The sequence below is a fragment of the Panthera onca genome, chromosome A1 (genome assembly GCF_046562875.1).
Source record: "Panthera onca isolate mPanOnc1 chromosome A1, mPanOnc1 haplotype 2, whole genome shotgun sequence".
In the NCBI taxonomy this organism is placed as follows: Eukaryota; Metazoa; Chordata; class Mammalia; order Carnivora; family Felidae; genus Panthera; species Panthera onca.
Genome location: NC_138339.1, coordinates 192,860,431 through 192,932,519, shown reverse-complemented (window position 1 = coordinate 192,932,519; position 72,089 = coordinate 192,860,431). Strand labels below are relative to the sequence as shown.

The 72,089-nt window shown below is 39.5% G+C and overlaps 1 long non-coding RNA gene across 2 annotated transcripts; it reads left to right on the top strand.

Moving 5' to 3' along the window:
* The first annotated feature begins 26,389 nt into the window (after window positions 1-26,389).
* Window positions 26,390-51,966, top strand: LOC132681984 (uncharacterized). 2 transcript variants are annotated; one of them, XR_013550038.2, is made up of 7 exons: window positions 26,390-26,984; window positions 32,522-32,696; window positions 43,414-43,455; window positions 43,627-43,729; window positions 44,029-44,079; window positions 44,492-44,622; window positions 49,987-51,966. It is a non-coding gene; the product is annotated as an uncharacterized LOC132681984 (long non-coding RNA). The 2 variants fall into 2 exon arrangements; XR_013550036.2 differs by having other exon boundaries at window positions 49,224-51,966.
* Window positions 51,967-72,089: the final 20,123 nt, after the last annotated feature.

Sequence of the window (72,089 nt, the reverse complement as noted above, 5' to 3'; positions counted from 1 at the left end):
GATAATCTTTGGTGTTCCTTAGCTTATATGCCTCACTCCAATCTCTGTGTCCATTGGCACACAGCTATCTCTCCCTGTGTGTCTCTCTTCCTCTAGGGTCACCAGTTATCCTAGATTCAGGACCCTCCTAATGACCTCAACTTAGTTACATCTGCAAGGACCCTACTTCCAAATGAGGCTACATTCATCGATCCTGAGGGTTAGGACTTCAAAATATCTTTTGGGGACACAAAATTCATGCCATAATAATAAATTAGGGTGAGAGCCAAATGGACCAACTACTGACACTCAGAATATGGCCGACTTACCTTTATAGTCATGGTGCTCTACTTTGGGGTGGGACTCTCCATATCAAGTAAAACTTATGGCATGGAGAGCAGAGAGGAGCTCTTATTCCCTGCAGTAAGTTAACTCTCAAGAAGGAAAAGCTTGGAGCAGAGCTAAGCATGCTCAGGTTTGTTTTTTTTTTTTCCTACTGATTTTGTTTTATTTTATTTATTTATTTACTTATTTATTTTTTTATTATATGAAATTTATTGTGAAATTAGTTTCCATACAACACCCAGTGCTCATCCCAAAAGATGCCCTCTTCAATGCCCATCACCTACCCTCCCATCCCTCCCACCCCCCATCAACCCTCAGTTTGTTCTCAGTTTTTAACAGTCTCTTATGCTTTGGCTGTCTCTTCCACTCTAACCTCTTTTTTTTCTTTTGTTTTCCTTCCCCTCCCCCATGGGTTTCTGTTAAGTTTCTCAGGATCCACATAAGAGTAAAAACATATGGTATCTGTCTTTCTCTGTACGGCTTATTTCACTTAGCATCACACTCTCCAGTTCCATCCATGTTGCTACAAAGGGCCATGTTTCATTCTTTCTCATTGCCATGTAGTACTCCATTGTGTATATAAACCACAATTTCTTTATCCATTCATCAGTTGATGGACATTTAGGCTTTTTCCACAATTTGGCTATTGTTGAGAGTGCTGCTATAAACATTGGGGTACAAGTGCCCTATGCATCGGTACTCCTGTATCCCTTGGGTAAATTCCTAGCAGTGCTACTGCTGGGTATAGGGTAGGTCTATTTTTAATTTTTTGAGGAACCTCCACACTGTTTCCAGAGTGAGCATGCTCAGTTTTTTGCAACAGATTAGCTTAAGCCACTTCTTCTCCAGGGAGATGTGAGTAAAGAGTGCAAAGTGACAGGAGAGTTTCCATGTAAGGAAACATCAGGAGTGAGGGAAAAGCTTTCTTCAACACAAATATCAAAAACCAATTTGGAAAAAAAGTCCATAAAATGTAAAAAAAAAAAAATTCATGACAATGTAACTTTGAAACTCCAAATTATATTAGAAAGACTAGGAAGTCAGGGATAAATTTCTCATCTTATATAGGTAAACTCAAAGTTAACATAATTCTTGGTTAAAATTAACAACACAAGAATCAACAGGTGTTGGCAAGGATGCAGAGAAAGGGGAACTCTCTTACACTGTTGGTGGAAATGCAAATTGGTGCGGCCACTCTGGAAAATAGTCTGGAATTTCCTCAAAAAGTTAAAAATAGAACTACCCTATGACCCAACAATTGCCCTACTATGTATTTATCCAAAGGATATAAAAATCTGATTCAAAGGGAAACATGAGTCCCGATGTTTACAGCAGCACTATCGATAACAGCCAAATTATGGAAAGAGCCCAAATGTCCATTAATTGATGAATGGATAAAGAAGATGTGGTGTATATATATATACATAATGGAATATTCCTCAGCCATAAAAAAGAATGAAATGTTGCCATTTGCAATGACGTGGATGGAGCTAGAGTGTATTGGGCTAAACAAAATAAGTCAGAGAAAGACAAATACATTATCTTTTCACTTGCATTTGGAATTTAAGAAACAAAACAGATGCACATGGGGAAGGGAAAAAGAAAAATAGAGGGAGACAAACCATAACAAATTTAACTATAGAGAATAAACTGAGGGTTGCTGGAGGGGAGGTGGGCAGGGGGTGGGCTAAATGGGTGATAGGTACTTAGGAAAGCATTTGTTGGGATGAGCACTGGATGTTATATGTAAGTGATGAACAACTAAATTCTGCTCCTGAAACCAATGTTGCACTGTATGTTAACTAGAATTTAAATAACTACTCAAAAAAAGTTAACATCATTCTTGACTTTGAAGATCAGGAAACATATATTGTAAAATATATGTTTTTTAAAAAACTGAAATGTCATCATTATAAGCATTAGAACATTGGCTATATACTTTCTAAAAAAACTCTAGAGAGCATAAAAATAAAGTGCAGTTCATAGATTATAGAATAAAAAGAAAACATCCAAGATGAAACAAGGAAGCATAGAAAGTATTCGCATATAAGACTTTAAAAGATTAAACATACCTGTTCTAACAGTAATATAAACAATATAAAGACTCCATTAGGTGTCCCAGATACTCAGTTAATTAACTCACAAAATAATAATGGTCAAAAGCTGATCAATAAGTATAACAAAAAAAGGAAACAAGGATAACAATATTGTATACAAAAAAATCACTAATAAAATGAAATTTATAGTGCTGAACAACAACAGAGAAAGATATATGAAAGGAAACTTTGCAGGGGTGCCTGGCTGGCTCAGTTGGAGGAGCGTGCAACTCTTGATCTCAGGGTCATGAGTTTGAACCTCATGTTAAGTATAGAGTTACTTAAATAAATACAAACTTAAAAAAAAAAAAAAAGGAAACTTTACAAATAAGAGGAGAAATTGACAGAAACAATGACCATTTCTCAATCTCTCCAGAACTTCCTTCCTGCCCCTTGTCTTAGATAAGGGCATACAGAATCTGAACAATGAATTAATGAAAATGAATTGATAAGTATATAGTACATAAACAAAATTATAATTCCTTTCAAGTGTTTATGGAATATTTCCAAAATTTGATCAGATATTTGTTCATACTCATACACTAAGTCATACACTAAGAAATGAACCACGTTCTCTGACTGCAAGATAAAAAAACAAAAATAAACAGTAAAATTTAAGACAAAATTCAAATTTTTTCAAATGTTAAAATTATTTCTCAAATCACCACTCATTCAAATTATTATAGTCTGAGTTTAAAAAATGCATATAAATCTTTCGGGGAAGATTGGATGGTACGAAATTCCTATTCTGAAGCAAATCCATAGTCCTACATTATATGACAAGAATAAAAGGAAATATATTAAGTATTCAACTAAAGGTGGGAGATAAAAAACTCTGAAACAACACTAAAGAAACAAAGTCAAAATACTCTGGAGAAGATTGTTATTTTGACACTGAACTCGTCTAGTTCTAAAAATAAATATGTCTAAAACTCAGTGGGATTGACAAACAATTTTATTTATGATTCCTTTTAATTCTGCTCCTATAAGATGCTGTTGTGTGAACTGTAGAAGTATGTTCACCTAATTACAAGATGGGTTCCAGAACAACTGAAAGAAGATGGCTAATTGGAGAAAAGGCAAATGAGGAAATATATAAAGTAGTAAATGTGGGAAGGCCAATGCAAATTCTGGATCAGAGAATTGTTTTGTTTAGGTTTTACTGATGTTTTTAAAAAAAGTATTTGCAAATGACAAACCCTAGACATTAACAAAAACAAGGTAACTACCTTTCAGGAGTAGATGGAGCCTTTTGTTGGGTAGATACCATTTCTGGTAGTTAATCTATTCATTACCCACGGTAGGGTATCTGATATAGGAATCTATTGCATTGCTGAAAGGTGTGCTTCCCACCTGTCCCCAGCTTTATTAAGGTATAATTGACAAGTAAAATTGTATACATTTAAAGTTTACACCATGATGATTTGCTATATATATATACACTGAGAAATATACACCATTATCAAATTAACACATCCATCATCTCATATTGTTACTTATCTTTTTTTGTTGTTGTTGTGAGAATGCTTAGGATTTACTCTCTTAGCAATTCCAAATATACAATACAGTATTATTCACTAGGTTGCAATGCTGTACATTAGATCCTTAGAACTTACTCATCTTATAACTGAAACTTTGATTTAATCAACATCTCCCCATCCTCCCGCCCTTAGTCCCTGGCAACCACCGAACCACCGTTTTATTCTGTTTCTAGTAGTTCAATTTTTTTTTTTTTTTTTTTTTTTTAGATTCCACATATAAGCGATACCACGCAGAATCTGTCTTTCTGTGTGTTTGGCTTATTTCACTCAGAATAATGCCCTCCAGGTTCATGTATGTTGTCACAAATGGCAGTATTTCCTTTTTTTTTAAGTGACTGAAAAATACTCTAACATATGTGCATACTGTAGTTTCCGTATTAATTCATCTGATGATGGACACTTAGGTTGTTTCCATATCTTGGCTATTATAAATTCTGCAATGAACTTGGGAGTGCAGATTACCTCTTTGAGATACTGATCTTGTTTCCTTCCATTCTATGCCCAGAAGTGGAATGAGTGGATCACATGGTAGTTCTATTTTTAATTTTTTGAGGAACTTCCATAAGGAACCACTGTTCCATGGTGGCTGCACCAATTTACATTCCCGCCTACAGTGCACAAGAGTTTCCTTTTCTCCACATCCTCCTCGCCAGCATTTGTTGTCTCTTGTCTTTTTGATAGTAGCCACTCTAACAGATGTGAGGCGGTATCTTATTGTGGTTTTGATTTGCATTTCCTTGATGATTGGTGATGATGAGCACCTTGAAAAAGTATGCTTTAAATATTGAAAATACTTTGGAACATTTGGAATAAGTATTGGAATTCTAAAATGAAGACTGAGAAAACTTGTAGGCAAGAACAGTTATCATTTTTATATTTATATTGCTAGTGATTAGCAATTTGAATTTGTGCTATAATTAGTTATTGAGTGAAGCCTCCTCAGTATGTGTATATTTATTATTCCTCAAAGAAAGGAATAATTGAAAAGTATGGAGAATAGCCAAGCTACGTGATAGAACTGGGAAGAAGTTCTTTGGGAGGGAGCACAAGTGATCTCTCTGAGGCGAGAAAACCTTCCATATCTTGATCTGGCTGGTTGTTACAGAATGTATACAGAGGTAAAAATTGCTTGATCTGCCCACTAAGGGTTGGTACATTTTACTGTGTATGAATTATGCCTCAAAAACTGAAACGTTTAAAACTGAACAGATGAAAAAAGTTGAGTGCAAAAAAGCTTATTCTTTAGAATGTTCGACCAACTTTTGCTACTTGTTTCTTTTCTCCTAGTAAGCAAAAACATTTAAATTTGACTCAGTATTGGTGTGCAATGCATACAGCACCTTTGTGAAATTTGTTAGTACAGTTTTCTATCTCCAAATAGTATATAACTCTTATACTGGCACTTGTGACAGTAAGGGCAGGGTAAATATTCAAGATCATGTTCACTTTTCCAACTTACAAATCATCCCCTATACAAGGAGCAATCAAAATATGTGTTGAAAATGGAGGATTTATCTAATCAATTTCCTAGACACTTTAAAAAAAATACTTTTATAATTCCCTTAATACTGGCTATCTTCTTGAGTCACAGCTGTGAGCAAAATATAAAGAGCACGAATTAAGACTGTTCAAGTGATTTGAACAAGGTGGTAATTTGTTCTCTAGAGATGGCTACTTTAGTCCCTTTCTCAACTTAAATCCGTTTTCTCTGTGGCTCCTGGCTGGCTCAGTCAGTAGAACATGTGATTTTCAATCTTGGGTTGAGTTCAAGCCCCACACTGGACATGAAGCTTACTTTAAAGAAAAAGAAAAAAAATCCATTTTCTGAAAAGATGTAACAAATTCACAATTACAGATGGCTCATATTTTTCACTTACAGCTAGCATGTGAGGTCCAGTTATCACTTGTTGGAGTTAGTATAATCTCAGAAACATTTTTCCCATGGTCAAGTTGGGTTTCAAAGATTGCATTTATCAAGTCTTGGAAATTGACAAGCCTTTTGGGTGGGGGATATGTGTTACTGTCTGTGCCCTTGACTCGGCCCTTGGGTGTGGTGTCTTCATTTGGACACATGGGTCAGATTGAATTGTACCAGCACAAATGTCTACTGAGCTTGTTTTTAAACTATGGATCTAATCTTAAGGAAGGTAAGTTTTCTAATTATTTTTAATGTTTATTTATTTTTGAGAGAGAGAGAGATAGAGTGCGAGTGGGGGAAGGGCAGAGAGAAAGACAGACACAGAATCCAAAGCAGGCCTCAGGCTCTGAGCTGTCAGCACAGAGCCCCACGTGGGGCTCAAACTCAGAAGCTGTGAGATTGTGACCTGAGCTGAAGTCTGATGCTTAACCAACTGAGCCACCCAGATTCTCCTAAGTTTTCTAATTTTTGAATGGGTATGTTGGTTAGAGCAGGAGGACAGGAATACTACAAAATTATTTCTTAAAAATTAAGTAACAAAGACAATCTTTGAATATTTAACCAAATCCTTCCATATTTAGGACTCATTTATCTAGTAAGTATAAAAAGAGAATCTACAAGTTTATTACCTCAAATTGTGAACAAAGTATTTGCCAGGACTGTTAAACACATATGAGTTTAATTGTGGCATTAATGTACAACTTTGTGAGTGTAAAGGATTTTTCTTGCAAGAAATTTAATACACTTCATGCCTTAGGTGATCACCCTTAACCCTTTACTAACTCATTTATTCTACCTTTCTTAAAACTCAGCTATACTTTACTTCTTGTCATATGAATCCATTTGAATAATCTCACTTGATAGTTTTTAAAATTCTCCAAAGAGATTAATTTTAACTAATTCATCTCACTCGATAGTTTTTAAAATTCTCCAAAGAGATTAATTTTAACTAATTCATCATTTTTGTTTTACAGAGCCATTACTGGGCTCAGATTACCTCTCAAAGCAGAAAGTAATCAAACTGTATCTATCGGTATGTTAAAGAAGATATTTCTACATTGGGAAAGCTGTTGGACTAGACCTCCAAGACCCTTCAGACTCTAAGATACTAGGCCTGGATACTATTTAGGGTTAAAGTAACCAACCAGGGCTCTTGCCTGAGTATCTTCCAGGCATTTCACTTCTTTTATCTCTAATCCTCAAAACAATGTGGTAGGGTTGGTCTTCTTTTCCCTGTGCTACAAATGAGGTCATGGACACTCAGAGAGGTGCATTTAACTGGTGAGTTGTTTATCTGAAATGCAGAACTAGGTCAGTCTGATTCCGGAGTTTATATTCTTTTCATTGAACTTGCACTGGGTGCCGGGAGGATTCTGGGAAAGCACAGTGGTGTGGAAGGACATATCTTTCCATTATTTTGTTATTCTCTTTAATGACATAGTTTGTCACATGGGGAAAACAAAAAGCAAGACCAGCCTGTGTCTGAGGACTTTCTCTCTTCTCACCCAGAGGCTGCTCCCCTGTGTCCTCTCATGGCCTATGATGTAATGAGGCTACCCTATGTTACGATGGGCATATCTTAGTTTCTAGTGTCATTGGCTTTCTGAGCAGCAGCAAGAGGCAGGACATAGCCAAAGCAGAATGAAATGTCTGCCTGTAAGTGGGTTCCTGAGGAGTACAAAGGGACCATGTGCCTTCAGAGAGGAATCGAGGCAACACCATCCCGCACCTTCTCTAATGGGCTCAACCCATGCATGCCCTCTTTGTCAATATATGTCCAAACATATATTGGGCCTCCTGAGCCTTGCATGTGTATTAGTTGGGACTGCTCTGTTTTCTGTCTCTGGGAGTGATTCCGCCTCAATAGATAACTGATTATCATAACCTACCTTAAAAAAAAAAAAAGTTTATTTCTTTTGAGAGAGAGAGGATCCCAAGCAGGCTCCGCACTCTCAGCGCAGAGCCCACTGCGGGGCTTGATCTTATGACCCGAGCTGAAAATCAAGAGTCGGAAGCTGACTGAGTCACCCAGACACCCCATATGACAACCTAACTTTCAGCTGGAAATGATACTCAGCTTGAGGGTGCCACAGTTCCATGGCTCTGATTCTCTCTCCTTTGTGTTGGCAAACAGATAATGCAGAATGCAAGCAAATAAACCCAAACAATCAACAAACAAGCACACAAACAAAAGAACTCATGGGCCATGGAAACAACCTCCGATTATCTTCACCAAAAAAAAAAAAAAAAGTATTCATTTTTGAACCATATGCAAAGAATACACAGACTTTTGAGTCAGGTCAGTCTATATTTGAATCCATCTTTTCCATTTATTGTTCTATAATTTTGGGCAAGTCATTTAACCTCTTTGAATCTTTGTGCTTTATCCTGTTAAGTGGGGATAATAATTTTGACCTTATAAGGTTGCTGTGAGGAAAAACGAAATCCGTGCATAAAGCCCCTGACACAAGTGATGGCAGTGCATCCTGGGTATACATGCTGGCTTCTCTTTCTCTCCCTCCCTCCTGAGTCTACTGGCTTCTCTAAGAGAAGGTTGCTTTAGAAGGTGAAAGGACCCTTTCTTCCCATTCATTTAGAGGCATCAAATAAGCTTTGTCTTTTAAGAATCTTGAACTGTTTATTTTGTATGAGTTTTTACAAATAGCTTAGTTAGCAATTCAGGAAACACAATTACAAAAGGATAATCTAGACTCAACAATGACTGTAGTGGAAAAAAGAATGAAATGAAAAACAAAAGAGAAAGAAACAAGGAGAATGCTGTATACATTATTTACAAACAGGAACACTTTCTACGCACAAACTCCAGGCACCTCATTACTTTGTAAACTATATATTCTTCTCAAGTATGGGGCACTTTAAGTTAATGATGTGATCCATTCATCCTGCCATCTTTTATTTATGTTTTCTTCAACAGTGAAATGAATAGTCAGAAACAATGCCCTGCTTATTCTGTGAACAAGAAGAGGAAAAGGAAGTGTAAGTGTGTGTGTGTGTGTGTGTGTGTGTGTGTGTGTGCGCATGCGTGCGTGCATGCTTTTCCCTATGATTTAGGACTCAGGATGATTTTAACCAATACTCGCACAGGTTTGTTTTTCAAACCTCTTAATAATGTTTAGAAACAGAGCCTAATACTAAGGACAAAATACTAAGGCAAAAACTCTGTGGACCTCTCTGTTGAAGACCAACCCTGTTCCTCTCCTGCTTCAGTCTGATTACCTCTGGGGAATGTGCTGTTCCTTGGAACGAATCAGCCTGTACAAAATAAGAGAGGTTGAAAAGTTTAGGACGTGGAAAATATGTGGAATTTGCTCTTGAATAATGATTTGTAGTTTTCTTTTGCAATAAATATGACCAATGACCCAGATAGGAGGATGGCAATTACTTAATGAATCAAGCTTCAGAAATGTAAAAACACTTCATAATAAAAATGAAAGCAATAATAGTAGGAAGCCAAGTTAAGTAAACAAGTATAATGCTCCTTGTATCTGTAGATGTACATTTACAAATTCCAAAGCTATGACTGTGGAAGGGATTATTCTAATGATACCAGCAGTGTCCATTTCCAATGCGAGTTGAATTGGTTCTTTTGAATTTGTGGACAGATAATGTTCCATGCTGAATTTCCACACATATCTGGGAGTGAGTTAGCTGGGATGATGTGTCACTCACGTAGGACTGTGATGTAGCAGCCCCACGGCTCTGACAATCATTTACTGGTGTGCAAGTCGCAAAACCCTAACAGGTTCAGGTCTTTCAAAGTAAATCATTTCCAAGTCTGTTACAGCCTGTGTAGAAACTGCTTTTTCGCTCTGTGGTATATTTAAAATCTGCTGTCCGTGTGAAGCTGTCCTTGACTACTGACCATTCCCTTAATTTGTGAAGTGGGATATGTTTCCAAACTTTAGAGGAGAGGAAACTGCCATTATAAAAAGGTGGGGGAGGGAGAGGAGGCAAAGCTGTGAATGAGCAACTTCTGACCAGTGTAGAGCTGTATCTACATGGAGCCATTTTTGCCTTTTAAAAGAAAAGTCGGCAGCTATTTACCTTAAGGTATATGGTACAACTAGGTTGGTGACTTTGGGGAAATCCCAGTCTTTCTTATAAAACAAAGGATTGAATTAGCTGATATTTAAGAGCATTTCCAGCCCCAAGACCCTGGGAGAGCAAAATAACATTTTCAAGGTCAAGAAAATCTTTTAGCAAAATGCAGAAAGCTATTTGGACATTAAACAAACAAACAAACCACACTGTAGCAGCATTACCTTCCTCCCTGTTCTCCAAGTGAATTGTAGTAGGTAGAGTAATCCGAGTTATTTGATGCTGTGTCTCCAGTTGTTGATTTCTCCGTGCCAACGTTTCTCAAGTATTAGCATGTATAAGGATCACCTGAGAAGCTGTTGAAAAGAGATTAGTTCAGTAGCTTGAGGGAGGAGTCCAGGAATCTGCATTTTATTTTATTTTTTAAATTTTTAATGTTTATTTTTGAGGGAGAGAGAGAGAGAACGCAAGTGGGAGAGGGGCAGAGAGAGAGGGAGGAAGAGAATCCCAAGCAGGCTCTGTGCTGTCAGCACAGAGCCTGACGTGGGGCTTGATTTCACGAACCGTGGGATCATGACCTGAGCCAAAATCAAGAGTCGGATGCTTAACAGACTGAGCCACCCAGGTGCCCCAGAAATCTGCATTTTAAGGACATTCCAAGAAATTCTGCAGGAATCACTAAAAGTTACAGTATTCTCAAGGGAGAGGACAAGTTTTCCTGGGAGTTCCTGGGAGTTATCTAGCTAGTGGGAGCAAAGGGAATACTTCAGGAGGCTACCTCTGCTTAAAGAAACTCAGGTTCCGATGTTGGAGGTAGGGAAGTGTGCAGTGTTCATTATGAGGCTGAATCACTGCCAGAAGCTACTGGTCCCATTCAACCAAAAGCAACAAATAACAACCCTACTGAAAAAATACTGTTTGAGAAGAAAACAGTTCTAGTATGCAAGCAATTAGTAGAAAGTAAGGGAATTAATTGAAGAAGCATGAAGATAGGAGAGGATTCTTACCAAATTTCTAAAACATGCCAGGTACTCTCTTTTAATCCCTGCCACAATTTATGAGCAAAGAATTAGTCCTGTTTTGCAAATAAAGAACCCCAGACTGAGAGACCCAGTAATTCTCAATGTGACTGCACATTAGAATCACCTGGGGGGAGAGGGGGAACTTTGAAAAATTATCCATGCCTGGCCCATGCCCCCAAAGATTCCGATATCATTGCCCAGACATTGATATCTTTATAGCCCTGAAAATGTTGATACGCAACTGGGGGTCAGCACCACTGACGTTAGCCTATGTTAATAGGATGAAAATGATTGCCAAATGAGCACTCGCAATGGACCTCCTTTGACCTATTCTGGGAACAATTCTTCACTGGAGCCCCAACCCCCAAGGTAAGGAAGGTTGTTGAGTAAAAATCACATTTTATACAAAATGGGAAATTTTGAATAATGTAACTTATGTTATCCGGTTATTACTGTGATCCTGAAAGGTCGATATTATTGTTATGATCCTCCTTATAGGTGAGGAAACTGGGGTCTGTGTTGTTTTTAATTCTCTTACCTGCTCAGGATAAAAAATTGGAATTAAACTCAGGATATTAAATTCTTTGGAGTATACCACTCTTCTTACCTCAGAAGTTATCTTGTCTAGTCGTCATTTTCTAAGTAACTAAAGTTTTACTATCCCAGGTAGTTGGGAATTATATTTTAAAAGACTTTCTGAAAACAGTGAAATCTTCAATGTATTTATCAAGCCTATCGCAAGGTCATTTAACCTCCTGGAGGTGTTAGCTTTCATGATTGTTAAATAAAAGCAATGACATTAAACATATTTAGAGATGCCATGGTAATAAATAAATATATTGTAAATGCTTTTGGGAAAAAGATTTTATTTTACAAAATGAGGAAAGTTTTTCCCTCCGTATAGAACACTAATAATATGATAGTAATTCCTTAATATTAATGTTAAAAGAAGTAACAACTTACGGATTTTTCAATAGTTTAAAATTAGGACTATGAAATAACATCAGCACTCATTTAGTAGCATTATACTTTTTTTTCCGTGATTTTCTAGTGCCTTCTTAATGCGTGTAATGCTATTGTAATCGCATCGATTTAAGGAAAGGGTGAGTAAAGTTTTCAGGATGGGGACTAGTGAGATGAGGGCATTCTTTTTTTTTTTTTTTTTAATTTTTAATTTTAGAGAGAGACAGAGAGACAGAGAGAGAGAGACTGATCTGGGGACAGGGGCCGAGGGAGAGAGAGAGGATCTTAAGCAGGTTCCATGCTCAGCATAGAGCCTGACATAGGGCTCAATCCCATGACCCTCGGATCAAGAGCTGAGGTGAAATCAAGAGTCAGAGGCTCAACTGACTGAGCTGTGGTGGGTGCCCGAGGGCATTCCAAATGGAGGGGCCGATATATGCAAGGAATGGAACAAGTACAGTGTGACTCAGAGATAGAACAAGAAACTAGAAAGGTCAAGAAACTAGAAAGGTAAGCGGGGGAGGATCATAAAGTGTACATATGCCGAAGAAACAATTTTGAACTTTTTCTTCTAAATCTGCACTGTCCCATATGGTATCGCCAGTGGCCACATGTGGCTACTGAGCATTGGAAATGCGGTTAGTCCAAATCAAAATAGGCTCTAAGCATAAAATACACTTTCATTTTCAAAGACTTAGTCTGAAAAAAAAAGTAAAATACCCAATGAATAAGTTTTATATTGATTATATATTGAAAATCTTATTGTTGCTATTTTGGATTAAAACATCATTCAAATTAATTACACTTGTTCCTTTTATTCTTTTATTATTATTTTAAATGTTTATTTATTTTTGAGAGAGAGAGGGAGAAAGAGCACAAGTGGAAGGGCAGAGAGAGAAGGAGACACAGAATCCAAAGTGGGCTCCGGGCTCAGGGCTCCAGGCTCAAGAACCACGAGATCATGACCTGAGCCAAAGCTGGACGCTCAACCGACTGAGCCACCCAGGCACCCCACCCTTGTTCCTTTTAAATGTGGCTACTTGAAAATTTAAAGTTACTTAAGTGGCTTGCATTGTATTTCTACCGGCCAGGACTGCTGTAGATCAGCCTTAGCAAACTATGACCTGTAGGCCAGTGCCCAGTTTTGTAGGGCCGATGAACTAAGAAATTTAAAAGAAATTGCTTTGGAGGTGCCTGGGTGGCTCAGTTGATTAAGCGCCCAACTGCGGCTCACAGTTGGTGGGGTTAGAGCCCCGCGTCAAGTTGTGTGCTGACAGCTCAGAGCCTGGAGCCGGCTTCACAGTCCCTGTCTCCCTCTCTCTCTGCCCCTCCTCCGCTTGCTCTCTCTCTCTCTCTTTCAAAAATAAATAAACGTTAAAAAGGTTTTTTTAACGTTTATTTATTTCTGAGGAAATGAAAAAAAGTTTTTTCAAGAAATTCCTTTAGAAGAAGGAAGAGGAAAAGGAGGAAGAGAGACAAAAACTGCATGTGGCTTAAAAGCCTCCAATATGTGCTGCTTGGCTCTCTACAAAAAAGGTTTTGCTGGCCTCTGCTCTAGATTCTTACCACTCTGCGTCCTGTGGAACAGGAGCACTGACATCGCCCAGGAGCCTGTCAGAAATGCGGAACCTCAAGCTCTAACCTGGACTTACTGAGTCAGAATCTCCATGTCAACAAGACCTGCAGGTGATTCATGTGCTTGTTAAAGTGTAAGAGGTACAAGGGTAGATGATAGTCATTGGAGGATATTTAAAAAAGAGAGTGGCGGGTTTATTTTCCCACATAAAACCCCCTTCTTTTACACCTAGAATAAGTCAGTTTGTCCAAGTACTTTGTAATATTTCTGTGGAGAGTATGGATAAACATTTCATTTTCCTGAACTGACATTGTGTCTGAGATGAATTCAACTCTATATTAAAGAAATCAAGGTCATGGGGTTTGGTCTGATTCAATGACTTCCAAAAATTTCTTTGACTATGAATGACAAGGAAAATATTTTTTATTGGGGCACCTGCGTGGCTCAGTCGGGCAAGTGTCTGACTTCAGCTCAGGTCAGGATCTCACAGTTGGTGAGTTCAAGCCCCACGTCGGGCTCTGTGCTGACAGTTCGAAGCCTGGAACCTGCTTCGGATTCTGTGTCTCCCTCTCCCTCTGCCCTCCCCTGCTCATGCTCTGTCTCTCTCAAAAATAAATAAACATGTAAAAAAAAAACCTTAAAAAATATTTTTTATTTTTACTGGATGTCAAAGTATATATATCTATAAATATATAGAGAGATATATAAACATAGATATATTTAACTGAAATCAAAGTTACACAAAATAGTATTTGCTTTTACTGGAGACACGCTGCCGTATTTTCTATTGTATTCTATTCTTTTCATTCCAATCCATTCCATTCTATAATATTCCATTCCATTCCATTCAAACCAGTGTATTTTTAGTCATGACAGAGTACCTGGCACTGAACTAGCCTTCCCACTAGAAACAACTGTGAAATTGGGTGAAACATATCCAATGCCTGATTTGAGTCAGTCAACTGTTAGGGAAGAAAACTTAAGAGGTATAGCTCATAATCACCCATTCTGTTAGGGATAATTTCCTTATTGTGTTGCAGAGAGTTGGGGTCTGAGCTGAGCATGGTCATTCCATTGAGTTTTGGAGGAGACAGAGATCAGAGTTTCAAAAAGCTGACATGGCTGGAATCCATGAGTCAGGGCAACAGAAATGAGAGAGCAAAGGGATCCCAGGAGTCCTTCCCGGGGTCACCCAGGAGTCCATGGCTGAGGGCTGAGCTGTTCCTCTTGTGCAGAGAGCAGCTGAGAGCAGGTGCTGTAGAATTGGGAGCAGAATGGGCTAGGATGAAGCCGGCTGGGGGAAGGGTGTGCAGAAAGATCTTGGAGTTCCGGCCCTGCCAGAAAGGGGAGATCACAGCACCACCCCTGGAGCCCAAAAAAGACAGCACCCAGAGGAAGACCAACTCTGACCTGCCCTAACAAAGCCAATAGCCCCAAAGCTCCAGAGGAGACAAATTTTGTAGGGCCAGGTCTAGTTAGCTTTGGCCACACATTGCAGCCCAGTCCCGTCTGGTCAATCTGACGAGCACGCCCTTGGTGGAAGAGTACAGTTGGAACTGACCAAATCAGCTGTTATACCTGAGGTGGAAAGAGAACATCAGAGTGTATATTCTACTGCTACTGTATGTAGCATTTTCATAAATGAAGCCTGTTATTTTAGTTGCCCCCCCAAATATTCATTCATTCATTTATTACTTTGTTATTAAATAATTTCTGAAGAGCGATTATGTGTCTGAGATGGAGCTGGCAGTAGGGATACAGAGATGTAAAAAGACAATTCCAGCTCTCATGATGCACACAGTTAGATAATGTGTGAAAGATAGTGTGAATCTCTATGGAGCTATTCCAGTTGAGAAGTGCAGTGGTGTCCCTTTATATGTGGGGATGTGTTCCAATACCCCTGCGGAACGATGTCTGAAGTTGTGGATGGTACCAACCCCTCTCTATATATTTTCCTGTGTGTACGTATCTATGATACAGTGCAATTTATAAATTAGGCACAGTAAGAGGTTAGCAATAATAACTAATCGTAAAATAAACAATTGTGACAATACAGTGTAATAAAGTTATGTGGTCTCTTCCTCAAAATATCTTATACTGTATTCATCCTTATGACGATGGTAATGCGAGATAATAAAATGCCTACGTGATGAGATGAAGTGAGGTAAATCACGTAGGCATGTGACGTAGCATTGCAGCTGCTATGGACCTTTTGACTGTATGTCAGAAGAAGGATCATGTGCTTCCAGAATGCAGTTGATCACAGGTAACTGAAAGCATGGATAAGGAGACTACTGTACTTTTTGACATTTTGTAATTTCCTTGTATTTGCAATTTTTTTTTTTTTTGTGGTCAACTGATTTTTTTTTTAATTTTTTTTTTTAACGTTTTATTTATTTTTGAGACAGGGAGAGACAGAGCATGAACAGGGGAGGGTCAGAGAGAGGGAGACGCAGAATCTGAAACAGGCTCCAGGCTCTGAGCTGTCAGCACAGAGCCCGACGCGGGGCTCGAACTCACGGACTGTGAGATCATGACCTGAGCCGAGGTCAGCCACCCAACCAACTGAGCCACCCAGGCGCCCCTGTATTTGCAATTTTTTAATGTTTATTTATTATTTTGAGAGAGAGAGAGAGAGAGAGAGAGAGTTGGGGAGGGGCAGAGAGAGAGGGAGACAGAATCCGAAGCAGGCTCCAGGCCCTGAGCTGTCAGCACAGAGCCTCATGCGGGTCTCAAACTCACAAGCAGTGAGGTCCTAATCTCAGCTGAAGTCTGACGCTTACCTGACTGAGGCACCCAGGCACCCCAGACCTTATTCTTTTTCTTTTTTCTTTTTTTAAATGTTTATTTAGTTTTGAGAGAGAGGCAGAACATGAGTGGGGGAGAGAGACAGAGGGAGACACAGAATCCAAAGCAGTCTCCAGACTCCGAGCTGTTCAGCACAGAGCTCAACCCAGGGCTTGAACTCAGGAACCATGAGGTTATGACCTAAGCTGAAGTCAGATGCTCAACCGATTGAGCCACCCAGATGCCCCTGTAATTTCCTTATATTTCTAAAAAAATTTTCCAGAGTCATATTCTTTTCCTGGTGTTAGAGTAATGTTATTCTCCCATCCCCCCATAATTTTAGCAGTTTTACTGAATCAATAATTTATGAAATATCTGTTCCGCTGCTCAAACATTTATTGCTTTATTATTTTGGTAATATCTGAGATAATTATGCAAGTTAGCTTCCAAAATATCCTTGTTAAATGTTTAATCCTTCATTACTATATATTAATTTAGAGAGTTTAGGTTCAACTGGAGTGTAATTCTAATATTTCATTAGAACACAAAAGTTAAGGCAGTTTATGTTATTGTTGTTTTTGATGTTGGAGATTTTTTATCAAGGTTTGTTTGTTTTTCTTTTAATCGTGATTCAGTTAAGAAGGATTCATCTTGAAAGTAACTCAAAATAAGGGAGCCTTATTGATGTGGTGGTGATTCTGTGACATATGCCTGCAGACTGCACGGTGGGAAAGCCTGAGTTGATTGTTAATTGTTAAGGCTTCACTGTACACAGAGTGTATTGGGAGTTGTGGTCCACGTAAAAATAACAGGCACAAGCTCGACTCTCTCTGATCTCTTGTTATAAGGTGTATACAAAATAGATAAACATTTATGCTGTAAGAAGTATTGGGAAAGAACTCTTTGGCAATAGTATCACTTATGCATGGTAAATCTTTCAGACAGACTCAGTTTAATCTTAACAATAATTTGTCTTAATGTGCCTGAACTGTGTGAACGTCTGCAAGTCAATTCTTGTAAAGAGGCCACATACAAAACTAAAAAAAAAAAAAAAAGTCTTGCTGAAAAATAATCTCAAATGAAGGCCTCTTCTGTGGCCTCTTTGAATTCTTTCACATTATTAATTTTTTTTTCCTCTCCCCCACGTTCTTATTTTGGCTGGAAGGATAACTTCGAATAAAATGCTGAGAAGGAAGATGGTCACAATTTTAAAAATTCACTGGGGTCGGTTTTTGCCTACTCCTGCCTCAGTATAGAGTGGGATTGTTTGCCACACACAGTCATGGTTATAGAAATAACATGGTGTCCTCAGGTCCTACCACTGTCGGGTGAAAATCTCAAAGGGAATATAAATCACCTAAATGAGGAATCCTAATCCTTTTCACAGCTTTCATACTTATGAAAAGGCGGTCGATTTGTAGCATGTAAGAGAGAAGATGATTTTACTTTGTTGGAATAATTCAAACATCTGCTCCTTACTTTGAATAGATTCTGATTTATGTGCCTGTACAAACTTGATATCTATAAAACCGACTCGCAATGTAATATTTTGAAATTTTATTCTCTCTTTGCTTTAGGGAGCTCCAGAACCTAGGAAGTGACTAATGATATTGCATGAGATAGATTAACTTAATTCTTTCATCATCAATTTTTGTTTGTGACTACATGGTAACAACCATAAAAATAGAGACTAAGCGTTCATTGCTTGGAGCGTTCTACTTTCCTGTTGTGCAGCAGGACGATGCAGCTATGTTCCATAATTTAAAGAATGCCTATATACTCCATGAGCATCATGATGATTCAGCAATTCAACTTTATGCAACGAAAGCAAAAAGAAGAAAAGTAGAATATTCAGATTCTGACTTAGTATGGTGCAGCCCAACACTCCCCAACCAAACACACTCAAGCTTTCAACTCAATAGAGCACCTTATAAGGAACTACATAATATTGGAAGTATGTGTTTCAGCACAATCAGGTACTGTGTTATCTCGACAGTTTAAGACTTAAAAGAGAAACTCTTTCTTCTTTCTTCTTGCCTGATTTCCCTTAAACTCTTTCCCCTAGGAAAAGGATATTGTTTATCTTCCCCCATGTTGATGACTCCAATAACCTGTGTTGAAAGTTTGCAGAATTGCATTGCCACTGTAGATCTATTTCTCACGTTACTCTTCAAATCGAGTGTTCTGTAATATCTAAGAGAAACAGTGTTTCCAAGTCGTTGTGGTTGTCGTTAAAAACAAAAAAAAATGTTTTTAAAAAAAAGTTTTTTAAAAAAACTTTTAATCACTTTAATCACTTTGATCACTTTAATCAAAGTGTTCACTGTTTCTTCCATTCTTTCTCCCATTTATCACTACTTCCTCGTCCTTTGCTTTCTCATTCCAAGGAGCTTTTTATGAATTGTCTTCAGTTAGGGTATAATTTAAGTCTGATTTCATAAGCCGATTACTGTGGAACCAGATGACAGAAGAACCTCCCAGAAGAGCACACTTAATACAGGAAGTGAGGTTAATGATTCAGTGGGTGAAACTCTTATTTCTGACTCATCATGCCACCTAATAAAATGCTATATTCACAAAGGAGATTCAGTAAACGTTTGTTGACTGATTACTACACCGCTGCTAAATCCTGACTATAAGAAAAATGCCATGTAGAAATCATCAATTTCAGTTCTGAAGATTAGGAAACAGAAGCACGGACAAATCAACTGACATGTCTGGTAGAATACGTGGAGGAGTTTGTCTAGAAACATTTCTATTATTGGCTCCATTTTAGGTCCCTGTATGGTTTCCCTTTGCTCTCTTTCTCATCTCTTGAACAGGTACATTATATCACTATACATACTTACCTTCGAAGGCCTTTGTAGATATTTTTTGGAACAAGGCGGTAAAAAAGCATCACGTCCTAAACAGGTACCAAGACATTAGATTCAGAAATGGACCTTTGCCATCTGACCAAATTGAGTGTGACACAAATTGGTGTCCAAGTTTCACGTAGTTGATCAGAAACTATGTGGTAATCTGTGACAACCGGTTCAGTCTGTCAAAGATGCAGAATTGAGTCTGCGATTGGGCAGTAGTTTCCAATTACCCTGGCAGCCTTGGAGAAGTAGTCCACTCTTGAAAACATTCTTTCGGAATTACCTTGCCTGGTTTAGTTGGCGGACCTTAAATTTTCAAAAGCTCTAGGCCGTCATGAGAATGCATGTATATACGTACTCACAATAATTTACACGGACTTTCAGCAAACTTAGAAGACCCTGAATCTATCTGAGGACTTTCCATGGTATCATGACCTATAGAATACACATTTTTGGCTTAGAGAGCCAGTGCATGTATCTACTTTTGTTCGTTCATTTGCCAATTTTGGGGGTAGGGGGCTGGGGAATGGGGACCAAATTGTCAATCTTTAAATCTATGTTTATAAAATCAGTGGAAAAATTATTTCCTTTCAAAGCAGAGAGTAAATTTGTAAAAATTTGTTACCGCCATTGTACAGATTTGATTTTTTTGCTAGAATTAGAGATTTTATCTCATATTGAATGTGATTCCTAAAGTTAAACTTCTACTATCAAAAAGTCATTCTGGTATTAGAGTTCTTTCCAGTTCCAGAAATGAGAATCAAAGCATTCCATGAGGGAGAAAGGATTTATACCAGGAGTCAGCAAACTAAGGCAGGAGGACCAAATGGGTCCTACCATCTTGTTTTTATAAATAAAATTTTATTAGCATAGGGCTGCACCCATTTGTGTTTGCCTGTAGCTGCTTTTGTGATATAGGAGCAGTTGAATAGTTGTAACAGAGATTGTGAAGGCAGCAAAGCCTAAAATATGTGTTATCTGGACCTTTTTAGAAAAGTTTACTCACTGCTGTCCTATACCAGTCTAATTAAAAGCATCATAACCTCAGTGCTATTGATGTTTGAGGCTGGATACTCTTTCTTGTGGGGAGCGAGGCAGGGGCTATCTTGTGCATTATAGGATGTTTAGTTGCATCCATGGCCTCTTCTATCCACTGGATGCTGGAAGACCCTGAACCCCCTTGCCCCGGTAGTGATAATCACAAAGGCCACCAGACATTTCCAAATGTCCCGATTGAGACCCAGTCTTTAGCTAGCTAAAGTCTCTCTTCTTGGCTACAGGAGAGAGGAGTCCATACCTTCTCCATGACTTAAGGATCTCTTCCACTGTGAAGTTTTTCATTAGAGCATTCTTTCTTTCAAAGAAGAGATCTATTCTGCTATTACATCAGTTTATCTCTCTTTTAGTTTTTCAAAGAGGTAGAATACTAGTAATTTCTGCCTCTTAATTAAAAATACCTTAAAAAACCTTGAACTTGCTAAGAAGTCACCCCTTTCCTCATTATTATATTAGTTCTTCTTTCATCTTTTATTTGAAGCATAGTTAACACACAATGTTATGTTAGTTTCAGGCACACAACATAGTAATTTGACAACTCTGTATGTTATACCCTCATTAATATTATTACTATTAAGTGCTATCATCACTTCAAGCCCAAATAAATTAAATAATTTTGATTTTCCTACTATAGGAAAAGAAGTAGTTATGTAAATCCAAGATATTATTACTACTCCTAGTTTTATTATTGGTTTCTTCTCTGATGCAGCTTGACCCCATTGTGTAGAACTGTCTCCATTGAGAAATTTCGTGAATGAGAAAGATTTATAACGAGTATCCCAGTCAGAGCATCACTCTCTGAGAATGTGAACCTGCTTCCTTTTCTAAACACTTCAGTTAACTGATTTCTACCCTTCTATTTTTAAAAAAAAAATATTTATTTATTTATTTTTGAGACAGAGGGAGAGAAAGAGAGTGGGGAAAGAGTTTAGAGAGGGGGAGAGAGAGAATCCCAAGCAGGCTCTGCGCTGTCAGCACAGGGCCTGACATGGGGTTCGATCCCACCAACCGTGAGATCTTGACCTGAGCCTAAATCAAGAGTCGGACACTTAACCGACTGAGCCACCCAGACACCCTTGATTCTACTCTTCTTTAAGTATTGCCTTAAGAATTATAATTATATTAGACGTATTTTTTTTTTAAGATTTTAAGCAATCTCTACACCAAACTTACAACCCTGAGATCAAGAGTTGCAGATTGTACTCACTGAGCCAGCCAGGTGCCCCTATAAGTATTTTTCTTTTCCCATCTTCATTTAATGACAAAGCCTTACACATATATATGAAATCCTGAATGTTTCTTCCATCTTTTCGTTAAAAGAGTTGCTTAAAAGAGAAACGTTCTTTAAGAATTTTCTCTTAGGCTGTCATCTAAAAATAAATCTTTCTCTTCATTTTTAGATAGATAAACAGGGTTATAACTTCAGCCATTTAAATCATATTGTTGAACCTGATGGTCTGTGTACTTTCTGATCTAAGTAGATTTTATCTTTTAATATTTATCTTGAGTGGATATGGGTGAATTGGTTTTGTGAAAAACTCTTGTAGAAATCAGGCAAGAAATATTTATTTCCTCCAGAGTCTAATCTAAGGTCGATGACATTTACACACAGAGAAAATGAAGCTATTTCATCACTTCAGAATGAACTGAAGTGATCTATCACTGCAAATATAGTTTTTAAAAAACCGCCACACACAGATTACTGAGAAAACGTAATTTAGTGGTCAGAACAAAATTAAATATTTAGAGGAGTGGGAAGTGAGTTAAAAATAAATTCATTTACTCCCATGCTAGAATGACCTGCCGTCATCCCTTCTGACTTTTACCTGATGAGGTAAATATGACCTAAGGTTCAGGAGGTTTGTTCCATACGTGTGACGACTGTGACATTGCCATGGTTCCGAGCAAAATATTGTTTCTTTGGCACTGCTCACATTGTCATTACCATTATGCAACCTTAATTTTCATGTAGCTTAAATTATAGAACCATCAGAGTTTAGTCAAGTTACCATAAAACAATCCAACAGATTGTTTGCCTCTGTGTTAATAATTCTTTTCAGGGGAGATACGTTCCTTTCTTATTTGGATATAAGAAATAACTTTTAAAGTATCAGGAAAACAACAGACATTAACAATGTTTTCTCTAACACGAGTGCCAAAGTGATCAAAATTCCTAACGACATGCAAGTTGGAAACATGTAATGTTTTCTTTATTTTGTCTTCAGTGATACAAGGTGGTCTCTTTTTTTTCTTTTGTTCAACAATCGAATTTCCAGAGCCGGAAAACTGTTACCCTTTCATACTTGGGTTGATAGTCACTCTGACCTTCTTACACAAAGAGTGAAAAAAAAAATCTCTCCAAACCCACAAACCAATGTTTTTATTTTGAAGAAAAACCAACTTTTTTTTTTTTCCATGAAAGGGACAAAAAAAGAAAGAAAGAAAGAAAGAAACCATAGCAAACAAATGTTTTGTGATTCACAATTGCACGCTATTCACAGTTGTGGTGGTTATTATCCAATTATATGTGGTTTGTCCTGTATCATCTTGTCTGTGTATTTTACGGGTGTCATTTTGTTTATTTTTGCTCTGATTATTTTAGAATTAGTACAACATATAGTATGTCTGAGTGCATCAGTTCACTTCAGGCCCAATCTTGTAAATCTCCACACCCATTTTGCATAAAAGCTCCCACAGATCAGATAAATCATGTGTTGACGACCTGCATGTGGATATGGTTACTTGAGGAAAGTCCTAACGCTCCTCTTTCCCCATTTTCTTCCAGTTGCTTCATTTATGTACATTATGTTTCATTTACTCATTCATGTACTCAAAAATCATTTAGATCCTCATGACATGCCGGAGGTGGTACTTTCACATTTTCTCATTCATTCTTAGGTTGATTCTGTGGTCTCAGCGTATTTATTTTCATTTTACAGATCAGGAAATCAAGGTTTCGGGGAGGTGGATTTATCCAAGATTACATAGGTAGTATGCATGGCTCTAGGATTTGTTACTTTTCTGCAAACTGTATTTGCGTGGTTGGATTTGTATGTTTATGTGATGAGAAAAAAGAGTTTAATAAATGGACTGTAGTGTTCCTAACTGAATCACTGTGAGGGGAAAAGATAAGGTGAAATAATTTATGTCTCAGAGCAACAGCATAAATTTCTTAATTATTAGGTTGTATATTCAAGAGAATGCAACAATTGTCTGGAAAGTGAAATGTTTGGTCAATCAAAAAATGTTTTTCCTGTGTGACATTGCTGTGGTTTTGACTGATCTGAGATGTTTCGGCCCTTTGGAGTTCATGGCATAGGTTTGCCTATCTCGACCAGTGGGGTTCTCCAGCCTACCTTCTTTGTGTCCTTTTTCTGTGCAACAGAGGAAGAGATTAGCAGGTATGTGACATTTTGCTTAGTTTTAAATAAGTTGTATTGCATTTCTTAAAATCGTAAAAGCCATTTAATTTTTTGATTGTATAAAACATATGTAACATAAAATTTACCACCTCAGCTATTTTTTTAAATGTTTATTTATTTTTGAGGCGGTGGGGAAGGGCAGAGAGAGGTGGGGACATAGGACCTGCGGAGGGCTCTGTGCTGACCGCAGAGAGCCTGCTGCAGGGCTTGAACTCACAAACCGGGAGATCATGACCTGAGCCAAAGTTGGAGGCTTAACCGACCGAGCCACCCAGGCACTCCCCACTTCAACCATTTTTAAGTGTGCAACTCAGTGGCACTGTTGTGCAATCCTCAACCACTATTCAGTTCCAGAACCTTTTTTCATCTCAGAAACTCTGTATTCATTACAGAGTAACTTCCCGTTCCTCTCTCTCCCCAATATCTGACAACCTGTAATCTATTTTCTATCTCTATGAATTTGATTATTGTAGGTACCTCATATCAGCAGAGTCATGCAATATTTGTCTTTTTTGAGGCTGGCTTATTTCACTTAGCATGTTTTCGTGATTCATCCATGTGGTGCGTGTACCAGATTTCTATTACTTTTTAAGGCTGAATAATATTTCATTGTGTATAGATGCCATATTTTGTTTATTCATCCCCTTATTGAGGAACATTTGGGTTATTTCCACCTTTTGGTCATAGTTCATGAGTAATGCTGCCATGAACATTAGTGTGCATCTGAGTTCCTGCTTTCAATTCTTTTCAGTATATACCCAGAAGTGGAATGGCTGGGTCCTGTGGTAGTTCTATATTTAACTTTTTGAGGAGTCTCCAAACTGTTTTCCATAGCAGCTGCACCATTTTACATTCCTGCCAACAATGGGCAAGTGTTCTAATTTCTCCACATCCTCACCAATGCTTCTTTTCTTTCTTTCTTTCTTTCTTTCTTTCTTTCTTTTCTTCTTTCTTTCTTTTTTAATAATAGCTCTCTGAATGAGTGTATCTTTAAATTTTTAATAAAACATTTTCCATGATTATAATTAAAATATGCCCGTAGATTTTTAGACTTATTTGTTTTAAATAATGGACTCTCCCAATTTGCATCTTTTATTTCTGAGTATATGCTAAGGGCTTATTGTTGGGAGAATTTTCTGTGGTGGGGGTGGGGGGAGGATGTCCATGTTTTGAAGCACTAAGCCTGTCCAATAGGATTCCTAATCAAGTAGAACTCTGAACCCCCTGAAATTAATTTATACAGTTTATACAATCTAATCTTTGTCTGAATATTAGGCATAAACTCTGCACACTATTAGAACGCGTTCTGAGGGGGCGCCTGGGTGGCTCAGTCGGTTGAGCGTCCGACTTCAGCTCAGGTCATGATCTCACACTCCGTGAGTTCGAGCCCCACATCGGACTCTGTGCTGACAGCTCAGAGCCTGGAGCCTGCTTCAGATTCTGTGTCTCCCCCTCTCTCTGCCCCTCCCCTGTGCATGCTCTGCCTCTCTCTGTCTCAAAACCAAACCAAAACAAAACAAAAACATTAAAGAACACATTCTGGGAATCAAGAGAGCAGTAGCTTTTGCAGTGTAAAATTCTGGGGTAAACGAAAGACACGTACACTGTTGATTCTTCTAGGTGAACCAGATCTTCCTGATAAAAACAAAGCAAATACGGAAGATCCTGAAAACAATTAGCAACAGCCTTTATAATTATGCAAAAACGTAATGAGAAGAATGTCATCCATCACCAAGGGGCAAGCATGAGACCAGATAAATGCTTAAGGAATTGCTATGCTGTCCCTCAAAACCCCCCACCCCACCACCCATGTAAACTGTGAATGAGGAAAAGAAAACAAGGCTTTTGGTAAAATGTCCAAAGAAAACCTAATGAATAACACTTCTTTCTCATTACACCTAGGTTTCTGGAAATTGTGGTAAGAAAAATGTTCTGAGGCCTAACTACAATGACATTGTTTCCATCATGCCATATGTTTTGAGAAAATGGAGTTTTTCGCAAAGATGTTTATGACCTTTTATCTTATTCATCTAAACAGAGTTGAACATACTTCTTTAAAAGCATCAAAAAGTTGGAATGAAAATAAGTTCTTGTTTGACTTACTTGTAAGAAGATACTAAAGCCAAGACTTGGAGTTCGCTTGAATTCTTAAGTAGATGGCCACATGTTAATGGATGTTGGGCCAAGGTGGCTTTATTTTGGGAAATTTCTAATCTTTTATGACTTGTTATGGTTCTGAAGCTTCTGAAATACTGTTTTTGTCACCTTAGCAAGAAATCAACAATTGAGATAGAACTTTATTTATTAAAAACAATTTTTTTAAATGTTTATTTATTTTTGAGAGAGAGAGAGAGTGAGCAGGGGAGGGTCAGAGAAAGAGGGATACAGAATCTGAAGTAGGCTCCAGGCTCTGAGCTGTCACCACAGAGCCTGATGGAGGGCTTGAACCCACGAACCATGAGATCATGACCTGAGCCGAAGTCAGGTGCTCAACCGACTGAGCCACACAGGTGCCCCTAAAGATAGAACTTTAAATTGTAAGATACACATTTGCTTCCTCCAGTAATTGAAATTTACGTATTGATTTATCAGGACATTGTGCATATACATCATGTAAGTCTTTACTAGGATTTTTTATCATAATCCCAGCTAATGCAGAGCCTGGCACATGGTGATAGTGGATGTGGGAGGGAGAAACTTTTTTTTTTAAATTTTAATGTTTATTCATTTTTGAGAGACAGAGAGTGAGGAGGAGAGGGGCAGAGAGAGAGAGGAAGACACAGAATCCAAAGCAGGCTCCAGGCTCTGAGCTGTCAGCACAGAGCCTGATGCGGGGCTCGAACTCACAAGCCGTGAGACCATGACCTGAACTGAAGTCAGACACTTAACTAACTGAGCCACCCAGGTGCCTCAAGAAGCTTCTTAATCTAGACCTGGAAGTTTAGGAAGTGAAAACAGTATTTTACAGGCTGTAATGATAGGTGGAAGGCCGTATTTGAGGAGCTTCTGGAAATGGGAAGTGATTCCTCAGAGACTAGGCAGGAGGGAGGGCATTAAAAGGAGCAATTTGTGGGTCAGGATTGGAGTTGATAGCTTCCGCGTGACTCTTAGCTCATGAGTTTTCTTCTGACCCATCCCACTACCCAAGTTTCCTCTAGTCTGATGTATGTGCTCCTCCCCTTTGCTTATCTGTCATACCTGTATGTTCTCTGTGACAACACTCAGCCTACTGTCCTCTGGATGAAAGTCCTGGCAGAGCAAAAATAACCTCTTGGAGTAGTGATGTCTCTCTTCCAGAGCACTCCATGACACCACTTCTCAGCTACCACTGCTCAGTGGCTAAAGTGATTGATTTTGAGGTGGGTAGATATGTTAAATACATCTAAGAATAGATTAGTCATTAGGCACCTGAGATGTTGAAGACTGTGGCTAGCCATAGGCATTTCATCAGCCACCCTGAACCCATTTCCTTTGGTTGGTGTGGAATATTTTTAAAAAGCAGAGCACATTTCTTTTTTTTTTTTTTTTTTTTTTTATTTATTTTTGGGACAGAGAGAGACAGACAGAGCATGAACAGGGGACGGGCAGAGAGAGAGGGAGACACAGAATCTGAAACAGGCTCCAGGCTCCGAGCCATTAGCCCAGAGCCTGATGCGGGGCTCGAACTCACAGACCGTGAGATCGTGACCTGGCTGAAGTCGGACGCTTAACCGACTGCGCCACCCAGGCGCCCCAGCAGAGCACATTTCTAAAGAGACGGAAAATGGGCAGATAAAAGCTTAGGGAGCCACACGTGAGAATGCATGTTTTTCAAATTGCAATTTAGTATTTACTTCAGTGACAGGGTTTATTGGTAGGTGGAAGGTTTGATTCTTAAAAAATCTTTGAAAACGTCAGGCATTTTGAGTTCCCTCTCTATTCGTGTATATATTTTACTTGTATATATATTTGTATACTTGTATGTATATTTGTATACTTGTATGTATGTGTGTATATGTGTACACACACACATATATATTTATAATCAGTCTCCATTCCCCGCCCTCCTGACTTCTTGCTCCCAGCAGGGTCAGGAGCGGGCCGAATTGCTGTATTTAATCTTTAAGAGGGGTTCTCTGCCACAGTGCTGCAGCTCCCTCTGTCCCCCCACCTCTCACACAAAGTCTTGGGCTGGTCCTTCTGGAGAAGTGTGTGTGTTGGTGATGAGGGTGGGAAAGAAGTGCTCTGGCATTGAGATACTTTCTCTAGGGGGGGAAGGAAGGAATTTTTCTTGGATCACTATTGCCTCTATAGTTTGTTAGCTTGATCATCTGCATTTCTTCATATATAGTTCACTCGTGCTGAAATTTTAATTTGGAATACTTTGCTGTTTTGTACTGTATCTATCAAGGGTTCCAGACAAGATGCATTTTATTTCCCATGTTCTTGTGCTTGTGTGAATTTCCCAGCTGACCCTCACAGTGGTGAGCCAGGGGCAGTCTCAGCAGAAGGATGCTGAATTGGGGACAGCGGGTGTCAAATAACAGTCTTCCCCTCATACTATCACCTTCTAGACCAGGTTACACTAAGGAATTTTACCCCATCATAATGAAGAGTTTTTAGAGAAAGAATATTGTGAAAAACATCATGCTATTTGAACACATAGGGCTTCAAGTATATCTGTGTGGCCATTTTAATCAAACATAGTCAGGGATACTAGGCATGTGTCACATAGAATATGAGAGACACAGCTAATCAGATCTGACCCATTTCTGTGGTACTTATCATGTGACCATCTGCCAGGTCCAGACCGCTTTACAAGATGATTCTGATGAAATTGTTAATAAAAATGGCAGACATGTATTGTGTTCACCATATTACACATGATGCTAAAGGATCTACGTGTCTGTGTCAGGTGGTTGTCCAATACTTTATGCAAGAGGAACTATTATTATCCTCATTTTACAGATAGGGAAACTGAGGTATAGTACAGTTAAGGAGTGTGTCCGTGGTGAAGCATCTAGTAAGCAGCCAAGCTAGTCATTGAACCTTAACTCCCAGACATGCCCCATGTGATACTGTGTCTCCAGGCACAGCTAGGCGGTGGCCTCCTTTATCCCACCTGCCTTCATGCTGTGTTCACCTTAACCTATGAACTGAGCTAAATGTGGTCTTGTTTATATCAAACAACCTAGAAACTCTCTTGCCCATGAAGCCCCCATGCTTACAAGTGGCAGCATTTCCTCTGGAAGGAAGGTGAAACGTTTGCCAAAGTGAATGTGTATAAACTTGTAAAATAAGTTCATTAAGTGAAAGGCTCTGTCTTTTTTTCTTCTTCAATTTTCAATATTTAAAGCTTATTAGAGTTTTTACAAAAGACTTAATCATGTATTTTTTTTTTAAATGAATAATATGTTTTTAACCTAATAAAAAGTTAACGAAGCAGCCTCGCAATACTTTGTTTGGAAGGAAATAGAGTTTAAATAGTGACCTATTTTTCCAGCCAAGAGTTGATGTAAACCAAGCTGTCATGTTAACTATTTCCATTAGAATAGAATCATGTTAATTACAAATTCATTTTGGCTTAAAAGTATAGTTGTCAGGGGCGCCTGGGTGGCTCAGTCAGTTAAAGCATCCAGCTCTTGATTTCAGCGCAGGTCCTGACCTCACATTTGAGACTGAGTGACATGTAGGGGGATGGAGCCTCATGTCAGGCTCTGCGCTAAGGAAGGAAAGTGCTCGTGAGTCAGGTGTACTGGATATAGTGAAGAGACAGCCTTTTCCTCACGGCTCTTTGTCATAGATGAATTGACCATACAAACAAGGGTTTATTTCTGGGCTCTCTGTTCTGTTCTGTTGATCCATGTGTCTTATTTTTGTGCCAACACCATAATCTTTCGATTACTGCAGTTTTGTAGTGTATCTTGAAATTGGGGATTGTGATACCTCCAGCTGAGTTCTTTCTCAAGATTGCCTTAGCGATTCAGGGTCTTTTGTGGTTCCATACCAATTTTAATATTATTTTGTTCTAGTTCTATGAAAAATGTGGTTGATATTTTATAGATTTTGCATGCCTTATTTTAAAAATTGTTTTCAAATTCTTAAATGTATTTTTTGTTTCCTTTCGGTTTACTAATTCTTTGAAACTCAGTGTGACATTTGCTTTACGGTCGAATTACACGGTCAGTTTTTAGAAATACTCCATATGTATTTGAAGATCATGTTTTGCCAAGTTGGTGGACACAAAGATCTTTACAAGTCCATTAAAATCAAACTTAAGTACACAACTGAGTACTAACCAGGAAATGACTCTTGGCTGGGGAAAGAACCACCTGAGAGGATTAGAGGTGACAGTGTGTGGGGCTTCCATGCGACTGTGAGTAGTGCCTATTCCCACTAGCCAGACTGGAAAAACCTCATGATTCATGCAGGATTAGGCAGAGGACACGGAAAGACCTTCCATCATACCGGGGAACAATTAGCCCTAGCTTGAGCACTGCTTCAAGCACACATAACAAATCTTAAAAGAAAATCTGATAGGAGCAAACTGTGTCCCGGAAAAAAAGATTGAGAATAATTTTGGGAAAACAAAAATATCAAAGGAGGTATAACTCACAATATCTACCAGCAATAACAGAAAGCTCTCCAGAAAACACTCAGATATTTGGAAACTAAATAACATGCTTGTAAATATGGGTCAAAGAAGAAATCAAAAAGGAAATTAGAAGTTGCTTGAGCTGAGTGAAAATGCAAACACAGCATGTCAGAATTCATGGGGTGACATTAAAGCAGTATTTAGGGGGAAATTATAGCACTAAATGTCTCTTTGAGATGAGAAGATAGCTCTTAAATCAGTGACCTCAGCTTCCACCTTAAGAACCTAGAAAAACAAGAGCAAATTACATATTAAGTAAGAAGAAGAAAAGAAATACTAAAGATCAGAGTGGAAATAAATGATCTAGAAAACAGAAAAACAAGAGAGAAAATCAATTACACCCAAACCTGTTTTTTTGAGATTAAAAAAAAAAATTGATAAATCTCTAGCTATGCTGATCAGAGATGGCATAAATTACCAATATCAAGAATGAGAAAGGTAACATCAATAGAGAGTTTACAGATATTAGTAGAAATATAATAACTTTATGCCAATAAATTTGCTATTTAGATGAAATATTCTCATTCTTTGAAAGGCACAAACTAACAAAACTCAAGAAGAAATAGTTACCCTGAATAACTTTATGTCAACTTAAATAATTGAATTTGTAGTTAAAAATCTCCCTATAAAGAAAATTACAGGTCCAGACAGCTTCATTGGTGTTTTCCACTAAATATTTAAGAAAGAATACCAATTCAAAACAAATTTTTCAGAAAATTGCAGAGGAGTGAATATTTTCCAATTCATTTTATGAGTCCAGGTTATTCTATTTCTAAAAACCACACGTTATATAAAAAGAAAACTATAGACCACAATCTCTCATGAAAATAGATGCAAAAATCCTAAACAAAATTTTAGTAATTTTAAATCTAACAATGTATAAAAAATATAATACATCATAACCAAATGAGGTTTATCCCAGGAATGCAAGGTTGGCTTCAACATTAAAAAAATCAGTCAGTGTAATTCACCATATTAATAAACCAAAAAGAAAGAGCATATGATTGTCAAAATATATGAAGAAAAAGCATTTGGCAAAATCCAACACCCATTCATGACAAACTCTTAACAAATTAAAAATAGGAGGTGTCTGAATGGCTCAATCAGTTGAGCATCCAACCCTTGATTTCCACTCAAATCATGATCCTAGGGTCATGGGACTGAGCCCCGTGTCAGGCTTCGCCCTGAGCACTGACATGGAGCCTGCTTAGGATTCTCTCTCTCTTTCCCTCTGCCCTTCTCTGCTACTCTCACTCTCAATGTCTCTAAAATAAAAAATTAAAAATAAAAAAAGAGGATTTTCTCAATCTACAAAAACCCTATAGCAAACATCATATTTAATAGTATAAGACTGAATACTTTCCTCCTATGATTGGGAGCAAGACATAAAGATGTCTGCCCTTATGATTTCTAATAAAATTGTATTGGAGATTCAATTGACGATTCAATAAAGTTAAGAAAAAAGTAATAAAAGGCATTCTGATTAGAAAGGAAGAAGTAATGCTGTTTTTATTCACAGAAAATATGATTGTCTATGTAGAATATCCAGTGGATCCACAAATAAGCTACCAGAACTGAATGAGTTTAGCAAAGTTAAAAGATACCAGATCGACACATAAATATGTGTTTTATTTCTGTATAATAGCAACAAGCAATCAGAAATTGAAATGAAAAGGATACTATTTAAAACAGTGCAATGGGGCGCCTGGGTGGCTCAGTCAGTTGAGCATCCGACTGTTGATTTTGGCTCAGATCATGATCTTGTGGTTCCTGAGATGGAGCCCCACATCAAATTCTGTGCTGTCAGTGCAAAGCCTGCTTGAGATTTTCTCTTTCTGTCTCTCTCTCTCTGCCCCTCCCCACTCAAAATAAATAAATAAACATTTAAAACTGAAAAAAAATTAAAACCGTGCAATGGACTTAATGTTTGTGTTCCCCCCAAAATTCACATGTTGAAATCCTAATCCCAATGTGATGATATTTGTAGGTGGGGGTCTTGGGAGATAATTAGGTCACGAGGGTGGAGGAATGAGATCAGCGCCCTTATAAGAAGAGGACAGAGTACTAGATAGCTTTTTTTCCCACCATGTGAGGACACATCAAGAAGATGAAGATAAGCCAGAAAAAGGCCAGTCACCAAGAGCTAAATTCTGACGTAAGCCTGGAGAGCTGATACACCTTAGAGACAGGGCAGTACAAGTATATTGTTGGCCTTGGAGCTGAAGCTGGGGGTAAACTGCTGTTGGTGGTCTTTATTAATAGGAATTGGGAAAAAAGAGCGTATCTGCATACCAGTGACCAGAAAATGTGTTAACTTACTGAAGCAGTGAAACCATACCTGGTACAGTAGCTACAACTGGAGTCGCTGCCTGGTTAAGCTTATGATAATCCGCCATCATTCTCCAATAGCCTTCTGTCTTCTGCACAGGCCACGTAGGTGAGTTGAATGGGTGTGGGATAGAAACCACCACTTCTGCATCCTTCACGTCCTTGAGGGTATTACTGACCTCTACAATCTCTCCAGAAAGGCAGTATTGTGTTTGGCGTACTATTTTCCTAGGCAGAGAGAGCTGTATTGGCCTCCATTTGGTCTTTTCCACCCTAATAACCCTCACTCCACAGAACAGGGAACGAGTGCGGGGATTCTGCCAGTTAATAAGTGTATCTATTACAATTATGCATTCTGGAACTGGTGAAAGAACCGCAGGATGGGTTTAGAGACTCACCAGGTCCGCTATGAGATAAGCCTCCTTTGATTTTTCTCCATAAGCCCCTTCTATGATGGTAGGCCATAGTGATGTTTTGAGTCTCAGCATTAGTGTCGATTCAGAGCCAGTGTCCAGTACTCCCCATCAAACAGTTACCTTGGTAAAAGGCCCGAGATCCCTTCAGGGAAGGCTAGGAGAAAAATGAACAGTATAAGTTTTTGGCAGTGCAGATCAAGGATCAATTCCAACAGATCAATTCCTTATACAGATCAAGGAAGAATTTAGTACACTTCTTGTCTATTTCACTTCTAGAAATACTGCGATCAAATAGCCAGTGCCATAGTGATGTACAGGTCAGACTATCCTGATTGCTGCTTTTACTCTGCTGTCTCTTACAGTTGCCACGCCCACCTTGCGCCTGGAGGCTGAATGCTGCCACTTGGCCCTGCCAGCCCAGGGTTCCAATTACTTCCATTGCATCTAGATTTCCCAAGTCAGTGACTTAGTCCCTACTAAGGTCTGGCCTACAGAAAAGAGTGAGTGATCACAGAGCTTTTCAAGGATGCTGGGGCTCTCCTCACAAATTTCGTTTCCACAGTTGTGATAAAAAGTATGCTTTCTAGGCTCTCTGATGTGGGAGAGTAGGCCTTAAATGACAAATTCACTCTAACGTTCCACTCTCCCCACATCTCTGAATCCCTTCCTTTACATTAAGCCAAGGCAGATCTGTCATTTCTAAATCACTCACTGTGGGTCACCTCTCGGTCTATGTTTTAGTCAACCAATGAAACTGTTAGAACTCTTCTTAACTCGCTGAGCTGCAACATTAATTGCAGAATCTAAGTTTAGTGAGTCTGTATCAATGAATTTGGCTCAATTTCCACTGTTACCCCACACCCTCAACATCTGTTCCTACATAGGTCCCTCATTTAGAAATCTGTATAAAGTCAAAAACTCAAATACTTCTGGAGTAGAGCGGACCTCCTCATGGGTCACACTTTTTACCTCACCTCTAGGGACCTGCTGTGACTTCAGTTCAGTTAGAGGTCTAGAAACAAAAAGGAGTGGTAGGGGTGGGTTCTGAGGAGAATCAGGATTGTCTTTTATAGCACCTCCATCAGAGGAGACCATATCAGTTTCCTCGGGCAATGCAGGGTTAATTCCCTCAGACTGGGTTAATTTCCTCAAAGAAGACTTTTCGGAATTTAGGGACTCAACGTTTCCAGCTTTATCAGGGTTCGACTCACACATCGCCATTCCAACTTACAGGATCCCATCCAATACCGTCACTAAACAGTAGGCACTTTATGAGGCTGGGAGTTGGGCTTGCATTGTAATTCAGCTAGTCACAGGATAGGATCCTACACTAGATTTTCAGCAATCTTGACCCTGTGGCTACAGAAGATACAGTTCTCTCTAGGGCACACATAGAAGATCTCGGGTAATGTATGCAGCACTTGAGCTAGGAATTCTAATCCCTGAGCTCATCCTTTTATTTCACGACTTTGTCCAGTGACATTAGGAGCAACAAGGTAATCTCATTAAACTTGTTAGTTTTCCAAAACTGTTGAAAAGTTTCATATACATGGTGACCCAGCTCCTTGCTTCTTATACTAGTTGATTAGAAGTGTCCAGTGGAGATATTTAGTGTCTTGCTATTACCAGATCAATCCATGGACTATCAGTGCCCTCTCTACTACTAGAAATAGAGTAATTAGCATCTTTAAATCTAATCAGATTAGAGGGTCCATTCCAGAAACCCCAGAAACAATTCAGAAAACTCATTCTTAAAATTCTATTCCTGGAGAACCAATCTTAGTATCAAAGTCTGTACTAGTTGGGTTCTCCGGAGAAACAGAATCTAAAAGGGTTTCTGTGTGTGTGTGTGTGTGTGTGTGTGTGTGTGTGTGTACGTGCGCGTGCAGGGGTGGGAGGGAAGAGGGAGAGAGAGAGATTTATTATAAATAATTGGATTGTGGAGACTGAGATGCCTCAAGTTCTACAGTTGGCAAATTGGAGACCTGGGGAAGCTGATGGTGATGTTCCAGTTCCAGTCTGAAGGCCTGCGAACCAGGATAGCTAAGAGTGTAAGTTCCAGTCTGAGTCTGAGTCTGAAGGCAGGAGAAGACTGATGTCCCTGAGTGAAGACTGTCAGGTAGAGAGCAATTTGTTCTCATTTGGGTCAGCCTTTTTGTTCTATTCAGGCCTTTAGTGATTGGGTGAGAGCCACTCACAAAAGGGACAGCTCTCTGGTTTATCAGTCTACTGATGTAAATGTTAACCTTTTTCAACACCCCCCCCCCCCACACATACTCAAAACAATGTTTGACCAAATATCTGGGTACCTTATGGCACAGTCAAGTTGGTACATAAAAATTAACCATCGCAGATGGTAAGGGTTAAAGTTGCCATCGAACAAGAGATGGAAGCTGGCTGATAAAGTTGGCAAAGCCGGTAGATGAAAAATCCTGTGTTCTCAGGACTCTGGAGTACCCATGCTTACCTGCCCTGGAAGCTTCCATGGAGGCTCCTACATGAGGAAACTAAATAAATTTACAGCTTGTTTAAACCACTCTTATTTTGGTTTTTGTTATAGCCTTTAAAACCAATATCAAAATTATATTTTGCCTTTTGGGTTCTTGAATATATTTGGCTCTGGAGGAATTCAGAGTGAAGGAAAAATATTAAGTTCTTTTGGAAATGTTGTGGATTTTCTCCCCTATATGTGTGTCAATATCAGGATTGAAGATGTAGATAAAAAAAAAATAAAGGGGCACTTGGGTGGCTCAGTCGGTTAAGTGTCTGACTTCTGCTCAGGTCATGATCTCGCAGATCGTGGGTTTGAGATCCTCGTCGGGCTCTGTGCTGACAACTCAGAGCCTGGAGCCTGCTTCAGATTCTGTGTCTCCCGCTATCTCTGCCCCTCCTCCGCTCTGTGTCTCTCTGTCCCCAAAATAAATATAAACATTAAAAAAATTTTTTTAAATAAAATATATTTGTAACAAAAAGGGTCTTTTTTTTTTTTTTTTTAATGGCCTTAAGATAGTCTACAAAGGTATTTTGCCAAATATATAACAGGATGTGATGTGGGGGTGAAATTCTATCTGTAATTCCTAGTTCTTTCTTTCTTAAACTGGTGAAAAGGCAGCTAGGGGGACACCATGTTGCGGTCCTTGAGCAAATTCTAGCTTTGACTTGGAGATGAAATATTTGTCTGGCTAATCTTACCTAGCAGTGTTGAGGTTTACATGAGGGCTTGCTTTTTATTAGGCATGTACTGATCTGACTTGTTTGAGTTTTATTGGCACTTACAACCATGAGAAGATCACTGATTCATAACAGCAGAATTTTAGGTGATTCATTCAATTCATTAATCAAAATGATTATTTCAGCAATGATTTACATTTGAGAATCAGTAACTAACTTATCTTTTCTGATTTAAAGGTACTTGAATTATTTGGTATCAAAAGACTGAAATATTTGTATTTGTTGAAGTATAATTTATATAAAATAGAATGCACATATCGTGGGTGTTTCAATGCCCTGTAACCTCTGTCTACGTCATGGAGATATTTCAGAAGTAATCACATCAGGCTTTTATGAATGGGTATTGATGGTGAAGGAGAAAATAACTCAAAGATTTCTTCCAGATTTCTTGTTTAATCAACTGGCCATATGTAAATACTATTTCCTGAGATTGTGAGTACTCAGAAGATTATATGTTAATATGAATGTGAGTGTGAGTGTACCCATGCGTGTGTTTGGTGGAGAGAAGCATAGATGGAAATGTTGGTGTCAATTTTTGACATACAGATTTTTTCAGTGCTTCCAGAACAAGTGGTGATGCTTATTAGACACTTGTCTGGAGTTCAAGAGACAAAGAACTCAACTAGAGATATAAATTTGCTCATAATCAGCAAATAAATGGTTATTGAATGATGGGTAAAGTTGCCTACAAAGAAGTATATAGCTCTTGGAGGTAACTAATAGATTGTTTCCTAATATGGCTTCCATGGTGGACTAGTTCTGTTAGATACTTTCATAAAATTACTTTGTGATCAAATAAGTTTAGAAAATGCAACCAAGAGTACCCCTCTCTTGAAAATGTACAAGATACGTTATTGGATTAAAGACCAGGGAGTCCACTGTATCAAAATATGTTTCACATTTCATAATGCTGTGTTTCCCAAACGCCCCCCACTGTCATACTAAGGAAGAAGGAAACCAAATCCTACCAGTCTTCTGCCTTGTGGTTTTACCTTGTGGATGACCCACACCCAAGCAACTTGGCCCTGGGCAAGTGGAATTCGGATTCACTTTCCAATAACAGTAGGATAGACAGGTCTTTGCGCTTAGAGTTGCAATGCAATCAAGTATTTTTATTTGTTTCTGTTTGCCAAATGTTTAACATCATATTTAAAGCAAATTATAGGTTCTATGTCCTATGTATATACTCATTTTATTTTTTTAACTCAATTTAAAATTTGATATTGGTGTTAATGTTTAAATACTAAGATAACCATAACTTTGCTTTATTGTAGTACTATAGCAGAAGATGTTAAATCACTTAAAGATGTTTTTGAATATAATTAATATCCTTCTTTCTTTGTTTCTTACCTAATATGTTTATGGCTTTGAATAGGCTGTAGCAGTGGGGTGGTTGCTTAATCTTTCCAATGGGGCAAGGAACCCAGGCTGTAAGGATATGTAGTGCCTATTCAATTAAACAGGATTATTTTATAGTTTAACAAGGAAAAAGGCATCTGGGTATGATATTCTAAAGTAAAATTGACTGGAATACTCTTATGCACTTCGTAGGTTCATCCAGTGCCTCTTTGCTGCTGACCTTCAGAGGTCATCAAGCTGTCTCAGCCATATTCCACTCTACCTGGATGTCCATAGGCACCTCAAGCCTGAGGTACCCCAGACAGAGCTTGTTATCTTATTCTCACCGAAAGGAGATGTGGGAAAGCTTTGATTGTTTCTGTTATAGTTACTTTTCCTCTTGGTTTTCTATTTTGCCTCAAGACATTCATTGGTTGATTTTGCACAGCTCAGAAATTCAGTCAAGTATCCTCCCCTCTCTTTTTCGAATCCAGTCAGTCACCAATTCAGTTGGTCTGAAAGGCTTTTGCACCTCTGGACTCCACCCTGCCCTTGGATGATAGATTGTCTTGAGTCCGATCATCATCTTTCATCTGGGTTGTTGCAATAGCCCTTATCTGGTTTCTCTGCCTCTACTCTCTCAGGATTTCAATCCCTCTCCTGTCTCCACCCTTCTGCTAGAGTTATCTGTCTAAAACACAGATCTGATCAAGTACTTCTGCTTTTACAATCTTTAATGACCATCTACAGGGAGACAATCTTTGAGTGGATTAGAAATCCTAATCTGATTTCAGGTACTTTCTTAATCTCATCTCCCACTTCTTTCTCCACTTCTACTTACACAACTTCTCCCAGACACAATATGGGTTTGTTATTCTCTGTCCCTATGGTGTGCTTCCATTCTCTGTGTCCTTGCCTTTTCATCACTCTCCGTTGCCTTCTTTCTCCTTAAATTCTGACTTCTACAGGTAGAAGGAATTTCCCACTCTTCTTATACCTCTGTCACAGCACTAAATGTGTTATGAAAACTAAGTGTATATGTGTAACCCTATCCCACGATAGATGGTGAGCTTCTCAAGCAAGGGTTGGCAAATTTTTTCTGTAGAAGACTGCAGGCCACAGTTGTCTCTGTGTTAACTACTCAATTCAGCCATCTTAGTGTGAAAGCATTCACAGATAAATTATAGAGGAAATGAGTGTGGCTGAATTTCTATAATTTTACTTACAAACAGAAATTTGAATTTCATGTAATTTTTACATGTCACAAATATTTTTCTTCTTTTGCCACCCCACCCGCCACCAACCATTAAAAAAATCTGACAACTATTCTTAGTTCTTGGCCCACACAAACACAAGATTGGACTGCGGACTGTAGTTTGCTAAGCGTGTTCTAAATGGTAGGGCTATTTCATATTTATTTTCAGTAGGTAACAAAATACCTGGCACTGAACGAATGTTTGCTAAAATGAATCATATAGAGACAAATGGTTTTCATTTTATGTTCTATTCCATTACAAACTGTGGTGGTGTGACAGAGTAAAAATTTTTTAATTAACTGAAGATGAAGTAGAAAACCATTTTTAAATTTCAACCTTTGTTTGAAAATCTTTCTGAGGTATGTTTTTCCAATTTTCTGCCCTAGTAAGTACAGTTTAGTTAATGCATTTAATGATTATCTTGCAGTGCCCCCAGGTCATGATTACAGATAAGAATCTCTTTGTGCAGCCAACTAAATGTAGATTATAGAAGGTATAGCTGATTGAACCCCAAATGCATATAGCCTGGGATTTACTTCAGATACTGCTTTCTTGATGCAGAGGTTCAAGCTGTGCTATGCACTTCTTTTCTAGTGATCTCTTTTCCTCTGTAAAGTGGGGCATAGGAACCCAGACTCAACCAAACGAAACTAATTACCGAAAGGTTCTCATTTTTTGGGTTCCAGTTCTATTGCTCCCTATATAGGGAAGTAACGCTGAGCATTGGTGTCATTGATTGCTTCTGTCTTTCTTCTTAGCCCCTCACCCAAGGGAGTTAAAAGTGCAGTGTTGTTAAAGAGAAAACATTGAAAACAAGCAAGTTTGTAACACTGACCTAAGGAAAAAAAGTCACAGGTATCTACAGCATGGACCCTCATTTTAATGATCCAGTTGAAGTTTTCTTTTAAATTAGAGTGCCAAAATGGAAATTCAGAATAATATAATACTGGAACCACCTAGGAGTCCCTTCAGGTGGTGCAAGCACAAAGGCTCGTGATTTTTTCCACCCAGAGTTTACCTGAGCACTTTTCTCTCTTCTACTCGTTGTAGATTGTCTACCTTGTTTTTCAGCATGGAACAGTGGTAAAGGTACTCATCTGGATCACAAGGACTTGAGTCCCTATTTACTCATTTGAGTAAATGCAGTCAATGTGGGATCCTGGAATAGATCCTGGAATAGAAAAAGGACATTGGGAGAAAACTGCAGAAAGTTGAATTACATTTATAATTTAGTTAATGGTTCTGTATCAGTATTATGTAATGTTAATTTCCTGGTATAAACATCACATAGCTGTTATATAAATTGTAAACATTCGGGGAAGCTGAGTGAAGGATATTTGGGAACGATATTTTTGGGGCAACATTTCTGTAAATCTTAAATTATTTCAAAACAAAAAGAGAAAGAAGAACAAGACCAAAAGGAAATAAAGAATTCTTGTTGGACCTTCCTTCAAAATATATGTAGAATCTGGTCACTTCCTATAACCTCTGTTAAAACCACTTTGACTCAATTCATCACTATCTCTCACTTGGATTATTATAATAACTTCCTAATTGGTCTTTTTGCTTCTATTCTTGGTCCCTCAGAGTCAATTTTCAGTGCAGTAGCCAGAATAATTATAAGCAAAAAATTAAAACTCTACAGTATACTGCCATTAGTCTTAGGGTGAAGCCCCAAGTTCTTACATTGGTGAAGAACAGCCACCATCTGGCCCACAGCCCCCCGTGGTCCCCCCTTGCACACTTTCCCACTTCTCACTTCCTCCAGCCATGTTGACCTCCTTGCTGTTCCCTGAGCATATCAGGAACATTCCCATTGTAGAACCTGTGCACTGGCTATTTCTTCTGCTAGGAACAGTCTTTCTCCAGATACCATTATGTTCTCGTGTTTGAATATCATTTCAGTGAGGCTGACTTACACTCTTTAACAATTTTACCCCCCACTGCCTGATGCTCATCTGAACTGGAACTTGCATTCCTCTTAGCGCTGTTCTACCTAAAAGAAATTTCCATTGCACTTCTCATCTTCTAAGACACTGTTTAAGTTTATGTATTTATCATCATGGTCATTGTCATCATCATTATCATTATTAATGGGCTAGTCTCCCCAGACTCAAATGTAAACTCCAGGAGAGCAGGAATCTTTTCCTATTTTGTTTCCTGGTATATCTCAAGAGCCTAGAAAAATTACTGGCATAGGGGCACCTGGGTGGCTCAGTCAGTTGAGTTTGACTCTTGATTTTGGCTTGGGTCATGATCTCATGGTCGTGGGATCCAGCCCCATGTTGGGCTCCATGCTGAGCATGGAGCCTGCTTGGGATTCTCTCTCTCTCTCTCTCTCTCTCTCTCATAAAAAAAGAAATAAAAAGAAAAAAAAAATTCCTGGCACAGAGTAGGCACTCCATAAATACTTGTTAATGAATTGAATTAATGAATTGAATAAAAGGATAGACAGAAATTGAAAACTACTTTGTTGGTAAAGGAAAAAATAGTGTGTAGTACAACTTTATGGCTATTGATTTGGGTCATGGGAAGGAAAAATGCCCCACTAATCAATACAGAAAAAAATATATATATAATTTTCAACTTGTTTTATTTTGTATTTTTAAAAAAATTTACATCCAAATTAGCATATAGTGCAACAATGATTTCAGGAGTAGATTCCTTAGTGCCCCTTACCCATTTAGCTCATCCCTCCCTCCCATAACTCCTCCAGTAACCCTCAGTTTGTTCTCCATATCTATGAGTCTCTTCTGTTTTGTCCCCCTCCCTGTTTTTATATTATGTTTGTTTCCCTTCCCTTATGTTCATCTGTTTTGTCTCTTAAAGTCCTTATATGAGTGAAGTCATATGATTTTTGTCTTTCTCTGACTAATTTCACTTAGCATAACACCCTCCAGTTCATCCATGTAGTTGCAAATGGCGAGATTTCATTCTTTTTGATTGCCGAGTAATACTCCATTGCATATATATACCACATCTTCTTTATCCATCATCCATCGATGGACATTTGGGCTCTTTCCATACTTTGGCTATTGTTGATAGTGCTGCTATAAACATGGGACTGCACGTGTCCCTTCGAAACAGCACACCTGTATCCCATGGATAAATGCCTAGTAGTGCAATTGCTGGGTCGTAGGGTAGTTCTATTTTTAGTTTTTTGAGGAACCTCCATACTATTTCCCAGAGTGGCTGCACCAGCTTGCATTCCCACAGAAAACTATATTTCTAAAGGAAGGTATTTGTTGGATATACCAGTGAAAATGTCCAATAAACTGTTGAACATGTAGCTCTGCAACTCAGGGTAAAGGTCTGGGGTGAAGAGAGAAATTAGGAAGCTTCTACTTATAATTGTAGGCATGAGAAGAATGAGAAAAATAAGGTCTCTTGCAGTTTCGAATATATTTGTTTATCATATCTGCATCCTAAGATGAGGAAGCCTGAGTGGCATGGAGCTCTGGAGGGCTGGGGGTGGCTGGGGATGGAGAAGAGCTCACGAATGAATGTGATAGGGTGCCAGAAGCACGTTTTACCTACTTCACAATCTGGCATAGAGCTAAAGCATTTATGGTTGAGGAAGGTGAAGGATTAGAGGATGCAACCAGGCAGCTCCTTGTCATTTAAAGTGAGACAACCAAAGGATGATGGGGCAGAGCTTCTAATGTCCTACCTAAAAATGAATCAAATCAAATCAGTTTTAACATACATGCAGGGTTGTTTTCTTTTGTTTTGTTTTGTTTACTACAACTGGGCTGGAATTGGGGCAGGGTAGGGGTCAGAAATGGGGCGTGGAGGGAGGATCATGGCCTAGCTCTTACTTTTCTAAACTCTAATAGTCGAATACTCAGTGGTATTTCTTCAGTCTTTTAGACCATCACCTTGTCCCTTCTTTGGAGAATAATTTTGTCATTGAAGCTTTCACTTTGGCAAGAATCCGATTCATCAAGGAAGACAGAACTCCGTGTTTGCCTGCTTCAAGGCAGAGTTAAAGTCTACTTTGGCAAGCTTTACAAGGAAAAGAGAGAAAAGAAAATAAGAGCCATAAATCATCGGAGGCCAGAATACAGGATTAAAGATACTCAATCCATTTCAGAGAGGACTTTTGCTAGCATGTTCACCTAATGACCCTGTTTTCTCCCATCAGCCTTCAGATCCTCCCACTCCGTGTGAGCTACAGGAGTGACATCTTTGTTAGAGGCAGCTACGGGGAACGATGAGATTCTGCAAGACTGGCATAAGGCTTACTTCTTAGTGACACTTCTAAGGGTCGTTGTTCTTAGGCAGGGTCCATTTTGAGAATTTCATGTTCGTGTTTATGTAACAGTACATCTTCAGAAATAATAAGCAGTTGTAACTCAACCCCTGTTGGTCTGTGGTAAACAGAGGAGAATGGCAGGGTTCCCATCTTGTAACTAATCCGCTCCCCTTCACATGACTAATTTAAGTTGTGCATTCACAAACTCTTGGTGAGAATCAGATTTTAAGGGAACATATACTTCGTGAAATTGGGCAATTTTTAAAAGCCCAGGCCTCCAGATTTGTGTTCTGTACACTTGAACTTTAATGAACTTTTCTTCCTTTTCAGATAGGCTAAGAACACCTCTACACCTCATCATGAGTCACCTAGGTAATTATTACCTGTTGATTTTATAATAAAATGCTACTTATCAAATCTATCATGTCACTCTTTACATTATTAAGAAAAAACAATTTATATGGGCCAAATTACACCTGGAGACTGAGGAGAAAAAAAAATTGTTATGATTTGTTTTTCAATTTAACGACATTCTGTGTCAAGAAATCCTGCAAGGAACCTTCAGATAGTACAAGGAGCTTTACTTCTCACGTACAGGAGGCCGTCCTGCCGTAACTCTGGTTATCAGTATCCACTTGGAAATGAGGTAATTTGAACAAGGAATCAACACTTTGGAGCCTCCCCTAAGCCTTCATGTTATAGCTTGAATTCAGTTAAAGGCAGTCCTCAAAGGATCGCCTGTCAGTTCATTGTTTTCAATCAGAATGTATTTACCCTGAGAGAAGAAAGAAGGAAACTGGCATTTATTTAGCCAGGCTTTCCTGCTGTAGTGTGTTTCCAGTGTAATGATGCATGTACCCAAGAACCTAGTATACTGTGAATAAATATTTGTTGAATGAATAAATAAGTAATTAGCCAATGACAAAGTGTTCTCTTTGATTCCAGGGACAAGGGGAGCCTTTCAAGCGCAGTCATCTATTGTTTCCTGGAGCTGAGGTAATATTAATAGAGGAAGTACTCATGGACCTTCCATTGGTGGCTTCTGTGCCTCAGAATTAGCACTAGAAAAGTGCCCTCAATTTTCCTGCATGCTGAAGTGAACTAATCCTCGTTGAGCCGGGAATAGAAGGTCAAGGGTCATAACTGTCATCTTTCTGGGACACTCAACTTCCTGTGGGGGTCCCTGGGCCACACCCAGAGATACTCAACAACTTCACAGGGGACTCTCGGGTTCCTCCTCTCCCTCCCCTAAACGTTCACTAATCATTTGGAAGTTTGATTTGGGAGTTGTGCTTTAAAGCATCTGGCTTAGTTTTGAAATACAGCAATCACTGTTTCATATTACCCCACCCCCACCCCTCCGCCCCCCACCCCCACCCGGTCTTTTTTTTTTTTTTTTTTTTTGCAGCATATGTGATGAGAACAGCCTTGGTCAGAACCATGCAGCCGCCGAATAGTCTTTGTGTCACAGGAGTGGAACGCTTGGATTTTAGTCACCTTCTTTACTTGGATAAGCCACAGAAACAAAAGCTAAACCTGGTGCGTAGCCATGGTTCAGTTCACCCATGATAGGCCCTGAGAAGTTAGCCTTGGTTTCAGATATGTGTAAGTAAGCCATGGTGATTTGAAATTGGGGAGAATGAGATGTGGTTGATGACATTTCCTGAGGACCTGTTGAGTAAGCGGGAGACTCATGTTTCTAAGGAGCATTCGGTTACTTCAGGTCAAAGAGATTTGCATGAGAAATTTGTGCACCTGGAAATATAAATTGCACGCTTAATAATTGCATGTGCAGTAAGGGAAGTTTTATTAAGGCCTTGAGGAAGATTGGACTCACTGGCCATATGTGCTAACAGCAGTGAGGGGAAAACACGGGTCTAGTTGAAAGGGATTACAATCTGGGTTTAGAGCAGGTGGGCGCTAGGATTCGGAACATTCTGACGATGAGACCAGGAGGTAGAGCTGGGAAGGGCGTCTGGGCTAAATGAGCAGCAGCAGAAATCCAGTGCTTTTCCTTTTTATGTGAAACACTCAAGTTTTGTGGGGAAGATTAAGCCTGAGAAATCTAAGAACAGTTTGACTAGTTACACTCTGGAAATCTGGCAAGAGGAAAGGTGAGTGATTAAGGTGGTTTCGGTCTAGCCCATAGTGCTCAGCACTCTTTGGCACTGCTTGGTTTGGCAAAATTGTTAACACCCTTCTGGAGGGAAGCTTGGGGCTGAGAGATTAAGGGCATTACAGGTCAAAGGTTGACTGTGTTAATGTATTTATTTGGGAAACCATACAAAAGCCCTTATTAACCTTGGCTTTTGGAGACCGGGGTTGTCAATCCTTCACTTTCGTGATCCCATTTTCACCTAAAAATGTTTTTGAGCAGCCCAGTATCAAAACAGAATCTATGTACCTCAGGTAGAAACATGTTGAATTGCGTGGTACCTGGAATAAATACTACGGACACTGGCAGCTTCGTTGGTTAGCTACCTATCACGTGAGCTATTCTTTCGTTCCTATAAATTTTGTTACTATTTCAGGAGAGAAGGTAAGTTATTTTTCAAAAATAGGGTGGAAGGAATGTTCTCTATTATTAAAAAAAAAAATTCCTCTTTCAAAATGAAGCTTTCAGATTCCTAATCATTTAGGGGAGCACTGTCTACCTGAAAAAAAAAATACGAGGTGTCTTTTAGTCTCAGGGGGGTTTAGCAACAAACCATTATTGTTTGCAGGCTGATTGTTCTGAGAAGGCGAGCTGCCTTAATGACAGCTTAGGCAGTAACAATCCATGATATAGTACTTACTTGGATGTAGCAACAACTGTGCTCTAAGCCAAGAAGAAGGAGGAAAAAAGTCAGTATCTTGTGCGTGAGAAGCTTGTAGATACCCTGAGGTGACTTCATATAATTCTAAAATAGCAGGTAGCTTCTTGCATAGCTAATCAAGGCATCAGCGCCTGGAGCAAGTGGAGGTGGCTGACAGTGTACTTTGGTTTCAGATGCATTCAGCTCTTTTTGAGTGATATGAGCTTAATTCATATTCTGGTTTCTATACTAAAAGTTTATGTGTTCTGATTTGGCAAATATCCTCCCCCACAACCTGACAGAGCGTGCTTTGATAAAGCTGCCGATCTTAACGTCTTACTTGCATTTGTTCATTTGTTCATTATATGCGGTGAGAAAGTTCGTACAGCTGAATAAAGGGAAGAGGTTTTTTTTTGTTTTTTTGGGTGTTTTTTTTTAAGCATTGAGTTATACCCCACCCTCCACTTCCATTCATTGCTCAGCAAAGGACAAAGGCGGCTCACCTGAAAAACTTGAAATACACCCTGTAGGTAAGTGGAAAGAGCTCACAGAGAAAGGAGTCATCCTGACTTTGTAAAGTAGGTAGGTCATTTCTGGAGAGAGCAGCACCTTCATGAAAGTGAAGGTCACAGAGTGACATGCTTAGATAGTTTTAATTGCCAGCGTCTTGAGGTCTTCCAAAGAAAGTGTAACATCAGTGGATGGCTTTGGTTTGTCATTATGTCCATCCAAGCTCTGGGCTGTGGTTTTGGTTCTATAAATCCCTCTGGTTTAAGATGTAAAGGAAACGACTTCTCGTAGGGACCATTGGCCACTTGCTAGGCAATCACTGTCGCGAGGCAGATCTGCCTTATAAAACAGAGGGCTCAGGCTCAGTGCTCAGGAAGCTACAAGTGGAAACTCCACATTCAAAGAGCCCATAATTTTACTCTAATAGATATTTAGCAGCTTAAATGAAATAACAAGGAATACATTCACTCAGGCGCCATCCAGGAGGATTTGCTGGGTATTTTACATTCCACTCTTTGAAAGGAAAAACATAATTTTTTATACTTTCCCATGATATATGAATATTTTGGTATGCAAAGAGATAATACATAGCATACCTCTAAGTCTAAATCAAGTTCTGTTTGGCCAAAGGGATTTACTGCTATCAGTATAATGCAGGCCAGTCAATCAAGTTGAATTTTTCCTCCAAATCAGTGCATTAGCGTTCAACCAGGCAGCCTCTTGCTTTTTTGGTCTGGTTTGTTCACATGCTGCTCAATTTTCAGGATCAACAAATACGAATGCAGTAATTTACGACTCCATGCCTGTTTCTCCTTACTCCCCAGGACCTAGCTCTCAGGGGTAGTTTGTGGTTTCAGTCATTTTTCCTTTTATCTTTTTTTTTTATTTATTTAAAAAAAGTTTTCTTTATTTTGAGAGAGAGAGAGAGAGAGAGAGAGAGAGAGCGTGCACATGAGCGGGGGAGGGGCAGAGAGAGAGGGAGAGAGAGAATCCCAAACAGGATCTGCATCGTCAGCACAGAGCCTGACTTGGGGCTCCATCTCAGGAATCGTGAGATCAGGACCTGAGCCAAAATCAGGAGTGGGATGCTTACCCAACTGAGCCACCCAAGAGCCCCTGTGATTTTTTTCTGTTAGCCACTCAGAACTCCATGGGTCTAAGCAGAGTTTATCATCCTTCCCTCCTTCCAGTCTCATACACCTTCAAGTCACAGCCCTGATTCTTCTTTTGATTCCCCTCTGACATCTGTTCAGTGCCCTCCCTCCACGGTGCTTGCCCTCCTGTAGTCCCTCTGTGTCTCTAGGCTGGAGTCCTGTCGCATCGACAGGACTGAGTGTGATGGTTACTATGGCAAAGCACTCAGGCTCTGCAGTTAGAACAGACCTTTGCACTTAGTGTACCACTTTCTGTTACTACCCAGCTGAAATGTGGGGGAAATAATAGGACTTCCTCTTAAATAGGAGCAGGCTAGTAAAATACTTAGCATGTTGCTTGGATAGTGTTCCATAAATGGTCATTATGAGTGTCCGCTGGTCTTCCTCACCTCGCTACCTCCTCTTGTCACCATCAGCAGAGTTGTCTTCCTTCTACTTGGAATCAATTGAGCTGCGGCCCTTCTCAGAAATCCTGGGTCACGGCTAGTCCTGTTGGCTCAGGTTTGCACACATTCAGAGCCATCCCTCCATAACTACTTCATGCTCAAGTCATCCTCTTTGCGCCCTTCCAGTCCCCTGGGACAAAGAGCACAGCCCATTCCACTCTTGCACCTCGGTGCCTTTGCTCATGCTCCACCTGGCATGCTGCTCTCTGTTTCTGCCACTCGTTAGTATTCTACTCATCCCTTGAGGTCCTGTTCAAGTGACATCTCTCCCCCCCAGGAAACCTTTTTATATAAATATGTTTGAAGTCTTTTTTGGCCATCTGGTGAGAATTGATTACTCTTTTGGTCACGGTCTCATGTCACTTTGCTCGTACCTCTGGTGAGACTTGCCCAGTTGCATTTTGTAATAGAGTTAGTTGCGGATATCCGTCTCCCTCACGGGATTCTAAACAACTTCAGGGCAGGCATTGTAGCATTAAAAAATGTCGCTATCTACACAGTGCTTTGGTCATAATATATGATCAATAAATGTTTTAGAATTGAATTAAAATTAGATATTATGCGGATAGCATCTAAATATCTGTAAGTGGACTGGACACATTTACTATAAAACTTCGTAGGTATGTGTGACTCTGGTAATACGAGTGGGCCCTCCAATGTCTTTGATAGTCAGCAGCAGGGGGACTCCTCACTCACCCCAGAGCCTTGATGAGATAGCAGATAGAATGTGAGCTGGTGGGCAGGAGTCATCTTTCACATGGCTCGCAATGGAGAGGTTAGAGGATAGGGGTTTCCTCCCTTGCTAAGAGGGTAGAGAGAGGGAGAGCTACTCTTGCTCGGGACATAGTCCTAAAATGTGATTCTGGGTCACTCCATGGTGAGAGCTGGACAGGGAGAGTTGGGATTTACCCCTGGATGACAGGAGGTTGACATTTCCTAAAAAGCCCGATTCCAGCATAGAGGACACCCTTTGTCATTGGATAAAACGTTCACTAGCGTGCAGGTGGGAAAGGTGCCCAGAATCTGTTGAAACCTCTTTTCCCCTTCTTTTCTGGTGACAGGGCGGTGGCTGGGACATGGCTGCCCACCTCAGGACTGCAGTTCCTGACAAGCTTGGCAGCTAGGTTTTAGGCAAAGAAATGTGCTTAAAATTTATGTGTGCAACTTCTCACTCATTTCCTGAGGGAAAGTCTCTGGCACTGGGTCTCTACTTTTTCTTCTCTTCCTACTGGCAGGGATGGAAGTCATTGAACTGACCTTGGAAGCCATTTGTTGAAGATGGCAGAGCTGTGTCAGCCTGGCTCACTGAACGCCTGGGCGAAACAGAGCCTCCTGTTGCAGTGAGAACAGTATCAGCCGCTACATTGCATTTATTATAGTGGCTGTTGGTTCCCCCATACAGGGTCTTTTCTTTTCCCAAAGCTGTCCCCAAATATTTGTTGAACACTGACTATGTGTTAGGCCCCCACTACGTGCGAGAATAAAAACAAGAATGAATGATTCTCAGTCTCTGTCTTTAAGGAGTTTATAGCTAGGTCCAACAGATAAGACACATTGTGATAAAAAACTATACAGGCATGCTCTCGCCAGACCATGGTCAACCTACAACCTGAAGGTTATAGGAAGAAAGAGAGGTTCCTTTCAACTGTAGTGAGCTAGAGAGTCCCACGAAGGAGCTGGGTTAGAAAGGTGGAGAGATGCAAGGAAGACATTCCGGACGGGCAAGTGCAGTGTGTATTTTGAGATTGGGGGAGGTGATAGTGAACTCACAAGTTTGGACAGACTAAAACAATTTGTTTTGGACCAGGGAGTAGCAGTAGTTACCTCTGGACAAGTTGTTGGGATGTGACTGGGGCAACGTCTTGAATACCAGAGCGCCTTGGGAGTTGGTTTCTCCCGGCAGCCAGTGAGGAGCTGTCTAAGGCAACATCATTGCATACCACTGTGAATCTTCCAGTTTGCATGTAGTAACCCAAGCAACATTTTGTTTGTTCACAGATTTGTTGTCCTGGCACCTCGTAGGAAGCTGTGAGAAATTTGCTTCAGTCTCTAAAGTACAGTTTTCTACAAATAGCTGGTTTGTGTACCGGGGGCCTACGGCCATTCCACAGAGCCAACTTCAGAGGAACAAATACATGGATGGTTGTGTCAATGGCTCAACCCTTTCCTTTTAACTCCACCTTTAAAACAAACTTCCTGTCATCTCCCTAGGAAGATTTTCTACATTTTCTACACCAGTGACTTCTTACTGCACCTGTCTTTGTGTAATTACTTCTTTTAAAAAAACACAAGTAAACTTTGCATGTTTAATCTCATTCTTCTTACCTCACTAACTGGCATTTTATTGATTTACCTGTTCAAGAAGTCATGTTCAGACTCAGCTCCTCTGCAGTTACTCTTGTTTGTTTTTATTTATTAACCACCTAGCAACATAGTCTTTACGGGAGCCCTCCTTAACAATTGGTATCCTACACACATGTCTACAGTATTGTGTCGATTTTTCCAGCCATACACACATGTTTCTTCCTTTTGAACCAGTAGCAGGAATCTCAAAACTTGAGAAAGTCAAGCTCAGAGAAAGTTGACTTCTAGGTGGTTTTCCTTGTCTTATCTCCAAAGAGTTAGATGTCTGTGGTCTTGAAATGGCAAAAGTTTAGATGCAGGAGAGTTTGACTGCAGCTGGCAAAATTTGAGTCATAACTTTCAACTTGGGCGGGCTACATTAACTTCAGCGTGTTCCCTAAACATGTGAGGGTAGAAGGCCAACATGCCGGAACAGTATTCTGTGACCCTTTGTCCAAGAGTGACCTTTCTTGAATTATTGAATCAGATGTGGGAGAAGATGGTGTGAAAATAAGAAGGCTTCTCAGATGTTTGAATTTTAGAAGACATTATTCTTGCCAATATGATGGAAAATGTTGTATAATTCATTTTAACATTGTAGAAAATCAGGAATGGAAGCTCCTTTTGGGCCATGGGAAAAAAACCTCTCAACTTATAAATGTTGATATCTCAGTAACTGTTTAACTTATGGAATATTCTGTGGGTCTAATCAACAGAATTGTGATCAACAGTGTGGTGATTTAGCTTTGTTTTTATCACATTCTGGCAAGTTGTGTTTAAACAGGTCATAATATCTTATTCTTTAACTACTATCTCTGTGTTTCCCCTCCTTACAAGAGCAGGGCTGTCATTTAGAGAAGTGAGCCCACGTTGGTGCTAGAATCACAAGGATGCTTTTGCTGCAATATGGATTTGGAGTGTACAGTGTAACCATTTATTTATCTCCATCCACATATGAATTAGCTTGTTTTCCTATCCCTCCCTGGCAGTTGCTGTTTCTTCTTTTAGTTGTTACTTTTTGTTCTCCCTACACATTATTTTTCTTAGTTTCTAAATACCATTGTTTTTGTTTTTAAAGTTTATGGTTGGGGATGGGGGACAATGGGGAATGACTGTTAATGGGTATAGGATTTATTTGGGGGGATAATGAAAATTTCTAAAATTGATTATGGTAATGGGTATGTGACTCTGAATACACACACACACAAAATAATTGAATTGTATGCTGTAAACATGTGCATTTCTTGAGCACCTTGTAGAACCAGATTCTCTGTGGGCCCTAGGATCCGTGGTGAATAAAATGAGTAAGTTCCCTGTCCTCAGGGATTGATATTCAAGTGATGGAAATAAATGCTAAATAATTAAAAAATTGTTTTGTATAGTAATAAATGCTCAAGAGAATATTTAAAGGTGAAAATATTATAGAGAGTTTATTTTAACTTAAGATAGAATCTTCAGGAGAGTTCTCTCTGAGAAGGTAGCATTTCAGGTGATCCTAAATGGTAGAAGAGCAGCCAGACGTGTGCATACTTGGGGCAAGAGCACTCCAGGCAAAGGGAATATACAAGGTCAAGTTCCAGGGTGGCTGGGTATACCAGAGGGCGCATGATGTGCTGGGTATACCAGAGGGTGCAGGTGTTGTAAGGGGAAAAGCCCTTTATTTTTGATGTAATTACAATGGACAGTCATCGGGAGATCATAAGTAGGGGCATGTTAGAGTTTGATTTCCATCTTCAAAAGACTTCAGAGACCAGGCAGAAGGCTGTGATAGTGTTCCAGCTGTACTTGTGTTGTAGTGACATTGGGGAGATGTAACACGTGGTTGATTTTGGAGGCACAGCCCAGTGTATGTGTCTTTTATATTTCCCAGCATAATGTGGCATATACAATGGATGCTTTGTTGAATGGATGAATGTTTGGAGAGGGCCGTAGGGTGAGAAATATCTAAGTAACAACGGAAGGCCAATGATACATCGAACTTTGGTGCCATGAAATATTGACTTTTGAATTTATCAGTAGTTGTTGACTTCTTGATGGATGCTACTGTGGATTGTAGTCCAAACTTGTAATATCAGCAGCGATAATGCCAGACTAATTCCTTGCATTTCACTGTTCATCACAATGCAATGCGGAAAAAGAGGCTTTAATTTGAGGTTAAAGATATTGTGTAATGGAGAAGTAAGGGTAGCTTTACTTTTAAGGTAATCTCTTTTCTATACCTTGATATCTTCCCATCATTGCCTCCACTTGTCCTGGTGATATTTGTTAAGTTATCAACACCTTTAAAAAAAAAACCCAAAATCTAGAAATTAGAGGGTCAATATCTTTGTAGTGATGTTCATTTGGGAGCAGAAATGGAAATCATGAGATATGGAACCTACTCTCTGCAGGATCCATCTCATTATCCAAGATATAAGGACACCAGAGGAGTCGCTGAGAATTGCTTTCCATATTTAGATTTATGGTTTGTTAGAAATTAACTGCATCACAATAGGTCTATGCTCTGTTTCTGGGAAGCAGCTGGCATGGAAGGGAAAGAACATATTCTCTGAATATCAGTTTATATCCTGGTTCTCTTGCTTACTGCATGAGCTTGGGCAAAACACTTCATTTCTGGGTTTGGTGTGCTAAGCTGCGATATGGTGGCAGTAATCCACTGCTTTCAGAAAATAACTGCCTTTCAGTATAATTTATACAGGAGATCACCTATTTAAAGTAATTCAAAGCATGGTCTCTTTACTTCCTTTCCCTTTTCTTTCCTGAGGAAGTAGTTGTCAGGTGTAATTTTATTGCTTATCAATATTGTACTTGTTGTATGAACATAGAGGGGCTGTAGTTCTGTGGAAAAGTCTCACCATGGTGCTAAATTGGGTGCAGAGTTCTGGCTTCCCTTTAGGACATGCATGGATAACCAGCATAGCCAAGGATTAAATGAGTGGATGGTTTTCTGTGATTATGCCAGAATCTCAACCAATGATAAAGATATACGAGCTGGCAGAAATAAACTAAAGGTTATAAGTACATTTGGATGAAGGCTACTGAGACTGGAAAAGGATTGACCTTCCATTCAGATGCGAGCTTTTGACTTGGTTGCACTTTGTTTCCTCTCCAAACTGGCACTTTATTTTCAGCCCTCAAATAAAGAGCAACCATTTGATTTTGTAATGTAAAAACTATTATTGCCCTTAGGAAAAGGATTACTGAACTTTCTGTACCTAGTGTTTATGCCTTTAATAAGCACAGTGTTTCCAAGAGAATTGAATGCCTTTTTGTACTGTGATGTTTTTCTACCACTACATGTGAGTTTTGTACCTTAATGTCTGGGAAACTTGTTTTTATAAATTCACAGAAACCTGACAAACAGTAGGAATTTGTTCTCTGTCCTGTAGAGATGGGCAAATCCCTAAAGAGCTTGTTGATCTCATGCTAGCTACTTTGCTGTGAACCAGGCGCCTTTCTTTTCTAAGGGAAAGATTTATACAGGGGAATAAGGTTCATGGGAAATAGCAGACTCAGGTAACTGCAGTGTTAACAGGCAGCACCACATATCGTGGGTTCATCCACTTACCTATGGAAACTCTTACAGGCTCTAACATTTGATTGTGCTTTACAGGTTGCATATAGTATTGCATTTTGATTCCAACTATGGCATCATAAAGGGCAATGACATACAAAGACCTGGTACTCTCCTAAATATTAAAAGCCAAAGCACGAAGAGGAAGAGTTTAAGTGTGGGGCAATGAAGCTGGAGAGAAAAGCAAGAGTCAGATGGCAAAGTGTTTTGTGTGCCAACTTCAAGACTTTAAACTTCATTCTAAGAAACTTCAGGAAGGTAAGGCAAAATCACGGGAGGTTTGCATGTCAGGATGTGAGGTTTTCAGTCATATATTTTAGATATGTCTTTCTTGGGGCTCTACAGAAGTTTGATTTGAATGGCGAAGGCTGGAAGCAGGGAGACCAGGTGGGTAGTTGTGGAGAAATTCAAGTAAACAAAGAGGAAGTCTTGAAGTGAGTAAAGATAGAGAGGATAGAGAAATTGGGACAGAGTTGAGTGAGTGAATGAATGAGTGAGGAAAGAGTGGTAATAAAATAAAGGCAGTTGGAAGATATGACTAATTCACTCTTTTGGTTAGACAATTTCTTAACCAATCAATAGATCAAACTGTGTTGAAAGAAAGATTTTTGTAGTTGGTGTCAGCAATATGGAGTAGGAGATACCAGCCTTCATCCCCCCTCCCTCCCTGCCCCCTAAAGAACAATATTAGACAGCTATCCACAAAAGAAAATAGCCTTGGGAGGGCTCAAGAGTCCAACCAAGGACTTAGAGCAACACGATGGAGCCAAAACAAAAAAGGAAAAGAAAAAGAAAAAAGGATAATAACCGCACAGAAAGGATCACTGAGAGATGAGCTTAGCTGAGATATCCGGAGGTGGCTAGGGACCAAGAAGATGGGGTAATCAATATCAGTTGCACAGCACGTATCATAATGGCCCCGGTGGCCTGCTCTGCAGAGGACTCTGGGCAGCGCCGCAACTGAGCCCACACGGCAGCCAGACTCCCCACAGCTTTCACAGAGGAGAACCTGGTGGTATTTGTTGGCACAGACCCCAGTGGCCTGCTCTTCAAAGGACACTGGCAGTTTTTGGCGCTGAGGTAACCAGCAACCGCCACAGTTGAAAATTCCCCAGAGGAGGAGTTGCTGTGGTATGTTCTCTAAAACAAGCCACTCTTTTGCCACTCTGGGACCTGGGCTGCGCCTCAAAACCCTGTGCACATGTTGGATCCCGGAGCCACAGCTGCTGCACAGGCACCCCCATTTCATGACTCCAGCTCTGTGGCTGCTGTGTGTGCACAGGCACTCCAAACAGTGGCTCAATGTCAGGCATCAGAGTTACCCCTGCTGGAGGCCAGCCAGTGCTCCAGAGCCTGGAGTTGCTGTCACTTCATGTGCACTTGCACTCCAAACCCCAGCTCTGTGGCTGCTCTGTGGATACCCATGCATCAGATGCCAGTGCCACCACCACAGCTATGGTGTCAGTGAGCCAGACCCAGCCCCTACAGGGATTCCCTGAGGCCCTGACATTCACTGTAGGAGAAAAAGAGATCGGTTTGTCTCCAGCAGCTTTCATAACCAAAGACCCCAACTGCCCTAGCTCCTTCTGTGGACACCCACAGTTTTAACATTGAGGACCCTTGCAATCATTGCCAACACTGACATTAGCTGACAGATCTGCACAGAGACTACACCACTGGGCCTTTCCCAGAGTGGGAACTGCTACAAACAACCCAGCCAGCATCCTCACACTTACCTGCAGGTGAAGGTCTTTACTTACCAAAACCAATTCATAAAGTTGGAAAGTGGCAACTACTCAAACAAATGTACAGACATCAGCAAGAAACATGAAAAATCAAGGAAACAAGACATGACCAAATGAACACAATAACTTTTCAGTAACTGACCTCAAAGGAATGAAACCTACAGTTTCCTGGATAAGGAATTCAAAATCATTGTTTGAAGGAAGCTCAACGAGCTGCAAAAGAACACAGATATTTGACACCAAAAGCAAAGGCAACAGAAGCAAAAATAAACAAGTGGAACTATATCAAAGTGAAAAGCTTCTTCACAGAAGAAGAAATAGTCCACAGAAATGAAGAGGGAACCTATGGAATGGGAGAAAATATTTGCAAACTATTAGATAAGGGGTTGGTATCCAACATATATAAGGAACTCCCACAATTCAATAGCTAAAAATCAAATAGTCTGATTTCAAAATGACCCGAGTAGACAATTTTCCAAAAAAGGAAATTGATGTTATTCAACATCAATAATCGTTAGTAAATGTGAATTAAAACCACAATGAGGTATCACCACATACCTGTTAGAATGGCTATTATTAAAAAAACAAGAGATAAGTGTCGGCAAGGGTATGGAAACAAGGGAACCCTAGTGCACTGGTGGGAATATAAATTGGTACATCCACTGTGGAAAATAGTACAGAGGTTCCTCAAAAAATTAAAAATAGAGCCACCATATGTTCTAGCAATCCCACTTTTGGGTATATACCCAGTGGAATGATATCTATCTTAAAGAGATATTTGTACTCCCAGGTTCATCACAGCATTATTCACAATAGCCAAGATATGGAAATAACTTCAGTGTCCATTGATGGATGAATGGACAAAGAAAATATAGTATAAAATGGACTATTTTCTAGCTACAAAAAAGGAAAAAATCCTGCCATTTGGAAATCCATGATATCATGGATGAACCCGAAGGGCATTATACTAAATGAAATTAGCCAGACATTGAAGGACAAATACCGCATGGTATCACTTACACGTGGAATGCAAAAAGAAAAAAAAAAATCAAACTCATAGAGTAGAATGGTGGTTGCCCATGGCTGAGGGGTGTGTGTGGGGGGGGGGTGGGGGTGGGGGGGGAATGGGGATTTGTTTGTAAAGGGTACAGTCTTTCAGTTATGAGTAGGTTTTGAAGATCTAATGTACAGCATGGTGACTGTAGTTAACGATACTGTATTATATACTTGAAATTTGCCAGGAAAGTAGGTTTTCAGCATTTTCGGTGCACACACACACAAACACACACAAAGGTAACTACATGAGATGATGGATGTGTTAATTAGCTTGATCATGATAATCACTTCACAATTTATATATTTACCAAATCATCATGTTGTATGCTTTAAATAAACACAATTGTATTTGTCAATTATACCAATAAAGCTGGAAAAAAGAGAAATATTTTCAGGTAATATTTACTGGGGGTGTTCAGTTTAGTTGACTGTAGCCCCTGGACACAGCTTCTTTTTCAGTCACCTTCAAGACACTGCTTTATCATCATTCAGAATTTCTTTGTAGCTGATTCCCCCTCTGAAATAACAAATTTTATTGAAACCAATCAAAGGAAAATGAAAAGAGATAAAATATTGCATATTTATTTTACTTCTCTGTCTACTGTGATTTCTTTTCACCCCAATAAGTTTTTAATGCTTGTAACAGACTTCATTTCTTCTTACTTTCACATTAGGGAATAAGGGAGATCTAAATTGAAAGATACAATAATAATAGTACATTTTTTAGATTATAAAATTTAGAGGATAGTAAATCAGATCTGGTATGCTTGGTGTGGAATTAACATATTATTTGGATGTTTTCCACCTTGTGCCTTCCATAGGAAAATTTACAGTTTCAAATTTATACTCTCTTGAGCCACAATATTACAGATGAAGGAGTCATATCATCTGTGAAGACCAGATTGCTGGAGAAAATAGGGGAGATGCTGGTCAAAGGGTACAAAGGTTGAGTTATAAGGAATGAATAAGTTCTTGATATCTAGCAGTCAGCATGGTGGCTATAGTGAATAATACTGTATTGTATACTCAAAATTTGCCGAGAGAGTTGATCGTGATTGTTCTCCCCCACACACACAAAGATGTAACTATGTGAGTTGATAACTAGATATGTTAATTAGCTTGCTTGTAGTAATTATTTCACAATTATTTGCATATCAAAACGTCACATTGTATACCTGAAATGTATACAATTTTTATTTGCCTAGTAAACCTCAATAAAGCTGAAAAAAATAAAGAAATATAAACATCATCAAAAGCTAAACTATTTACCATAAATGAGGTGCATAAATGCCTGTCAATAACCCACAAAATAACAGTAAATTTTAAAGAAAGAAAGAACATACATTGCGATGCATATAGTAGGCATTAAGCCAAATTGTATCATCACCCACGTAAGAAACATATGCTGTGAGCAAATTATTGAGTTGGGATCAAAAAAGTTGAGAAGTGAGTCCAAAAACATATAAGAAAAGGTTCTTTCCTTCCAATGTAGTTGATGAGACATATATATCAATATACATTATCTGACAGACTAGAGTGCGATAGTAATACAAGCCAACATTGCGAGACACCAAGCAATTTATGGTTGAAAACCAAAGGGATGATGGTACCAGTAAATGTCCAAGAGGGAAAGAAAATTATGTGGGTCCAAGCGGTTTAGGATGGGTTCCATAGAGTTGGTATAGATGGAGAGGAAGGGAATACAAAGATAGAGACATGACAGTTTGTTTTTGTGGAAAGGAGAAATAGAGAATTGCAGTCCAAAAAGTAGGTTGGTGTCTGAGGGTAAAGACAATCTATCTTAGATATTAAGAGCCGCTTCTGAGTCTTGGGTTTGAATCCTAGAACAGTTCTTACCAATTTTCTTTGGGCAAGAAAGCATCTTGCTAATCGTCAATTTCCTCCTTTATAAGATGTGGCTAATAATGGTTATTCCTTAGAGGTGTGTGTGTGTGTGTGTGCACGTGTACTAACTGACATAATGCATAGATTGCTTGATAAAGTGCTATTTAGTGAATGGCAAATGAAGGAATGTGAACCATGTGTGTCCATAGGTAACCAGGGATGGGTTTTGATGTGTTCAGTGACATCATGAAAGCTGCCATAAAAAAGCATGTTAGGATAATAATGTAAAAAAAATGACTGCGGTAAAAAAGGACTGGGGAGGGGGATGGAGTTACAGGCAAGGACAGTGCTTAGGAAGCTATTACATTAAATCTATCATGAGCAATTAAATATCCAAATTATAATGGCAATAACAGGGATTGAAAACAACAGCAAGAGAGGGTTAGATTTAAAAGCTTTTGCACAGAAGAAAAATAGGACTTCATGTCTGATTGAAAATGGATTAAGGGACTAAAGGTAAGGGGAAATTTACATAGAGACTTCTGAAAGTTTATGATTCTCTGACTCAGGAAATGGTGATCTTTTTAATAGAAAAGTGTGAGGGGGCAGCCAGTTTTCAGAGGGGAAAGGTGGGGCTTGGTTTTTGATACATTGTTTCCCAGTTAGGATGTAAAATAAAATTGCTCAGGTACAGTTAAAGAGGCTCAGAGGGCAGGGCTACAGCTGGGAGAATCTAGAGGAGCAAGAAAGGAACCTGCAAAGAAGGCAGGTGAAAAACCAGCAGGGGTAGAAGGAGAATCCAAGGGATGTGGTAAAAACACACCATAGAGGAGGGAGATGCAGCCTGGTGTGCCGGGTCTGACCTGCAGGTGACACCACAAAGGTGCCTACCAGATGGACTGAGACTGCAGTTATCGATACAGATGCCATCCCTAACTTTTCAATAGGCTATTTCAGAACAGTATGGGTTGGGAGTCCAAGGTGAGGTGAGATCAACGCAGAAAGGGTAGAAGGTGACAGGTGAGAAGTTTGGCCATCAAAAGAAGCAAACTGTAGGCAGCAGGAAAGCAGATAGGCTTTCAAGATGCTTTTGGAAGGTAGAAGAGACAGAACAATTCGATGGGGGAACTTAAACATGAGGAAGAGGGGATCATCTCAGAGAGATGATAGAATGGGAAAAAGGCAAGGAACTGGGATATCCCTACTTATTAGATAAGAAGAAAGGAAAAACTGGTGGGTATAGAAATAGGTATTTTGAACTGGGACTTGCATTGGCCTTGGAAAAAAATGAAATTTGAAAATGAAACTGGGAATTGTCTCCAAATTGAAACTGAAAAAACAGGAGGCCACACAAGGAAAATGAGGGAAGTTCTAAGAAAGAATCATGGTATTTTGGCCATCTTTAGAGTAGTAAAAGAACAACAAACATCACGTCCAATACTGTAGGGTGAGCAAAGGCCTGGCCAACTATATTAACCCGCCGTAAGTCATGATGATGTCGGCACCTCATCAAAGAATTTTCAGATAAATTAACAAGTACAATAGCAAATTCAAGGTAAAATGGTACTAGGGAACAAGGTTGCTTTCAGTGATGGACTGTCCTACATTGTGAAGGCAGGGAAACTTGGCATTTCCTGATCGGGTGGAGCTGTGAGAGATTAGGAAGAAACAAAGAGAGAAACAAAGCCTAGTAGAGTACAACAGCTCAGAGTGTTTCAATGTCAGTCAACAATCAGTGGCATTGCCCAGAAAGAACATTGAAACAGTGGAAGTGATCCAGAGAGAAAGAAATTGTTATTTTCAAACCAACCAATTAGAAAGTGACATGACAGCCTATAAATAGGCAATATGTCAGCATTGTATCATCAAACATCCTAGGTTGACAACTCAACCAAGCGAACAAAATCTTCGGGTGGGACTGGCCATCGTGAAGAGAATCTGCTGGTCAAGCCAAAATAAATACGATTACATGTGACATTTCAGAATGGCAAGGCTTCAAAAGAATAGCAGATGAAATAACCCTTACTAATAATGAATGAGAAGAGAAAAATACCCTGGGATGATGAAGAAAGACGAATAAAAGAGAAGGCAGAATTTAGATCAATAGTGGCTTAAGAGCAAGGACTGCATTTCAAGAAAGCTGTCATTTACTCGTTCTTTGTGCCTGAAGGTCCAAGTCTGTAACTGGCAATAGGAGATGTTTCTTCCGCCTTAAATGGCAGTGGGTCCTATGCAATCGTTTCCCATTTACAAAGGAATACAGCTGAAATGATGATGATTAAGGTCACGGCTAGCTTTGAAGTTCTGTGATACTTAATGTTGAGGCACACATTTTCGTGTAAGAACCTGGACACGGTTGGATATCAGAGGAACATTGCTTTAGGAATCAGAAGAATCAGAAAGCTTGGATTCCAGTCTCAGATCTGTGTGATTGTGTATCTTATGACACATCATTTGATTTCTCAGTATCTCAAGTGCCTTGTGTAAAATAACAAAGAGAGGCTAAGTGCTCACTGAGGTCTTTATTACATTTTAAAAATCTGTGTTTCTACAAGAGTAGGGAACCACACTATTGACTGCCTAAATAATAAGGTTGTTCTTTGCCAAATAACATTAGGCTTAGAAACAACTATTTGTGGGTGACAGAGCCTTTCTAGAAAATTAAGACTTCCTATGGAGAAGGGATCTGATGCTAATGCAAAAGCACAGAGATAGCACTAAAGCCACTGGACTGAATAAGGTGACTTCTGGAGTGAGTGTAGATAGAAGGGTCTTCTGAAGATTGAGCCCAGCTTTACAACTTCCAAGATGGGGGAGATCTAGCAAAGGAGATGGGGACCAGCCTGTGAGGGTATAGGAGAACTAAGAACAAATAAAGTCTAGGTGGCCAAGGAGAGAAAGCATGTTATGGAGGAGGCAATGTCGTCAAGTGCTATTGATCAGAGGAAGATGGCGGTTGAGAACTGTCCATTGGACTTGGTGATGTGGGGTCATTAGTGACACTGATAAGAGCAGTTTCATGGAATGGTGGGGGATGAAGGCCTGACTGAAGTAAGTCGAAAGAAGAACAAGAGAGAAGAAAATAGAGCTAACAAGCATAGAACCCTTTCAGTGTGTTTTGCAGGAGAGGGAAGCAACCATTGAAAAAAAGATACAAAGTCAGGAAGTTTTGTTTTGTTGTTCAATGAGAGTTATTCAGTGAGAATGATGCAGTAGAGTAGTAAATTAATGATACAGGAGCCAATAGATAACAACAGAAAAGATAAGCAAAGTCATTTCAGATTGTAGTAAGTGGATATAAATAGGATATGTTAGCCAGGGAAGCATTGGGATCTCACTTTAAATAAAGTGGTTAAAGAAAGCCTTTCTAAGATGTTTGAGATGAGATCTGAAGATTTTTCTAGTTGCTGTTGAGGGGGAGGCGGGGAGAGAGAGAGAGAGATTGAGAGAGGGAGAGAGATTGAAAGAGAGGGAGAGATTGAAGGAGAGATCGATTGCAGAGGGAATATAAAGTACAGATGACCCACTTCAGCTTGGAATATGTGCAGTGTAGGGAAGGGGGTCAGTATGTCTGAAGAAAAGGGAAAAACAGAAGTGATGCTGAAGAGTGGGCAGGTCCCAGATCTTGTCATTGTTTGTAGATCATGATGGGTTTAGATTTTATTGTAAGCACAAAGAGAGGTCCCTGGAGGATTTTGAACACGAGCATATTTTAATATGATCATTAATAACATTGTTAATAACAATTTTATCATCTTGCATTTGTAAAATACTTTATAAGTGCTGAATCTCTTAAGTGGAAGCTCATGGAGCTCACGTCATTTTCTTGAAGGCTTAGCACAGACTTGGGTGCTGAGCTCAGTGGGATGCAGAGCAAAGACTCAAACCCAGTTCTACCACTTGCAAAGCCAGTGATTTTTTTCCATCACTCTGCAGTCCACCATTTTCAGCTTTTGCCCATACTCCCCACACTCAAATCTGTGGCCCTGTCAATACCGATTCTCGACTGAAACTTCCTGTTTTTCCCTTGCTCTTTTCTTTGATTTTTGAGCACATCAGGATTAACCCCAGGCATAGAAGATATACTTGAAGAAGCTTGTTTTTAATGACAACATTATTTTTATAGGTAAACTAAAATATTTGATATTTCAAGCAAAGTAGATTAAGACTTATGTCAGATATATAGGACAGGATTAATAGGGGCCAATAGTTTTGATTAAAATCAGTACACTGTGATTGAAACATCCGAATTATATTTTTAAAGTCTGTAGCATAGTTCTTCACTTGAATGTATTAAATTCTTAGGTTAGTTTGCCAGGCATTTTGATCATTATTTTTTGGCATAATTCAATGAGCAAAAGGACCCTCTTCAATCTTTGAAACAGAGAAAGGATTTCCAAACTGAAGTCTATATTTTAATCGATGTTTAGTTAAGGAAGACTTGCTTATCAATCTTTTAGATTTCTGCTTGGAACTAGTTGCATGTGATTTCTTTCGAAGTATTAAAAGCATTTACCATAACATAGAATGTGAAGATAAATATTAGCCAGGTCTTCACATAGTCATAGGGCTGATCTAAGTGAAATCACCATCTACGTGGCTCAGGCACAACAAAGGATTTACCTGTAAGGCTACAGTCAGAGTTAAGTGGCTAAAAATGTCCCATTGGTTCAAGTGGTTCCAACCTATTAAGATGTCCCCAAATAGAAGAGCTGAGAAGTCAGGTTGTCACCGTCCCCACCACGGAAACGGGCCAAGGTAAATCAAACTTCCCTAATATTTTACTCACTTCCAATCAGCTACAGTCACATAGAAACAATATTATTATTATGGCTTTACTCACGGCAGAAAAGTTTAAGTTGTTGTAGATTTAGTGCAAGATATGACCATCTGTACCAAAACATTCAGTTTACATGCAGACTGTTGAACGTTTGTTTTAGTGGGGCCATAAAATAAATGCAGCACAAGATTCCTCTGTAGTGTAATTTTTATCACCTTATGTAGGAATAAAATAGTTTCTTTTGAGTTTAAAGGGCTGACATCAAGAGGCAAGAGGGAAAAAATGCCTCACCCTAAAACTAATTGTTTTGCTTATTAACATAGAAGAATAATGCACAGCTACAACCTTTACTGTACATAGATTACAAAATTAAGGAACTACTTTTACAGTAAGTCAAATTGTTAGATCATATTTTTATACCACTAAATCCTAGTAATATAAAAAATAATCTGTCAGGAAATCTACAAATGATTCAACCGCAAGTTGAGACTTGGAAACAAAAAGAATTGCATAGTACCCACCTGTATCAGCTTAGCTCTAATTATATAGATGGAATTATGTGTTATTTTTTTCGTTCAGTAACCATTTACTCAGTTCAATTCAATAGGTAATAATGGAGAACCTACCACATGCAAAGCCCTGTGTTAGGCACCACTAGAGAGGCACAGATAAGTAAGACATGGTCCCTGTTCTCAAGGAGTTTACAGTCCAGTGGAGGAGATGGATGAGAACACAACTAAACCTAACATAGGTCTGGCTGTGACAAATGCTGCCAACGAGAGTATAAAAGAAAGTGCCATTCGTTTTGCCCAGAGGATTCAGGAGGGGTTCACAGAGATGAATGGTGCATAGAACTTCTTCAGACAGAGAGGGAACAAAGGGCTTTCCAAGTAGAGGAGCACTATGATGGAAAGTATTTAAGTTTGACTCGAGCATGGAGTCCTGATAGAGAGGGATCTCTGTGGGAGAGGAAAGATACTGGAACTGAGGTAGAGGCCAGAGCCAAGTGAAGCCTTGATGGAGACAGGAACCAGAGTATACACAGTGGGAATGGAAATGAACCAGGGGCCTTGTGGGTCTTGTGATTTTTGTCTCAGTCGTGTTCTTTTGTCATGCCTAAATTACCTGCCAGGGATTTTCTGTTCTTTCTTTAAGACTCAGCCCTAAAAACCATATCCAGGTGAAGCCTTCCTCCACCTCCTGGAGGGCATATGTGTCTCCATTCTTGGTACCTCCATAGCATGTGGATCAGACCACGCTTGGAGTTCTTGTAAGCTACATCCATATGAGGAGCAGATTGGAAGGTGGGCTTCATTTTGGATTCACTGTTTGCAAGGGTAGTTTTAGGTGGAGGTGGGCAGTAGGCAGCTAGAATCCCCATCTGTGGCTCAGGAAGAACATAGGGTTTAAGGTAAAGATATGGGAAGAATTTGCATAGAAATGGTCTTAGAATTGGATTAAATTTAGGGGAAAAATAATGACTCAGTTTAGAACACGTTAAGTTTCAGAAGTCTGTAAGACATTCCTGTTTTATTTTTTAAACCCCGTACTAGCTGTGGACTTAAGTCTTTAACTTACACTCCAGATATGTCTGACTAAAAATAAAGTGTGTTGTTTGGTGAGGGGCTCAAAGTTTTTATTGGAAAAAATGTAAACATGTTTTAATATAAAACAACATGAACCTTTTCTAAAAAATTCTAAGAGTCAGTATTTTAGTAAGATAATTGAATGCCTAATTGGGGCATATACTACTTAGGAAGCTATGGATTATAGTTATTATTAGAAAGACGTTGCTTATGTGAAAATTGACAATTAGCTTTCAAGAGTAAGTCAATTCATGAGTGAATAGATCCTGCTATGAGACAGACCCAAGTGGGTGTTGAAAGGAGCCGTTGGTCCTCCACCCAACGCCAAATCACTGAGGAATCACTCAGAAAAAGGGCAAATCTGTAAGGGCAGATGTTCTGGAAGACATAGTTGGTGTGTCTCTGGAAAAAAAAAAAGATTGTGAAGTGTCACAAGTTACTCTAAGTGACAATTTCAAGAAAAAAATTCTTTTCCTGCCAACTATATTGGGGAAGCTCTTCAGAAAGGTTTTTTTCTAAAGAGAAAAAAAAGTTACATCTTTGCTTTTGTCTCTTGCTGTTCCGAGTGTTGATAAGTCTGCAGTTAGGATGCTTTTTTCCGTGTTGGATTCTAAATAAGAGGAGAAAGGAGGAGAGCTTGGGAGGAAAGGGGATGCATGGAGCAGAACCTGCAAGAGAGCAAGGGGGGATGAAAGAGAGTGAAGAAAGCAAGTTTGAAATGAAAACCTCTTGACAAAGTTCAAGAAGGTGGGGCTAGGGTCAGGAACAGAGGGAGGAGGAATGTTCATAGAGGAAGGTGCTAGAGTGATGAGCATAGAGTCAGAAGGCTATTGAGGAAAGAAAACTGAGCATGAATCGATGATGCTATGGGAATGAAAGCAGGGAGAAACCAGGCAGCAACGTCAAGAGGAGACATTACTGTTCGTGCCAATCCATATTTATGAAAAGCATTAATCTCTAAGGATGATGATGAAGATGGCAAAAAAAGGACACAGGGAATTTGATTATGAGACTGTCAGAGATCTCTAAGCAGTTTTGAAAATAATGGGACAGGATGAAGATTGGAAGTGGTCAAAGGAAGAGAAGAAATTGGGGTGAGCGAGAGAAGAGAGGGACCAACTGAAAAGAGAGGGATGGGATGGGAGCAAGTGATGGGTGTGCTTAGTTTTCTTTTGTTTTAGCAGGGAGGAGATCAGAAACCACTTGATGGAAGGCCATCAAGAGCCTCAGAGGTACCAAGAAGGACCTGAAAATAGAAGACCAGGAAAACCATCTTCAATAAGAGCAAAGAATTGAAAATAGGGAATCTAGTAAAAACGAGCGAGCGATGGCTCTCAAACTTTTTCCACCATGCACACATGATTCAGAATGTTAGTATGTTCTGTGCTATCATGGGAGTACATACTTTCTGGCAAATCAGCTGTGATTTCACGTCATTCTCATCCACTCAAGAAAGCCTGTCAAAGTGCAAATGAGAGCGACACTGGATCCCCTCTCATGTGGCCGAGTCTCTAGCATGCATGAGCCAGAAAACAAGAGAAAGGGAAGCTCTAGAGTATGGATTAAGGGGATAATGTGCTATCAGGGAAATGGACAGGGGGCTTTTGTGTCTCAGCCATTTGAGGTTGAGAGAAAAGGAAGGGGGGAGAGGGGGGCTTAAGAGAACCTCTCTGATGAAGTTATTCAAAGAACCGAGCCTTGAGAAGTAAAAAACAAAATGTGTTAATGGAGAAACTTGGTTTGGGGGTGAGAGTGAACACTGGGGAGCTCTGAGAAGATGGAGAGAATATGAGCCAAAACCCAGGCAGTGCAACAGGGAAGAAATGGTGGGGAGACACAGAATCTGGGAAGGAGTCCTCAGAGCAGAGATGGGAAAGCTGTCGGCTCTGTCGGTGTTTCACTGTTGGGCAGAGAGCAGGCATCGCCCCAAGATCCAGGGGCTGGCCTGGGTGACCCAGGGTCCGCCCAGGTTGTGGGGTGGTCCTTAAAAGCAGTCTTTTTGTTCTTTGGTGATAACAGACTGGTGGGTCAGATATACCAGTTTTTTCCCCTCTGTCCCCTTCTGTCAAATTATGAAAGCTTCATGGGCAATGTGTGTTTTTAAGTTTTAAGCACCACTCAATCAGAGGGGATTTTCCACAAGGACTTACAAAAATGCAGATTACACTGTAAAAATGCTTTTCAGCCAATAAAAGTCCTGTTTTACTGAGCAAATTTCTTTATGATGTTTAACTTTGGTTCAGGTTCTGATTCCGAGAAATGAAATTTGGTGGAGTGAAAAGGAAAAACAACGTGGAAAGAAGAAAACCCCAAGATAGCCATTTAAAACCCCACAATCAGACCTTGTTTATGTGATATGGACTCAGAGCTTTCTCTTCAAAAATGCATGCGATTAAGAAAATACTTTGAGAACCTAATAATAGGTCCTTGAAACCTGAGATCCACCTCTCATCTTTCTAACTCTTGGGAACGCAGTTAATAAGAATGTATGTTTTTAATACACCGATTCTTAGCAACAAAGTAGTTCTTTAATTAGTACAAAACTCGAATAATGCATTGCCTATTATCGTGCACTGCACATAACATTTGGTAACTTGTACTGGCAGATTCGTTTACATATGTCACCACTGTACCTGTAATTTAGCTTAATGCCAGGTCAGTGTGCCAAGTGTGTGTGTCTGTTTTTAAAGCTTTCCCCAACAGTCGTTTCATGGGCCTTCGCAGTAGTAACTGAAAAAATGTCTGTATTAGGAAATCGTAATCAGTCAAAATGACTGTCTCTTGCAGGTATCCACTATAGTCTTCACTCGCATGAGGGCAATGAGTGGTTCACTTTTTAGAGAATTACTTAGTATTATCTTAAAAAATGGGAAATACCGGCTGAAGGTGTAGTCAGTACGATCAGTCTGTAATTTTGCCGAGGGAGATGCTTGGTGTCTTTTAAGTGAACTAAGTCAAAATCAAAGCGTGGGACTTGACATATACTTGAGACCTGGTCGGATGGTTAAGGCACAGGACAGACCAGATGTAGTGATCTGACGAATCCTTTTTGGTGTAAGTTGTTCTAATTTCTCACATCACCACATGCAGTTTTCTGGTGTGGGGAATCACTTCTTGACAGAGAAATCAAGCTTCTCCCACGTGACCAGTTTGCCCCAAAGGAGGATGCCTGAAAGAGAATGCCTGCCAGTCCCTTTCTGTCCCGATCTCTGTCACAGTGGTCTCTACAGGTGTTGCGGCTGGAAGCGTCAGAAGAAAAAGGACTCCAAAAAACATGAGGAAACCTCAACTCGCAACTATTTAAAAGTACCCTCCTCTCTCTTGAACCGTCAGTAGGAAGTGTGTGGTTTATTCCCTCACTCCACACGGGATTTAAATGGGCAGATAGCAGCAGGATTTTAAAAGTTTTTCATCATGACTTAAGTCTCTAAGATTTAGAGTATTTTGTTTGTCTGACTGTCTCACCAGTACAAACCTTCGCCATCAATATTAGAATGGAGAATTCCTTCCTTTGGAATTCACAAGCATAACATACATAATCCTTTATCTCTGGCAAAGCTATTAGCTTCTTGGCCTTTGGCTGGTAGATGTATACAGTATCTATAGTTATTGCATGCGAGTGTTCTCAACTGACTTGCAAACCCTTTGATCAAACCAGCTAAACTTGATTTTCCAGATTATTCAAGAGACAAGGCACACATCTATCAGCCTTACAAGTCCTGGCAAGCAATCAAGACCCCATGCTCCCCCACTCCCTTCAACAGAATCAAAGGTAAACAGGGAGCCAGCTCTCATTTAAATATGTAGCATCGAGATCTTGCCTCCACTTTCACAGTTGTAGCAGCAGAAGAAAAACAACAGTCGAAGTAAGAAAAAGGTTTCCTTGGCAAGGATGCCAAACTAAATAATGACACCCAAAGCAAAAACATGCTTCACTGAAACTAAACTTCAGTCAATTCAGCCTGCTTAAAACAAAGCTTTTTTTGTGATTTCAAAAGTGAACATTGTACTTTGCTCTGGCAGCCATTTCTGTGTTTTTGAATGATCCGATTATGCATAAATCCCCGGCCTACAGGTCTTTCAGCACCTCTATCCCACGAGTGATTTGAAAACATGACTGAAAATTTCTATATACAGTGCCTGCCCTTTTCTTCCTAACCTTTTGAAATATACACTTTGACTCCACTGTTTTGACATACATTGTCATTGTGTGTTTTCTCTCTCTCTCCCTTTCTCTCTCTCTTTTATTGCTTTGGAAATATTTATAGGACATCAGGGTCTCTGCTTCCTGTTCCCTCGAAGCTCATGTTCTTAATCACCCTGCCATCCACGTCTTGCTACGGTGCTACTGACTTCACTGGGACAGTTTTGAAGTAGCCATATGCGTCCGCCTTTGTGATTTGTCCAGTTTGTAGTAAAGAGACAGCAAACAAAAATCAGTTTTTTCGTTGTTGTTGTTCTTAAATAATTAAAGCTGTGATGTTAAGGCCTTTATTTGAACAATGGCATGTGTGCTTGGCTGGTGAGTAGCCGACGGACTAACAGCATAAAATGGTACCCGTTTGAGAACACATGGCCACATCGTGGCTTGGAAGGGGTTAAAGAAGCAGAGGAACACTTACCAGGCTCCACGTTTCTTTGGAAAGGCTCCGAACTAGCAATGCTGGCACGATCTGCTCTGTGTACACCGTGAATAAAGTCCCAGAGTAATGGTCACTTGACTTCTTTCCCCGTAAAACTGGAGACATCTCCCCATCGTTTTGGCTAAGTTCCTAAATGCACCATCGCATTGTGTCTCGGGAGTTCCCGCTGATGTCAACAGGATACATTCCTTACCTCACTCTAGGACACCATCTGGCAGCTCTCTATTAATGCTTGTTTGGCAGAACGAGTTGATTGAGGGTTGCCTTCCCCACAGGGACCTTGAAGGTGTGAATGACAAGCATGGTGAAGCCAGAAATGATGCTTTGAACCGGGGCAGATGCTCCTGGGGGTGGGGAGGGTGCGGGGGGGAGGGCTGCTGCAGAAACTGCAAGGCTAATTCTCCATAAGTTGCCCCAATGCCCCAGTATAGTCATAAACTGATCTCTCAAAGCCAACTCTGGGATAGGGTAAGTCCACGAACCATCATGCGACTTCCCTGAAAAGTTCTTGTTGCTAAGACCCGCTTTTAAGAAGAATAGATAACTATATTTAGAGACAGAAAACTCTGTGGATCTCTATCGTGTGTGTATGTGTGTGTAAAACTGCACTCTCCTGGTTTTTCCTCCTACCCTTGTGACAACTTGTTCTCAATCTCTTTTGCTCTTTCTTCTCATTCTAGATGTTCTAGTGAGATAACGTTATCTACTGGTAGAGTTTCAATTGCTTACTATATAATAAGTACTCACAAATGCAATCTCAAGGCAACACTGCTCATTAGGGTTTGGAGTCACATATCCGACTAATTACTAGACAGCTGCTCTTCAATGTCCTGTTGACCCCCTTCTATCCTGTGACCTGTGACCTGCATCTCAGTGAATAACATCACCTTTACCACATTTGTTCAAGCCATAAACCTGAGAGTCCTTCTGATTCTTCCTCTTCCCTTACTTCCCACATCTAATCAAACCAGGCCCTGTCGACTCTTCCTTTCCAAAATCTCTTAGATCTACCCATTTCACTCCACCTTCTCTGGCACATGCAGTCCATGACTCTGCACCATTTCCTGCCTGGCTTATTAGCTGGGCTCTTTGCCTTCAGCCCCGGAAACTGACCTCTCTAAACTATAACTCAAATCTGCCAGTCTTAAAACCTGTCTTAAAGCCATCAATGGCTCCCTCTTGCTCTTAGCATAAAAGCTAAACCTTCTAGCATAGTTTACAAAGTCCGTACATCCTTGAACTCTGATTCCCTCATGGCCTTAACTCTTTACCCTTCACCTCTTAATGCCACACTTCAGATGCCACACTTCAGATTTACTTCTCGATCTTCCCTCATTCTGATTGTTGCCTTTTACCTGGTTATCTTAACTCCTCACGTGTGGATGATGCACTGAACTTCAAGTCTTGTTTGTATGAGGCTGTGCTTAGGAATCCTCCTCTAATGTTTCAGCTCCAAGTTATAGCACTTCCTATTGCCCCTCTAGACTCCAGCACATCATACATTTATCTCTGGGCATGATGGTCTCTTTAGGAGTTTCTATTTTTCACCCTTCCCCCACCAGGAGGACAATGACTTGCCAAATGTCCAATATGTACTATGTAGTTAATAAATATTTCGATAAAAAAAGAACAAATGAATTCATCAAAACAGGAGCCATCAATACTAACAGGCTCCAACTCATCGGGTGAGGCAAATATGTCTCTTTCATTCTTGAATCCAGTGCTAGTAGAATCAAATTTAATTAAACAGAAAGAAAGTGAGGGAAATGGTAGGTCTTTCAGGATTCTTAGAGATCATCCTCATTTGATGGGTGAAATAACAAAGTCCCAGAGAGTGTAAGTTATTTCATTATCATACCAGAGGATGACTCCTTTTACTCCTGAGCCAGTATCCTATTTTTTCAGGCATTAACATTTCTGCTGCTTTGAGATATATGAAATGGTAACCCACTTTTTGAGTTTGCTTGTTTTAATGTTTATTTTCTGGCTATTACTATGTTGAACATAGTTCTGATATTTATTGGCCAAGGTAGGTTTCTCTTTATTCAGCTGCCTGTTTGTATCATTTGTTCATTTCGTATTAGATCATTTTTTTCCTATACGTTTTTAGGAATTCTTTATACATTCTGCATACTAATTCTTAGCCATTTGACTTGCAAATATCCAGTAAATTTGAAGATATATATAATCTGTGACCGGTAGTTCCATGCTTAGGCAAATACTCTTGAGAGAGTCTCTCACACATGGCCAAAGAAACATTTAAGAAGATTGTTCTTGTGGTGCTAAAGGCACAAAATTGGAAATAGCCTAAATGTATATTCCGTAAATGAATAAATCACCAATTTATGGTATACTCACATATTGGAAATGGAAGCTTAAATTTATGAAGTGGCTGTACACATTGTTAGCATTGATGAAGTCAGAAAATATGTTGCCCCCCAAAAACAAATAACAAATCAATACACAGTATTCCATATACATACAATGTCACAAAACAATTCTTTAAAAAATATACTTTTTAATGTTTAT